At 32.8% G+C, this 72089-nt stretch overlaps 3 protein-coding genes across 4 annotated transcripts; 1 reads left to right on the plus strand and 2 right to left on the minus strand.

Moving 5' to 3' along the window:
• The first annotated feature begins 15970 nt into the window (after positions 1-15970).
• On the plus strand, positions 15971-16399 carry LOC133038384 (uncharacterized). The gene has a single exon (XM_061116516.1). The coding sequence runs from the start codon at positions 15971-15973 to the stop codon at positions 16397-16399; it is 429 nt and encodes a 142-aa protein (XP_060972499.1).
• Positions 16400-20855: 4456 nt separating this feature from the next.
• On the minus strand, positions 20856-27841 carry LOC115715747 (dolichol-phosphate mannose synthase subunit 2). 2 transcript variants are annotated; one of them, XM_030644414.2, is made up of 4 exons: positions 27687-27841; positions 26600-26687; positions 21293-21400; positions 20856-21209 (listed from the first exon to the last, which is right to left on the minus strand). In XM_030644414.2, the coding sequence occupies exons 3-4, from the start codon at positions 21380-21382 to the stop codon at positions 21057-21059; spliced, it is 243 nt and encodes an 80-aa protein (XP_030500274.1). In that variant the 5' UTR covers positions 21383-21400; positions 26600-26687; positions 27687-27841; the 3' UTR covers positions 20856-21056. The 2 variants fall into 2 exon arrangements, with proteins under 2 accessions (XP_030500274.1, XP_030500275.1); XM_030644415.2 differs by having other exon boundaries at positions 21293-21396; positions 27687-27840.
• A 23293-nt stretch (positions 27842-51134) lies between these two features.
• On the minus strand, positions 51135-51842 carry LOC133038385 (uncharacterized). The gene has a single exon (XM_061116517.1). The coding sequence runs from the start codon at positions 51840-51842 to the stop codon at positions 51135-51137; it is 708 nt and encodes a 235-aa protein (XP_060972500.1).
• Positions 51843-72089: the final 20247 nt, after the last annotated feature.

Here is a 72089-nt window from a genome sequence, read left to right on the forward strand (position 1 = left end):
ACGGGGATTTATTTGAAATACGTGGATATAATATGAGCAATTTGTGAAATAAAAAAAATTTCAAGTTTGGCGACCCTAGAGACCCGATTGGAGGCCAAAAATGTCACAATAGTTTTAGTTAGAAATATTAATGAGATTATTGGGATAAGTTGATTTTAGAAATATCGGAGTATTTTAGGGTACTCGAAGTTGGCTAAATATCCTAAAAATAGAGATTTCTTAGTGGCTAAAAAATAATAAGATAACTATTAATAATAAAATTTTTATTAATATTATTATATTTTCTTATTATATTATTATTTTTATTATTAATATATTATTATAATATTATTTATATATATATATCAGTTAACGTATAACATCAACTTTAAGTATATATATATTAAGTTACAGTGAACAAAACGAACGAACGACGAAACCCTCCTTCTCCCTCTTTCGATAAAACTTTCTCCCTTTATATTCATTTTCTTTGATTTTCAATCCAAAAGTTAGTGATCTAAGCTCCGGTAGTAGCAAGATAGCAAATCCTTGAAAAGGGAAAGCTTAAGGTATGGTTTAATTTCTTTTTAAGTTTAAAAACGATTGGTTTTATATAGGAGCTTTATGATTTAAAAAGGTTATGGAGATTCTGACTTCGTAGAATTGTTATTTGGTAACTATGGGACTAGTTTATGTGTTTACTTGTTGAATTTGAAGTGATTTTGAGTTAGAAATCGAGTTTGGAACTTTTTAAAGCTTAGTCCGAACGTTAATGGCATTTTTCATTTAAGGGATCGATTTTTATTTCTGTTACGTAAGAATAGTAGTATTTATGGTATATATACGCCCTATGAAGTTTGGAGTGATTTGGATAAGTTTTGGTAGTGTTTCGGTGAGTGCGAAAATTGAGATTTTCGAGTTTTATAGATTTTTTTAGAAATTTCTAAGAGATCAGAAATCGTATTTTTGTCATAACTTTTGACTCGGGTATTCGTTTTGGACATTCTATATACCGTTTCGAAGCTTACAACGAGCTTTACAATATGGTGTATGTTTTAGAGCCAAAATATAAGTTTTATTTTAATGTATTTATACCGCGGGGTTTGGTAGAAAACCCTAGATTGTCTTATGTGAATATTAAGCATCGTTTTGGGATAAACACTTATTGGTTTACCGTTGTTGTGACATAGGGCCGAGATCATCGGGGATAGTTCTCCATTTGGGTTGGCCGAAATGTATGAACCTGGATTAAAGGTAAGAAAAGTATATTGTACTGCATAGTACGTTGTATGTAATACAATTAGTATTGTTATGAATTGATTAATATTGAGATATAGTTAATATTGTTATATATTGAAAAGTATATTGTACTGCATAGTACGTTGTATGTAATACAATTAGTATTATTATGAATTGATTAATATTGAGATATAGTTAATATTGTTATATATTGAAAAGATTGATTGGTTGAGTATTGATAATGTGATAATATTATGCGTGTGATATATGGGCTCACTTGATTAGGTGATTCAATTTTCCTGGCGACGTACTGGACGTAAGTACGGGCGTCAGTGATATATGATGAGTACCGAGTGTAGGTACGGGCTCACCTGATTAGGTGATGCGATTTTACTGGCGACGTACTAGGCGTAAGTACGGGCGTCAGTGACATGATAAGTACCGGGCGTAGGTACGAGCTCGTCTAATTAGACGATGCGACATATTGGTGCCAGATTATGGCACGGGCTCACCTGATTAGGTGATGCAATTATATGATATATGGGTGCAGGTTTTTGGCACAGGCTCACCTGATTAGGTGATACAGTTATGCGACATATGGGTGCCAGGCTATGGCACGGGCTTGCCTGATTAGGCGATACAATACAAGATCATCAGATTAAAGCATCGACTTGCCTAATTAGGCAACATGATGTCATGAAGATGGTTGCTTTATGAGGTAACATATATATTATTTATATGATTAAATGAATATGAATTCCATTATTGGTATAATGGTTTTGTATTACCAAATATCCGTATACTAATGTTTATTCGTGGCAGATGCCAGTAGTGATTTGGATTTCATCTTATGAATAAAGTGTGATGGTTTGATTCTTATTGTGTATAAATGACAATATTCGAATAATAAACTATATGATTGTTATTATTACTTTTCTTGCTGAGTCCTTGTGACTCACAGGTGCTATGTGGTGCAGGTAAAGGCAAATAAAAGCTAGATCAACCATGAGGTGGCAGTCTTCTCCAGCAATGTACATATTGACCTCACTGGCCTGCGTGCCGAGTTGCCAGGAGTTGTTTTGGACTGGCTGTATCTGCTGTGTATTTTGATTTTTTATTTAAATGGTTGTCGTATATATTTCTTTAGCAAAACTTTTTATAACAGGGATTCCCGGAACATACTTTTTATGCCGTTATAATGTCCGTTTTTAGTGTTTTATTTTAGTGAAGTTTTTAATATTATCACAGTTTTTAATAATTAATTATTCTATTAGAATTAAACTAGTTTATAAAATCACACACGTGGCGTCCCTATAGATTAGGGCGTTACATTATCTCTATTCAGCCAAGCTCGAAGGAAATCATCGTTTCACTTCTAAATACCTATACAAGCTATTGATTCCATATCTATGATCAGCGCTCTCACTTAATTGAACTACCGTGATCCTAAGATGTAAGTATCCACCTGAACCAAAAGTTAGCTTCCACGAACAACTCAAAAAATATAAATAATACAATTAAGTTGAACCTAACCATATCAGGATTAAGATCCATAGACCTAAGATCAACCATTGATATTGACTTAGAAAGATCTAACGGGAAGTTTATGATATCTTATCTAAGATCAATATCGGTCCCTTCCAATGTATACTCCATACATCCGATACTGGTAAACTTTGCCAATGCCTTGGAAAGGACATAACAATTATCCAAGGTGTAAGCATACCTTATCGCTGATTATCATGCCAGTCTAAATCTAGTGAACTGACAAATCATGAGAATTAAACTTTTGAACATATAATCATGATTATATTCTACTGTGCTGACGACACTATAATCATGAACAAATATATACATATTTATATATGTTCTGGACTTAATAGAATTTATACATTAAACATAATCATGAAATAAATCATGTGAACCATGCAACATAAAATGCAGTTTTTGATATTTATTAATTAGTAAATTTGACTATATTGAAATGGATTTTATTTAGAGCACAAAACTTAATAATGTACTGTATTGATAGCATAGTGTGTTTTCTCGATTTGCAAAGTCCAACCATCAATATTGTTAACTTACAAAACCAAATTCATAAAGTGTATAGCACCGTACTCAATCAAAACTCTCTATCGTTGTTGGGTGTACGAACAAAGTCTGAATCCGTATATTACCCCCACCATGACAAGATCATTGATATAAACATAAAACAACCCAAGAGTATAATGACTGTTAATCTACTACAGATTATGAACCAAGATCAATACTTTATTTAGAGCATCACAAACAATATGAAAAACATACCTCCCATATTTGCATTTTCCATTGTTGCTATAACACCAAATTCTTCAATGTATCCTAAGATGGTAGAAGAGGAGCCTATGAAAGCAAAACCCCCTTATTCTCATCACCACACACACTCTCTTATTTATACTAACACATATTAACCCCATATATATATCCAACACCTAACCCTAAGGGGGTTAGGCTTATTGGGCTAATGAGTATAATTAGTGGTGGACTATAATTTAATGGGCCAATTATAGTTTTAGGGTGCTCTCATGTGCCTCTAATACATTTATTAATTATTGACCATCCCATTATGGTAGTGAGTAAATATTAGGCACATAGTTAATGATTGTGTTTATGGTATTAAGCTCATGATTATATTAGTCCACAATAATAATTCTAACATTCTCCCACTTGGACAATATAATCAACCACCATAACATTGTCTATCACACATAAGGTAACCAATTAAGACGTACATAATATCATATCGACAGGATACATGTATTATGTAAGAATTGACCTTGAAGACATTTATCCATTAACAATCATTAACAATCAAACTAAACATGCATGAGGTATGACAAAATTGAGATTATGCGCATTCATCTCGTTTTGTACCTGTCACTTCCTTGAACAACAACATATATGTATAAGCATACATATGTAACAACAATAAAGAAGTGACTTTAGTATCATAATGCATGTTCTTAACAAAACACAAGCCATAAGCAATCCGTACAAAATACTAGCATGTTCAATACATAAATAACAAACTCCCACTGAGCTTAACAAGCTAGGCTTCCAACAATCCCATTCGGACAACATGCTCCAAAAATACACATATGGGTAAGCCTTTCGTTAGTGGGTCTGCTAACATGCCAGTGCTAGGCGTGTACTCAATGGAAATGAGAGACTCTGTAACTTTCTCTTTAACAAAATAGTACTTTATGTCAATATGCTTTGAGCGAGAAGTGCTTCTAGTGTTCTTAGAGAAAGCTACTGCTGCAGAATTATCACAATATAATTTCAGCGGCCTTGCGATAAAGGCTACAACATCTAGTGCTGAAATGAAATTCTGCAGCCATATTGCTTGACAAGTAGCCTCATAACACGCCATATACTCTGCCTCTACCGTGGATGAAGCTGTGAGTGTCTGCTTGACACTTTTCCACGATACAGCTCATCCAACCATCATATGAATGTAGCCTGAAGTGGACCTTATTATTGTCCACGCATCCCACACAATCGACGTCACTGAACCCAACTATATCCAGAGTGTCAGCTCGCCGATAGGTCAACATATGATCCTTGGTACCCTAAAGATACTGCATGACCTTCTTAGCCACTTTCCAATGGCTAAGTCCGGGATCACTCAAGTACCTACACAACACGCTAACAACAACAGCAATATGAGGGCGTGTGCATACTTGAGCATACGTAAGGCTACCAACTAGTGACGCATAAGGAACAACTTCCATTTCATCTATCTCTTTATCATTTTGTGGACATTAGGCTTTTGAGAACTTGTCACTCTTCACTATCAGTGCCTTCCCAGAAGAACATATATGTTGAATCTTTTCAAGATCTGATCAATGTAAGTTTTCTGAGACAATTTCTTGATTGGCTAAGTAGCGTGGAGAAGTTCTTTGATTGGAAAGAACTATCCGAAGAATACCATTAGCCCTATCTTGAAGGATTTGAATCCTAAGCACATAAGAAGCATTGCTAAGGTCTTTCATGTCAAAATGGTCAAACAAGAATTGTTTTGTCTCAACTAACAGGTCAGAATTATTAGATGCAAGAAGGATGTCATCAACACACAGTACCAAGAAAAAGAAACTGCTCCCACTGACCTTCATGTATATACATTGATCCACCATGTTCTCCCACTGACAATCATATCAAACTTGAGATACCACTGCCTTGATGCTTGTTTAAGCCCATATATCTACTTCTTGAGTTTGCAAACCATGTGTTCTTCGCCAGACTTCTCAAAACCTACAGGTTGAGTCATGTATATCCTCAGATAGGTCACCATTCAAGAAGGCAGTCATTATATCCATTTGTTTGAGTTCTAGAGCAAAATGGGCAATTATAGCCATAATGATTCGCAGCGAATCTTTGGTGGAAACTGGTGAAAAATTTTCTTGGAAATTAATGCCCTTTCTCTGACTACAGCCTTTAGCCACAAGTCGAGCCTTGCACCTCTCTATTTGCCCATTTGAGTCACGTTTGATCTTATACACCCATTTGCACCCGATGGGCCTACAACCTTTGGGTAGTTCAACCAACTCTCAAACTTCATTTTGTGACATAGAACTCAATTCTTCTTTCATTGCATCCACCCATACGCATTTATGACTATTCACCGCTTCTTGGTAACTAGCCGCTTTAATCATCTCCCACAAACTCATGTTCCTGCATATAGACAAGATAGTCATCAGGGATAGCAGGCCTACAGGCTCTTTGTGATCTTCTCACCACAACCTCATCGTCCCCCTAAATCAAGATTTTCATCTTGTATTGGATCTTAAGGTTCACCATGAGCTTCTATTGGAACTTGTTCAATCACAGGGTCATTAGTAGGATTAGAAGCGGAAGCGGAAGCAACAGGTACAGGGACATAGACACACTCTTCCCTGAATACAATTTCCTGACCCTTGATTTGAACCAAATTCATCCTCAAACTAGACAGCTCGGTTTGATTCCACACCCTGGTGGTGTGAGAGGGACAATAGAACTTAGAACCTCTTGAACCAATAGTGTAGCCTACAAACCTCCCACTGATTGTATTCAGATCCAGCTTCTTAGATTTAGGGTTATAAGGCCTTACCTCAGCTTTGCATCCCCAAACGTGAAAAATAACGCAAAATCGATTTCTTGCCAGACCACAACTCGTATGGCGTCTTTGGAACCGACTTGCTAGGCACTTAATTCAAGATATAAGCAGCAGTCATTAATGCCTCACCCCATAAAAAACTCTGGTAAGCTAGAATGAATTAACATACAGCGTACCATATCAAGAAGTGTGTGATTTCTTCTTTCAGCAATTTCATTCTCCTGGGGTGTACCTGGCATTATATATATCTTGCATCAACGCCACGTTCGTGCAAGTATCTGGCAAACGGCCCAGGGTTCCTTCTAGTTTCATCATAACGCCCATAATACTCTTCACCTCTATCAGAATTGACAACCTTAATCTCCTTTCCCTTTTGAAGCTCAACATTCGTCTTGAAAATCTTAAGGCATTTAAAGATTCCGACTTGTCACGAATGAGTTCAATATGACCATATCGGGAAAAATCATCAATGAAGGTAATGAAGTATTTATAGCCGCCCATAGCAGGTGGAACAAAAGACCCACAAATGTCAGTGTGAATAAGCTCCAATACATCTGTGCACTTATCTGACTTACTCTTTCTAACCTTAGCAGTTAACTTTCCTTTTATACAATTAACATATGCAGTGAATTCAGAGTAATTGAGATCTTGAAGTACACCATCTTTCACCAATCTCTCCATTCTATCTTTAGAAATATGGCCCAAACGTTTATGCCAAAGCATGGAAGATTTCAATTCTAATCTTGCACGTTTGGAACCAACAACATTATTAAGAGAAGAAGAAGAAGAAATGCAAGAGGGTGAAGTAGCAGAAACAGCATCATATATATCAAGCTTATATCTAAAGTTCCACATGAACTTCCATTACCAACCCTCATAGAGTCACGATACAAAATCAGATTTCCAATTCAAAAAAGGAAGACTATAACCTAGTTTATCCAAAACAGATACAGAAATCAAGTTCCTCTAAATAGCGGGCAAGTAATCAATAACTTGCAAAATTCCAAGAAAATATCCTATATTTAACTGTAGTCAAACAATCCCAAAACTCTATTCTGACTTTAGTATCGTCTTCCATATATACGTACCCTTCCGAACTATTCGGCCTTCTTCGATTTATCACTGCCTTTCTTCTCTAAGTGGACTTTTGGTCACTAGAGTTGTTGGAAGTGGACTCTCTCTTCTGATAATTGCTTCGGTTCGTTACCATGGAGATGTTTCTTGCTTTTCCCTTTTTCAAGTCCTCCTCTTCATTAGCAAGAATGGCATTCATCTCCTCAACGGTCCATTGCTCCTTTTGAGCATTATAGCTTGATCTGATCGAATCAAACTGAGAGGAAATGGTTTCCATCACAAACCACACCATGTAATCCTCACCAAGATCCAATCCCAGGCCCTTGAGCTTTCGGTAACAACCCATCAGTTTGTCAATGTGAGATCTAATGTCAACTGAATCAACATAATTAGTCTGATGGAACAAAGTCAGACATTCATTTTTCTCATTCTTTGAGAATTTCTAGTACTTCTCCTTGATCACATTGAGAAAATCCTTTTTTTTTTTTTTTTTTAATCTCGCTTGGGAATCTTATCACGAATGGACCCATCCATGTGATATCTCATAAGCATCAGACAACAACGATTGGAATACTCCCAATCCTCATAGGACTTTCTATCCTTTTCAGTGGTATCATTAGTAGATTTCGGAGGTGCATCAGTTCTCAAGGCCAAATCCACTCTCATAAGAGTCAAATTCATCATGAGATACTCTACCCACTGCTTGTGGTTAGTTCCGTTCAGCGTCAACATGGCAGAGGTTCTTGGATTGCTTAAAGCTAATGAGAAACAAGAGCAATAACCATTAAATGCATGTTATAACATAATCATGCCATTTGTGCTCTCTTCTCATAAATAAATGATCGCAAAATAACACATGATCATTATGCATGCTAGAGTTCTCACACAACTTAACAAGATGGAACTCATACACAGGTAAGAAAAATCTATTAAATATTATAATCAAATGCATTAATTCACTATCGAAAGGATAGATAAATTGTGATTCATAATATTTAATAATTTTCTTCACCATATTACCCATCTTTAATAAGCAACCATCATCGATAGGATAATTAATTACTCATAAAGATCTCAATGTTATTTGGAGGAAAATACAATACTTAAATAAATTAATATTTAAGTGTTCCTCATCACCAAACAATTTTTCATGCTTAATCTTACGATAGGCAAGAAAATAAACACTAATTGTTGAAATAAATCACAAAATTTACGCCACAATACTAAAATTATCAACTAAATATGAATAAAATTCAAGCAATTAGTATTGCGTATACCAAAAAATAATAGAGAATTAAAAAACATGAAAATGGTAGAAAAATGGCCCAAAAGCACCCCTGCACGCGCCCCCACGCGCCCATTTTCTTCTCTTTTTTTTTGTATGTCCGTACGACATGTCGTTTGACAGAAACGACGTGTCGTTTGGACAAAACGACTATCGCAGGGGGTCCAAAAACGACCCGTCGTTCGCGCTGAAAAGGGGCTGTGTCGCTGTCCGTACGACATGTCGTTTTACGGAAACGACATGTCGTTTTCCCCGAACGACATCCAAACATGGTAAAAAATGACCTGTCGTTTTTCCTCGGCTGGGTTAAACCAATAGGGCGAACGACATGTCATTTTGCCCGACAGAGGCAAACGACACGTCGTTTTTCGGTCGTCCCTGTCGCCCAAAATTCCTCAGTCGGGTCCGTGGGTCAGAAATCCGGATCGGCGCGACCCGGTTCGTGATCCGGCCATATCTCCCACATCCGGCGACCAAATTCGACGCCGTTTGAGGGGTTTTGATCCATTTTCAACCCTCTATTATTTTCCAATACCCATTTAATTCAAAAAATACAAAATAATAGATAAAACATTTTGAACCCGAAATGGGTCTTCCTCCATTAATGAGCTTTATAAAAAAACTTGTTATTTTACTATAAAAAATATAGCAACAGCCCAAATATTAAGAAAATAACATATTCTACAACATTTAATCTCACATTACTCATTAATAAACATATTAATCCAAAAATAAAATAAATCATAAAACAAAAAAGGGTTAAGTTCATGAGCTCTAAAATCAAATATACTAGCTCTTGATACCAATTGTTAGTCTACTACAGATTATGAACCAAGATCAATACTTTATTTAGAGCATCACAAACAATATGAAAAACATACCTCCCATATTTGCATTTTCCATTGTTGCTATAACACCAAATTCTTCAATGTATCCTAAGATGGTAGAAGAGGAGCCTATGAAAGCAAAACCCCCTTATTCTCATCACCACACACACTCTCTTATTTATACTAACACATATTAACCCCATATATATATCCAACACCTAACCCTAAGGGGCTTAGGCTTATTGGGCTAATGAGTATAATTAGTGGTGGACTATAATTTAATGGGCCAATTATAGTTTTAGGGTGCTCTCATGTGCCTCTAATACATTTATTAATTATTGACCATCCCATTATGGTAGTGAGTAAATATTAGGCACATAGTTAATGATTGTGTTTATGGTATTAAGCTCATGATTATATTAGTCCACAATAATAATTCTAACAATGACAACATACACGCTACAAGAATCTACAAAAGAAATAGAATCATAAATAAGGATACATGAAGTATGGTCAATTGGTGTCAAAGTCTTAGCACTTAACCAATCTAGACATTTAGTTTACCATCACTCTAACATAGAGTACACAAGTATGATTTTAGACGTCTTACTACCACCAATACAACACATCCGCACCATCGACACGACTCAACTAGATCATCCAAAATTTCATGCAACCAATAACAAATATTAATTTCCTCATCTAACCACCTCTCAATGTGGCATCCACTCTAAAATTAATTTATGTCACACTAGCCTACATATTTATCGGGTTCTTGTACATTTTAATTTTTATTTTACGGATTAAATTTTAATATGCAGAATCAACTATCATAATTTATTTTTACTTTAGTTTCATTATCAAATCTAAAATTACTGCCACTGAATATGTATATAGTATTAAACAATTATTTATTCAATTCACCGCTTGAGTCAATATAAACAATAAACAACTACCATCAACAGTAATTGTTTGAAAAAACTTTCATAACAAATACTAGTGTACATCTTAAATCACTTTTACACTACCATTACGTTACAAAACTATCAACTTTACGTTAATCAATAATCAAAATTATGTTACATAACCAACACAATTAGGTATACTGAAGAGAGATCAAACACAAATAAGACCACCGATAATTACATTTACACTAATAAGACTTACATTTTACCCCACAATACGTTATATCACCAACAAAACTACATATATTTAAAGATATCAAACCCGACTAACAGAAACTACAACAAAATTAACCAATCAGTACAACCTTCCATATTATAGAATTTACAACGCATTTAATAAAAAACCATCAAATGCTACCACAAATTATAGTTTCAATCCACAATTAGCATCATATTAAACAAATCAATACATTTATTGAAAAAATTAATGTACCACCAAATCAATTTACCTTGCAATTGTGGTTACCTTCATCAATTTTTTAAGCAATTACTAATCTCAATTTCAGTTACTCAAATTTTAATTAAAAATTCCAAAAATAAATTACAAAATGAAATAAAATAGATTAACAAAAATACTACTTAATTTAATCCATAATAAGATTCAATGAAACAACACAAAATTCCTATACAAGAAGGAAACGCATATTGCATCTTTTTTACGTCTAACTAGCTAATGTTTACTACAATAAGAATGTTGTTAACTTACTTTGGCTACCACTTTAAGTAACGATACAATAACACAAGAAAATTACAAATTACCTCTCACTTAAGTGTTGAAAAGTACCAAGGAAATCCATGTTTAGAAATTACAAAATTTAATACTTTTTTAAAATTAAGCTTTAATATTTAATTAATGTTTTTTTATCAAAAATATAAAAACTATAACTTTATCAATAATTTTATTATTAATTTATTGTGTAAAAGAATAAAAATAATGTAAAAAAATTATAATTTAATACAATAACTAAATTTAATAAACTAAAAAGGAAACTTTTATTTACACCCCAAAAATTTATAAATACATCATATTTTATGTTATATCTAAAATTCGGCTATCATTTCAGAGGAGGACACGTGTCAAATCGGGAAGAATACGAATCTATGAATGTAACGGTATATTTGAAAATAGAATAATTCATTAATGCAGAATTGATAGAGTATATTTACAACTTGCTGACTGGAAGGTCGTATGCAAGATAAAGATATGTCAACTGTCGATTCGTACATTAACGAGAAACCATACAAATTTAAATGTACAAGGCGAGGCATAAACCTCGCTACGCATTAGGAGACGAGACATGGTGACTGGTAAGACACTTAGTGTATAATACACCTTATACAAACTAAGTATAACATTCGGGTAAATCCAAACAACTAATACCGAGGCACCCATCTCGCAATAGGAAGGCACGCTCACGGTACCTTCATTAATCAGCTCCAGACACCTTTCAATGGAGATCACAGCTCCGTCGAGTCAGCTCTCTCAGATAGAAGCTGACATACAAATGATGTTGACTGCTGAAGTCTACCTTGTCGCCAAGAACTGCGATTTTTAGATAGAGCATTATGTCTTCAAGCGCAGAAACGACGAGGCTTACATCATTAACCCCGGAAAGACATGAAAAAAGTTTCAGCTCGCTACCAAGGTTATTGTTACTGTTCTCCCAGTGAGATATCCCAGAACGTTCTGGTTTACAACATATTTAATACACGTTTACCTTGACTCGGTAAGCGGACCTATCACAGCTGTGTAGTTTTCAAATATTAGCCATATTTATTTTACGTGTTATGTAATCAAGCCCCACGATTTTAGGGGATACTTGTTGCAAGAAATCAGTCGACTATGTAATTGACTGCCTTAGTATGTAATTATAAATAGAGGCTAAATACACTGAAAAATGGACGAAAAAATCATTAAAAAAAGGGCTTGGAGTTGTATCAGAAATCTAACAAAATTGACTCGTGGACTATGCAGAATTTTAACAGCAAAACCACGTAAAAACCTTTGTGTTCATATCTTACTGTTACTACTTTTATTTTCTGTACAAATCTATTAATATTTAGGCTTAATTATAGTTAACAAAAATCTGCGTTAACAGTTCGGTTTTTTCATTGCAAGCCTTCGTGAAAAATAACTCAGAAAAACTCTCCTTACATACAAAAAAATAATTTTTTTTTATGGCTGACAAAGGAGAAAATATTGACACACCACATGAAGAAACCCCTCACCATCCTAGAAAAGAGCCAATGGGTTGCAGGAGGCCTTCCAACTCACAATCTAAACGGACCACTCGTTCCAGGAGGAACCAACCTGAGGGTGGCCCTAGTACACGAACCACTCGCTCCTGGAGGACTCAACCTGAGGGTGGCCCGAATACACGGTCGATACGTTCAAGGAGGACTCAGCATGGAAATGGCCAAAACCTTGGAGTAAGGGACGAAGAACCCAATCTTGGAGGTGCTCGACCCATGGATGACGGTGCGTATGATCTTACAAGGTACATGCCTATCGTTGAATTAGAAAACCGCCATCTCAGGCACCGCCTGCAGGAGGAAAATCAGCAGAATGCTGAATTGGAGCGTGAGGCAGCCGCAGCCAGGGCAGGACAGGGGAATAATACTCAAAATCAACCTAACCTTGGAGTGAGAAGACCACGAGGCAGTCCTTGCGACTCACGAACTACGAGGCAGGAAACTGCTCAGGAGAACCCTCAAAATGCTCAGGAAGAACGACGTGGGGAAACTAAGGGACCCCCTAAAAACGAGCAACCCGGGGAAACTTAGGTTCCCCCTGAAAACCCAAAAGATAAGCCAGAACCATCTAATAGAAATGAGAATAGAAGGCGAGCCAAAACAAGGGAACAGGAAATTCCATGTGGAAACAAGGAAAATCCTGGGACACAACCTGGGGGACGTAGGTCACCAGCGAGGAACCATCAGTGTTCTTCCCAGACCCATAGGGAAGGGGCTCGTACAAATCCCAGTAGGGGAAACACGATGAACCACACCCAAGGGGGAAGTGTTAGGTTTTATGCCCTAAATAAAACTCCATTTCAATGTAATCTATTTTATTCAACATCAATAAAGAAACAGAAGTAATTTTCATTCATTTGTGTATGTTTTGGTTCACTTTATCAATTGCTTCTCTATTTGATTTATAAATTCATCTTAAACCCTTTTCACATACTTGATCATGTTTATTGTACTGTCATCACATTGGAAAGTAAACATGACTATGTGAATAAAGTTTCCTAGATTTATCAGACACAGGGTTTTACTGATATGATAATCTACAACAAGAGTTTACTTGTATTTGGAGAAATACTATGTTCTTTCCAGAACATTGGTTAAAGTAAAGCTCAGGTTGGATGCATGGAGTATGCATCAGAAGGGACCGATATTGAACTTTGACTTAGATTTAATTAAACTTACCGTAAAATCTATTCAAGTCAATATCGCCAAGTTGATCCTAGATCAAATGATCTTAATCCTGTTATGATTACGCTCAATCTCAAGAGGCTATTCGTGTTCCTTGAATTGTTAGTTAAGCCTACTTTTAGGTCAGGGTGATACGTACTTTTTGGGAACACGGTAGTGCAATTGAGTGGGAGCGCTAGCATAAACATGGAATCTATAGCTTCTATCTGGCGAATAGTAAGCAAAGGATGATCTCCTTCGAGCTTGACCAAACGAAAATAAATGGTGGAGATCTCATTCCACATAAGCTGAAATATCATTTATACGGGGTCAAGTGTTTTAAGGATAAAATACATAGTAGGGTGTTACAGTAATCTAATCCCTTTACTGTGTAGATCATTCATATAGAGGATCGTTGATCAAATTAGGATTATAACAATAGATAACTAATGATGTGTCTATATGGTGGAACATATAGAGCATTCTATATACTGAGAGTGCAATTCTAAGTTCTATGCGTGGATTCAACGAAGAATTAATAAGTTAGTGAATTTTAGTGCTAAATTCTTGATCTACTTATTGGAAGCTCGGTTATATAGAACCATGGTCCCCGCACTAGTTGAGATAATATTGTTTGTATGACTCATGTAATTGGTTTTGATTAATCAATTATAATTCACAAATTAGACTATGTCTATTTGTGAAATTTTCACTAAGTAAGGGCGAAATTGTAAAGAAAGAGTTAATAGGGGCATATTTGTTAATTATGATACTTTGTATGGTTCAATTAATAAATATGATAAATGACAATATTATTTAATAATTATTTATAGTTATTAAATAGTTAGAATTGGCATTTAAATGGTTGAATTAGGAAATTGGCATTTTTGAGAAAATCAGATACAAAAGGTGTTAAAATTGCAAAATTGCAAAAAGCAAGGCCCAGTCCACTAAGCCATGGCCGGCCACCTTTGTAGGCTTTTTAAGTTGATATTTTCATTATTTTAATGCCAAATAATTCAAACCTAACCCTAGTGGAATGCTATAAATAGATAATGAAGGCTTCAGGAAAATCACACTTCACACTTTCTGAATCAGAAAAAACTGAGCCTCCTATCTCTCTTCCCTAGCCGCCACTCACTCTCTCTCTTCTTCCTTAGAATTTCGAACTTACCCTAGTGATTAGAGTAGTGCCCACACACAGCAAGCAATGCCTCAATCATAGTGAGGAAGATCGTGAAGAAAGATCATCAGCAAAGGAGATTCAGCATCAAGGATTCAGAGAAAGAGATCCAGGTTCAGATCTTGATAATACTCTGCTACAGAAAGGATACAAGGGTTAGAGATCTGAACGAAAGGATTCATTTAATTCCACTGCACCCAATGTAAGGTTTCTTAAACTTTATATGTGTTTAATTTATCGTTTTAGAAAGTTCTTATTTAGGATGTTAATAAACATACTTGTGAGTAGATCTAAGATCCTGGTAAAATAATTTCCAACAGGAAGAACAGGGCATGAAGAAGCGAGTGTAACCTCGGGCTGCACAAGAATCAACAGTCGGTCAACACGAGGAGCAAAAAGTACTTGTCGCAACAATGATCGAGAAAGCACAAGTACAAATAAGACTGTAAGTCACTCAAGGACAAGGTCCATGAGTAGGACGAGGTCCATGAGTAGGACGAGGTCCATGAGTAGGACGAGTTCCGTAAGTAGGACATAGACCATGAGTAGAACGAGGTCCGCTAGTAACTATAACCAACCGAATCTGCGAGAGCACTTGAACCAAAAAAACCTAATCTTTGCCAACAACTCAGTCCAAAGCAAGAGGATCCAATCCAATTGCGAATAGATGAGTTGTAGGATAAGTTCAGAAGGTATCAAGTGGGGGAGCTAGGAAAACAATTTGGATATGACTCAGACGAGGAACTCGAGCCATACCATCCAGATTTCATGAATACTCCTTTTCCCTAGGGATTTAAAAACCCTCACGTCTCGTTGTATGATGGGACCACCGATCCGGTCTCGCATTTGAATAACTTCAATACTATAATGCGAGCTAGTAACGTTACAAACAATTTACGTTGTATTTTGTTTCCCACCTCACAAGTTGGAGCAGCAAGCAGCTGGTTCAATAAATTTACTCATCATTCCATTACTTCTTGGGAACAGTTTTCCAAGGACTTCAAAAAGCAGTTCCAGGCCGCAAGGGATAGGCGACTCAAAGCGTCCTCACTCACCAACATAAGGCAACAGCCTAGCGAGATGTTTAAGGCTTACTTAAGTCATTTTAGCACGGGTGCTGCAAGAGTAAGAAATTTGGATGATAGTACGCAACTTACTGCCCTTCAGGCAGGGATCACTACTGATCTCTCCACCACTGGGGGTAAATTGTGGGACGACTTACAGGGTCGTCCAGTGAAGAACATCACCGAGTTCAACGAGAGGGCTCAGGTGTTTGTTCGAAAGGAAGAAGCTTGAAAAGAGATGAACTTGTTAAAAACTAGCTCGGGAGGCAAACCCAGCACTGTTTTAACATGTACTGTCTCGACTAAAGCTGATAACTCAGGGGCCTCTAGCTCAAAGAGGAAAGATGACTCTAAGGGGTCATACAAAGACAAGAAGAAACAAAAGAAGCACGACAAGTACGTGCCAATTTATACTATTTATACCGAGCTTAATGAAACTCAGGAATATATTTACCTCGCGCATGAGCACAAGGTTGCCTTCAGTAAACATGAGCCCATGAGGCACGCGAGGCATAAAAGACATCCGACCAGATACTGCAAGTTTCATAAAGACATTGGGCACACAACAGACGAGCGTCGTCAGTTTAAAGATGAGATAGAAAGTCTCATTGCGCGAGGCCACTTCAAGTAATATGTGAGGAGACATGGCAATGGACATAACCAGCCCAATCTGCCCAATAACCCAAGCAACCAGGGATTACAACCTCCTTGGTTGAAGGAGAGGATATTCTGGTTATCTCAGGAGGGCCGCATATTGCAAGAGAGAGCAACAATGCCCAAAAGAGGTACGTGAAGGAAATAAAAAAACGAGCAGTCAGTATTTGCTCCAGAACCTTCCAAGAAGGTAAAAACTGAAGAACCTCCAATTATATTTTCGGAGGAAGATGAGAAGAACGTGAGGTACCCTCACGTCAATCCATTGGTGATTACTATCCAACTAGCCAATAAAAGGATAAAGAGGGTGTTGATAGATAATGGGAGTTCAATGAACAACCTTTATATGGAAACAATGAAGAAGATGGAGCTCGAAAAGGCCAAATTGAGGCCTTGCATGGTAAATCTATGCAGATTCACTGGCGACAGTATCGCTAGTCAAGGTATAATCGAGCTCGCATTAACCTTGGGTGAGGCACCTCTATCCTCCACAATTACGCAAGACTTTCTAGTTGTTAGCCTACCATCCGCTTACAATATATTACTGGGTCATCCAGCATTGATCGGACTAGGGGCAGCTAGTTCGATCAAGCACTTATCCCTCAAGTTTCAAACACCGGAGGGTATGGGTGTAGTGCGAGGCAATCCCCAAAATTTGGCTATCATTTTGGAGGAGGACACGTGTCAAATTTGGAAGAATATGAATCTAGGAATGGAACGGTAAGTATATTTGAAAATAGAATAACTCATTAATGCGGAATTGACAGAGTATATTTACAACTTGCTGACTGGAAGATCTTATGCAAGATAAAGATATGCCAACTGTCGATTCGTACATTAACGAGAAACCATACAAATTCAGATGTACAAAGCAAGGGATAAATCTCACTATGCATTAGGAGACGAGACATGGTGACTGGTAAGACACTTAGTGTATAATACACCTTATTCAAACTAAGTATAATAGTCGGGTAAATCCAAACAACTAATAGCGAGGCACCCATCTCGCTATAGGAAGGCACACTCATGGTACCTTCATTAATCAGCTCCAGACACCTTTAAATGGGGATCACACCTCCGTCGAGTCAGCTCTTTCAGATAGAAGTTGACATACAAATGATGTTGACTGCTGAAGTCCACCTTGTGGCCAAGAACTGCTATTTTTAGATAGAGCACTATGTCTTCAAGCGCAGGAACGACGAGGCTTACATCATTAACTCTGGAAAGATATGGGAAAAGTTCCAGCTCGCTACCAAGGTTATTGTTACCGTGTTCCCACCGAGATATCCCAGAACGTTATGGTTTACAACATATTCAATACACGTTTACTTTGACCCGGTAAAAGCGGACCTATCACAGTTGTGTGATTTTTAAATATTAACTACATTTATTTTACGTGGTATGTAATCAAACCTCACGATTTCAGGAGATAATTATTGTAAGATATCAGTCAACTATGTAATTAACTGCCTTACTATGTAATTATAAATAGAGGCAAGTTACACTGAAAAAGGGACGAAAAAATCATGTAAAAAAAGGGCTTGAGAATTGTATCAGAAATCTAATAAGATGGACTCGTAGACTATGCAGAATTTTAACTGTAAAACCACGTAAAACCTTTGTGTTCGTATCTTAATGTTGCTGCTTTTATTTTCTGTGCAAATCTATCACTATTTAGGCTCAAATATAGTTAACGAAAATCTGCATTAACATTTTAATCATTTTTATTTTACATAAAATAAAGGGATATTGGCGGCTAAACCACCTGAACTTTACGGTTTGTAACACTTAACCACAAAAACCGAATTTTTGGCGGCTAAACTACCTAAACCCTGGTTCCGTTTTGCTCTGCACACCTCCGTCCAAAAATCACAGTTAAGTGCCATGTACACACTTGTACACATGTCAATTTTTTAGTGGTCCACGTAATATTAATTTTAAAAAATAATTATAAATATTAAAAAAAAAATTTTAAAAAAATTAAAAATATTTTTTTTACTTTTTTTTCTTTTTCCTTTTCTTTTCTTTTTTTTTTTCCTTTTTTTTTTCTTCTTCTTTCTTCTTATTTTTCTACAGAACTCTGTTGATCACATCACCTTCTTCGATGCTCCATTGATCTTAGCCATTCCCACCATTCTCAATCTGTAGAACCACACATAACATCATATAAAGCTATAATCACCCACCATCTTCACCACAGCTACTACCTCCATCACCATTGTCACCACCCATCACCATAACCTATATCTCAAATCCAAATCTAACACCAAAAAATAGAAATCAATATCTCAATTTGTTATAACACAAAACAAAATAAAACTAAAAAAATAATCTCTGTATCAAATCCAATTTGCCACAAAAAAAAAAAAAAACCCAAATTAATATCTCAAAAAAATAAATAAATAAATAGAAAAAAAGAAGAGATCTAAACTGCCTAAAACCCCATCCTTGGATCCACGAACAGACCACCATCGGCCGTCATTGGCCTAGGCGAAGACCCCGTCAACTTCCCCATGGTTCCCTAAGTCCCAGAAATCTCCAAGCCCGAGAACGCCGTCAATAAAGGTCGTCCTCCACCCAGAACAAACGACTTTCCCATCTCGATGGTCTCTCTCTCCATTAGTCCTTCTCTCCAAATCTGAATAATCACTGGTTCGCACACAGAGAAGCAGGGAAAGAGGGTGATAAAATCGTGTCCTGTGTTGATTTTGCAAGAAGAGGAAGGGATGAAGAAAGGAAGAAGAAGAAGGAGTGGGTGGGTGTGGGTGTGGGTTCTGCTAGAGGAGGAAGAAAAGTGTAAATAAAAAAAATAAAAAAATAAAAAAAAAGAAGAAAAAAACGAAAAAAAAAATAGAAAAAAGAAAAAAGAAAAAAAAAAGTAATAAAAAAAGATTTTATTTTTTTCTGATTTTTTTAAATATTTATAATTATTTTTTAAAACTAATATTACGTGGACCACTAAAAATTTGTCACGTGTACAAGTGTGTACACGTGGACAGTCTACCGTGGCACTTAAGTGTGATTTTTGGACGGAGGTGTGCAGAGCAAAACGGAACAAGGGTTTAGGTAGTTTAGCCGCCAAAAATTCGATTTTTGTGGTTAAGTGTTACAAACCGTAAAGTTCAGGTGGTTTAGCCGCCAATATCCCTAAAATAAATATATCTATACTAGATTTTTTTTTAATTTTTTTTCTTCTAATTCATATTCTTAAAAATATACGTATTAAACAAAGATAAATTATATTTTAATTAGTATAATAAAAAAAATATATATGAAATTTTAATAAAAAAATCATACATGATTTAAAAATATATATATAAATAAAAGGGTAAATATTATTTTGGACCCCGTGTTTTACAAAAGTTACAGATTAGATTCTCTATTTTGTTAAATGACAAAATAAACTCTGTATTTTTCAAAATGGTATAAATAGAACCCTAAACTAATTTTGTCAAAATTAAATTTAATAATAATCCAACCTGAATGTGGGATGACAAAACTGGTTAAATTTTCTACATATGTTCGTACTAGGAATTGTCTTCAAATTGGTTATATTAAAAAAAAAATTGTCAAAAATTACGCTCAGAGTCCTATTTGTACAATTTTAATAAATACAGTTAATTTTGTCATTTAATAAAACGAAAATCCAATTTATAGCTTTTGCGAAATACAGAATCAAAAATAATATTTATTCAAAATAAAATTAAAATAAGTATTGAAATTAACACAAAATAATGTGAATTTTTTAAAAAAAATTATATTAAGAGTCATTTTTAAAAATTATTTTAAACTTAATTTTTTAAAAAATATTAGAATATACTTATCATTTTGTGGGGTGTAAATAAAATTTCTCTAACAAAAATAGCATAAAAGTAAATATAAAAAATAATGCATTGATGTAAATTTTGCATTGACCATATTGTAATTTAAATTTAGAACTTTTAGCACAATATTGGTGCAAGTATTTTACAGGATAAGCTATAATTTAATGCTCTAATATATCATTGAGTACAGAAACAAAATCAGATTACATCTTTTTAACAAAAAGCCATATTATATCAGTAAGAAAATAGGCTGCAACCAAATCACAGACTCACAATAGCAATAGTCTGACCTAAAACAATTATCAGAAAACAGTCAAACATGTTTAAATGTACTTCAAATATCAAAAAAAAAAACCTATATGTACTGTAGATCCAGTATCAGAAAGAAGAAAGATGAGAAAAATGGTCATATCATGCTTTCTTCTTTTTGGATTTGAGTATCACTAATCCAATGAATATGGATAAGAAGCAGAGGAGCACTACACCAGCAAACACAGGAAACAATATGGCATATTCTTGAGGTAAGAAGTACTGTTGTATAAAATGGTCACTGTCTACAAATGGCTGCAGTATAAAACACATAGGCAATAGTCAAGACTCAAGTCAAGAGCAAGTTAATGATACATGTACATCAAAGAAAAACTGACCAGGATGATGACCCAAAATGTGTAATAAGTGAATATAGAGAGACTGATTAACGATAACAAGGCTCCAACAGCCTTATCTGCCAATTCCATTCTGATATTCTCAACTGCCTGTAATAAAAATCGGATTGATAAGCATTGATATGAGTGCCAATTACAAATGAACATGAATAGCAAACACTCAACAGCCCGGCCATTAGTTGTCCAATATTAAGATTCTAAAGGTTCTGGTATTAGATTGTGCCTCTCCTTCGAAGCATAAAACAACCTTACTTGATAAAGTTGATTCAATTTTGATGTAATTGCAAAACATTTCATACTTAAAAATTCATTTGAAATATAAAAACTCATTTGTTTATATAGACAGGCACACAAACGCTAACAAGGATCAGTTTTACTAAAAATAAATTTCACAATCTCTTTCCAGCATTGATAAGTAGTTTGTCGTTACTCAATGGAAAGCTGATCAACTGAATTATATGAACAATATAAAGAAATCATATACAATATTGTAACTATGTTATCATAAAATGTGAATGGATTGTATACATAGAATAGCATATATTTATATAAAAAGTTTAGAAAGACTAAATAGGAAACTACTAATACAAATAGAAAATTACAAAATACAATTTACTCTAACTTTTACAATTATTATACAACTAATATTCTAACACTCCCTTCAAGTTGGAGCATAAATGTTAATCATGACTAGCTTGTTACAAAGATAATCAATCCGCACTCTAAAGAAAGCCTTTGTAAAAATATCTCCTAATTGTTCTCCGGTCTTCATATATCCTATGTAGATCATGTCTTGTTGAATTTTCTCACGAACAAAATGATAATCAATCTCATTACGCTAAGTTCGTTCGTGGAACATAGGATTTCAGGCAATATGAAGAGCAACTTGATTATAACACCTCAATTTTGCTGAAATAAAAGTCTTAAACCTGAATTCAATCAAAAGCGGTTAAATCCATATTATCTCACACACAAACTGTGTCATAGCTCTATATTCTGATTCAACACTGGATCTAAACACAACATTTAGTTTCTTACTTTTCCAAAAGAGATCAGACTGCCCCAACAAATACACAATATCCTGAAGTGGATCGTCTATCTATCTTGAAGCTTGTCCAATCTACATCAGAGAAACACTCAATTTGGGTATGTCCATGATTGGTGCTCCTTTCAAGTAACATATAATTTGTTCTAATGCTGCCTAATGATAAATTGTTGGAGAAGACATAAACTGACTAACGACACTATCTAGGAATGCAATATCTAGCCAAACCACAGTTAAATAATTCAACTTTCCAACCAATTTGCGATATTTCTCAAGATCTTCAAATGGTTCCCCATCACATGTAAGATGCACAACTAGATTCATTGGATCATTACAAGGGGTTTTGCTCCCGATTTTCCTGTCTCAGTTAACAAATCAAGTACATAGTACCTTTGAGACAAAAAAATATCTTGTTTACTCCAAGTAACTTCAACACACAAGAAATAGTTGAGCAAACCTAAATCTTTTGTGTGAAATTAGGTATGAATGAAAGACTTGAGGGATAAGATGCATTCAGTATAATTTCCAATAATAACGATTTCAACATACTACTAACAAAATGATACCGGCAGTTGATCTTTTATAGAACACAAAATGATCTTACTTACTTTTCAACAAACCAAATTTCTCAACAGTCTGACTAAATTTACCAAACCAAGCACGAGGATATTAGTTCAATCCATGTAAAGATTTGCGAAGACAACAAACTTGCCCTAACTCCCCTTGAGCAACAAACCCAAAAGGTTGCTCCATATACACTTCTTCCTCAAGATCTCCATAAAAAAAACATTTTTAATATCAAACTGATGCAAAGGTCAATGATGAGTAACTGTCATGGAAATGAACAGTCGAACAAATGTGAGTTTAGCAACAGGAGAAGAAGTATCACAATAGTCCACTCCATAGGTTTGAGCATAACCTTTGGCAACAAGGCAGACCTTTAAGTGAGCAATTGTTCTATCTTGATTGAATTTAACTGTAAACACCCAATTGCATGACCCATTTTCCTAAAAGTAAATTAACAAGTCCCAAGTACTATTTGCAACTAAAGTATTAATCTCTTCTATCATTGCAGCAAGCTAACCAAGATGAGACATTACTTCATGAAGTAATAAAAGAGTAAGAAGAAGAGGAGAGATGATTATAAGAAACAAAAGAAGAAATATGATATATACATTGGCGTTTACCTTTACATAGTGCAATGGAAAGATCATCTTTGAGTTCCGAATCTAATGATGAAAATGCAGGTGCATGACACGAAACAGGAGGTGGAGGAGGTGGACGCCTGGTGTACACTATAGGACATTTTTTGTCATTTGGTACAAGGGTCCTTATGAATACAAGAGGTGGACTTTATCCTAGTTGAATTTTGCAAGAGGAAATCAGCGTCCGGTTATATGACGTTAACGACAATGCTTTTTGGAGGCACCCCAGGTATGTTCTCTTCTTTAGTCTTTAGTGTCACATTGGAGACAATGTGTCAGTTAAGTTTGGGAGTGAACTTAAAAATTTTTAGTTTTCATTTTAGTTATTTTTTGTGTTGTTTGTGTGTTATGAGTCAATGTTCTAAATGTGAGTCAATTTGAAAGTTAAGTGTATATTATGGTTTTGAAAATTCTATTTATTTTTCGAAAAATCCGTGTGCTTGGTGAGATTACATTCTTGATTAATTTTAATTTTGTGCTTTAAAAAAACATAGAATCATAAAAGGTAAATTTTTAGCAATTGAATTGGTTTATGTATGCTAAAGGTGAAATGTGGAAAGTTGTTTATAAAATTCTAGAACTTGCTTGCTATTTGAGACGAAATAATAAATGATGCATGGTTAGGAAAGTGATTTAGGCATTCTTTGGATCGATTAAGTCTTTCAAACCATCCTTGTAATTTTTATCTTAGTTACCATTTTTTGAGTTTTAACTTGATTCTTTGTTTCTATACATTTTGAGCCAAAACAACATAAAACCATTATTATCCAAAGTTGACCCTAATTATACTATAAATGGATCTTAAGTTTGGGAAAACTTTAATGGAAAGTTTTATATATATGTGTGTGGGAAATAAGAGTGAAATTGAAAGATGTGAAAAATCGATTGGCAACAACTTAAAAAATCTGACAATAAAGAGTCAAATTCGAAAAGAAAAAGAATAATAAAGTTGTTGCAATGTTGAAGAAAAAAAAATCTCACGTGTAATTTGAAAAAAAAAAAAAAAAAGGGATACCGAGATTGTTTGTGAAAAAAATTATTGGGTGATCTGGTTAGAGAAGCTTATGGTATAGGCAAGCTTAAATGACTATTCCATCTACCTGTACCTAAGCCTATCATTACAAGCCTAAAAAGACTTTTTGATTCTTGATTATGCATATATTTATATTAGTAGAGAATAATGAATATTGCAAGCTTATGGAATATATTATGTTAGTGGATCGATAGTTGTATTTGGCATGCATAAATTGCTAGAGTGTGATTATGGTTTCATGAACAGAATGAAAGACTGAAGTGAATCTAACGTGTGATTGAACTGAAATTCTGAATTAAAGTATATAAATGAATTTTTTTTGTACAAAACCATATTATTTGGCTTACTTGAAAAAATGTGACTCATGTTTCGGTAGATTGACTTATTTCATTTAAGTTGGTTGTTTTTAGTTGTTAGTTCCTCGAGTAAATATTTAGTTTGGGAAAATTTATTAGGCTATTTTTAGCCTATTATTTGTGCAATTTGTAGAGTTAATTTTTTTCTTCATTTTCACTTTTTGGAATAGAATTACGCTTGTAATCTTTGGTTTCAAGTTTCAACACTTGGAATATATAAATTGGTCAAATTTCAAAAACGGCGATCTATAAAATAGAGAAAAATTTGTAAGAAAATAAAGCTGAAACTTCAAGCCTAATTTCGACTATGTTCTTATCATATTTTTGAAAAAGTCAAAACATGAAGATATAGATCTCTCTTTCAACTTTCCAAAACATCTTCAATCGTCCAATTCCAAGCAATATTGAAAGACTTATGACCAAAACATTATCAGTCATCACACCAGGAAGCTTGTTGCCAAAAATCAAACTTTAAGCGCCCCAACACTACCATGTAGTGTCGAGGCCCGTGTGAAGAATTTTGCACAAAATGTAATTTATGCACTAATCCACTTAAAATTCTTGGATCGCACATTTTTAAGGCTTCGCGTCAAGGAGGACACACACCTCAACACTAGGCCTGTAGTGTCAGGGCGCGCCTAGCAAAAATTCAAAAAGTGGATTTTTTTTTTCCTATTTTTTTAAGCTATTACTTGTTAACGATACGTATACTTGCGTGTTGAAAATACCACAACAACGAACCCTAATTTCGAATTTTGAATCACAATCCTAAATAGGCTCTGATACCATGTAGAAAATGGTGAATGAATTGTATATTGTATTTCATAAAATAGTGTATATATATATATACAAAGCTATAATACTAGATAAGAAACCACTACATACAATTTACTTTAATTTTCACAACTAATATTCTAACATAAAACAACCTCAATTTATAAACAGTGAAATTTTCCATTAAAATTATAATTTACAATAAATAGGAATTTCCATAAATCTCAAAAAATTGAATATAGCAGAAACAAACAGCAGGCAGACCACAAAAAAACAATAGCACAATTAGGTTCAACTTGCATAAATCACTTAAAAAGTACATGCAAGCAGAGAGATGGGTCTTTTCATTACCATATAAGTATCAAATCATACATTTTCTTTTCTTTTTTGTTCTTCATCTCGTTTTTCAGCATCACAAATTACATCCAACAAACCCACAATGAACAATTAATAAACAGTCAACTGTACCTAAATAAGTATCAAACTATTGCCATATCGTTTGCAATAACTTAACATTACACAAAAAGAATAATATTGACCATACTAATTTCTGAGGCACGGAACCATAACTAATTGCTTCATATATCCTTATTTTCTCTAAACTTTTAGTCCATCAGGACCTATAAAATGTCACAAATTTCAGTTCTTCGAGTTCTCAAATAAGCTATTGGTAAAGTAAGTAGTACTACCACAACATGTCAACAACAACTAAATAAGCCATCCCATTAAGAGCAACAGCAAAGAAGTAGTTCACAATACAGCTCTCCCAAAGTATTTGAGCAGTCCCAGTAAGAGCAACACAATTTTTTTTATAAGCCATAAATAAAAGCAACTTAATGATTCATATTCATGTTCATTCAACTATAAGTATAGTACCTGGTGAGAAGGCCCAAAAGCTGCTCACTTTTCACTTCTAAAATTACTTAGTATAACTGAGTGTTGTATGTGATAGCTTAATCTTTGTCTGCAAAAACAAACAAATGAAATGTAAGAAATAAAGAAATAATACAAAGGATCAAACCAGATTTGCGCTCTTAAATTAATATTAGAACAGTCGATAATTTTTACTCCAGCATGATAAACAGAGCAGTAACTGTAATGGATTTAAAAGGACGCAAATTAATTAGAATGAGAACGATAAAGTAGGATAAGGTTCTAACTTAATGCATTACACATCCTTATTCGTGCTGTAAAGAAAACCAGCACATTAATAAACTCACTATGAAAGAAAGGACCCCTAGTTTAGTGAAAGCGAATACTTGTATAAGTTGTGTTCTTAGAGAAACCTAATGGCACCTTCTTCAATTTCCCATCGTATCACCGAATGGTAACAGAAATAGCATATATGCAATTGAACACTACAAACACGCCTATAGACTAGTACATATTATGAGGAATCATTTTCTAATTGACCTCTGAAAGTATTGAAAATATTTCGTCTTTGACAGAAATCGCAGAACTTCCGCCAAACAAACTTCTTTTTAACAGTCAAGTCATAATTCCATTTTCGCCAGTAATTAATTGGACATACTATTCCCCAAACCCAACCAAATGCCCTGCACATCCTTAGAATAAAGATAGATCTGACCAATATTTACAATACACATATCACTGAATAGTTCAAGAATTAGAATGACAGAAAGATACAAAGAAATTGAGCTATCACTATATCAGTTCTTCAAGAAGAAATTAAACCAAACATTCAATCTAAACACAAAACCAAGTCATGGAAAAAGATACATTAGGCCAATTTCGAAGAGCTACATTTTGGGGAAAAAGATACGAGAGAAGAAAAGAGCTCTCTGGGTGAAAAAAGTAAAAGAGATTAAGGGAGCTACAACGATCAAAATCCATCGGCATAAAAAAGAAAACAAGATTAGTACATACACCCAATACAGAGTTAGTCCCATCGATTTTGATAGAGAAATATAAATAGCGAAGGAGAAGAGGAACGTTGGCTAACCACATTAGGAGGAGAGGAGCCGGAAGCAAAGAGAAGCCCTACGCTACACCTTAGTACCTGAACCTGATTGCGTGGAGAATATGACGAATTTGATCAGATTTTCTTAAAAAGAAGTAAAAATCGAACAAAAACGAAAAACAGAATTTCTTTTTTCTTTTTTGAAGAATATTTAATTATTTTTCAATATTTTTTTTAATATTGTTTTCATATATATTTTTATATATTATTATTTATTTATTTATTTTTAGAGAAAAAACTATTATTATTAAAAATGAGAGTCATTAATAACAACATAATAGATTGGGGAGGAAATTTCCCCCAACCAATAGATATCCTCATCCAATCGAAGAGCAAATTTGGCTAAAGCATGAGCCGCTTTATTCGCATCACGTTTAACATGTGATACTTTCACTCTAGGAAAATAGGACAAAAGATAGCGAATATCATCTACCAAATCATGAAAAGGCGTTACAAATGTGGTAGAAGACATATGGTTTATTGCATTCGCAAGCTGCAGAGAATCGGTCTCGATGATGTCAATAGGCAAATGATTCTCAATCGCTCACTGGATACTATAAAACAGAGCTGCTGCCTCCATCTCTTTTGGAGAAAAACATCCTTTGAAAGGCTTTGCAAAACCAGCAGAAACACTACCAGTGTGATCCCGAATTAACGCACCAAAGCCAAGAATGTTTCCTTCCTTATCACAAGCTGCGTCCACGTTCAGTTTATGAGAACCAGTAATCGGTGGGAGCCAGGATTGCTACATTGTCGCTGTATATTGGTGAAGAGATGCACTTCCAGCATTATGATCAGGCACATCAGTAACAATTGCAGCTGTTGATTGTACTAGTTTAGTGACAGAGCAATATTGATCCAAATAAGAGACAGCAAAGGAACAGATAATAGCTGCTGATTTTGGCTTAGTACCATGTATTTCTTTATTGCGTTCAGACCAAATGCACCACATAAGACATGTGATTAATTCAAGATCAGCATCAGTATGTGCAGCAGCTAAGTGGGAGAAATATCAAACCCTTTTAAGTTATAGATATGCGGCATAAAGACTTGAAATTGATACTTTCTCCATACTTCTTTCGCACGGGCACAGCGGAAAATGGCATGACCAACAGACTCCCAGCCGTCCTTACATAGGGAACAAACAGCAGTGGTTGTGATCTTTCGGTGGGCTAGGTTCACAGAGGTTGGAAGAGCATCATTAATCAAGCGCCAAGCAAAAATTTTGACTTTCTTAGGCAACCTGAGAGACCATAACCGATTCCACCATTGTCTATTAGAAGAAGAAGGAGTATGATCATTAGTGGATTCCAAAGCAATAGCTAAATGATACCCTGTCTTCACCGTATAGATACCGGAGTCCGAGTGATGCCAAATTAGCCTATCCTCTTTTAGAAAGTGACTAAGAGGAATCGAGAGTATACCTTCAATGTCAATAGTGTTGGAAATTATTTTACCAGGATCTTAGATCTACTCACAAGTATGTTTATTAACACCCTAAATATGAACTTTGTAAAACGATGAAATAAACACATATAAAGTTTAAGAAACCTTACATTGGGTGCAGCGGAATAATATGACTCCTTCCGTTCAGATATCTAGCCCTTGATTCCTTTCTGTAGCAGAGCATTATCAATATCTTAACCTGGATCTCTTTCTCTGAATCTTTGATGCTGAAACTCCTTTTGCTGAATGTCTTTCTTCACGATCTTCCTCACTATGATTGAGGTATCACTTGCTGTGTGTGGGCACTACTCATACACTAAGGATTTCGAAATTTTAGGAAGAAGAAAGAGAGAGTGGGTTCGGCCAAAGATAGGGAGAGAGAAGGCTCAGGTTTTTCTGATTCAGAAGTTGTCAGATAAAATTGTAATTTTCCTGAAGCCTTCACTATCTATTTATAGCATTCTACTAGGGTTAGGTTTGAATTATTTGGCATTAAAATAATGAAAATATCAGATGGAAAAACCCTACAAAAGTGGTCGGGCCTATATAGTGGATTTGGGCGTCACTTTTTGCAATTTTGCAGTTTTATCTTTTCTGCATCTGATTTTCTCAAAAACGCCAATTTTCTAATTCAACCATTTAAATGCCAGTTCTAACTATTTAATGACTATAAATAATTATTAAATAATATAGTCATTTATCATATTTATTAATTGAACCATACAAAGTATCATAATTAACAAATATGCCCCTAAAACTCTTTCTTTACAATTTCGCCCTTACTTAGTGAAAAATTCACAAATAGACATAGTCTAATTTGAGAATTATAATTGATTAATCAAAACCAATTATATAGTCTTACAAGCAATATTATCTCAACTAGTGCGGGGACCATGGGTCTATATAACCGAGCTTCCAATAAGTAGATCAAGAATTTAGCACTAAAATTCACTAACTTATTAATTCTTCGTTGAATCCACGCATAGAACTTAGAATTGCACTCTCAGTATATAGAATGCTCTATATGTTCCACCATATAGACACATCATTAGTTATCCATTGTTATAATCCTAATGTGATCAATGATCCTCTATATGAATGATCTACACTGTAAAGGGATTAAATTACCGTTACACCCTACAATGTATTTATTCCTTAAAACACTTGACCCCGTATAAATGATATTTCAGCTTATGTGAAATGAGTACTCCACCATTTATGTTCGTTTGGTCAAGCTCGAAGGAGATCATCCTTCGCTTACTATGCGCCAGATAGAAGCTATAGATTCCATGTTTATGATAGCGCTCCCACTCAATTGCACTATCGTGTTCCCAAAATGTACGTATCACCCTGACCTAAAAGTAGGCTTAACTAACAAATCAAAGAACACGAATAGCCTCTTGAGATTGAGCCTAATCATATCAGGATTAAGATCATTAGATTTAGGATCAACTAGGCGATATTGACTTGAATAGATATTACGGTAAGTTTAATAAATCTAAGTCAAAGTTCAAAATCGGTCCCTTCCGATGCATACTCCATGCATCGAACCTGAGCTTTACTTTAACCAATGCTCTGGAAAGAACATAGCACTTCTCCAAATGCAAGTAAACTCTGTTGTAGATTATCATATCAGTAAAACCCTATGTCTGATAAATCTAGGAAACTTTATTCACATAGTCATGTTTACTTTCCAATGTGTTGACAACACAATAAACAGGATCAAGTATGTGAAAAGGGTTTCAGATGAATTTATACATTATGTACATATAATCATGAAATAAATCGTGTGAACCATGCAACATTAAATGTTATTTCTGATCTATATTAATAAGTAAATCTGATTATATTGAAATGAGTTTTATTTAGGGCATAAAACCCAACAAACTCCCACTTGCACTAATATAAAACAAAAAGTGTGTTTCAAATAATCTCAACACCTTGATATACAAATCAAGTGTAGTAGTAGTAAACTTCTCGTAATAGGATCTGAAAGGTTGAATTAAACACAACCTTTTCTCCACCATTACTCTTTCTTAATCACAAAATCATTGATAATGTGAAATTCCTCTCTATATGTCTACTGTCTTGGGATACTGGATTCTATATCTTTGGCAACTACTTTTGGTTAATCAGGAAATTAACACTAGTAGTTTAAGGCAATTTGGAATGATGCCAAAAATGTATAGAACTTTCCTTAGACTGAATAAGTTCCTTTCCTGCAACCTTAACATTCAGTCCCTCTCTGGTAGACCTAGAGACTTCAGATAGGTTTTTACACTTCTCCAAAATCACTATTCCACCCCCAGAGTAACCACCATCTTATCAGAAAGATTTACTAGCACAAAGACAAATTTCGAAATCTGATGTGGTGTAGTCTAAGAGTTTTAAACACACTCTTATAGACTAACATATAGTTCCTCTTCTTAATCTTAGGATTTACTTGATTGTGTTCCAATGTTCTTCTCCTGGATTAATCTGATACCTACTCATTACTCCCACTCAACAACAGGTGTCTGGTCTAAGGCATACAAAAGCATATCTAAGACCTCTCACTGTTGATTTAAGAAATTCTTTCAATGGCTTTATCTTTTCTGGAATAGTTGAGACTTTTCCTTAGATAAATAAAATCTATGTCTAAGAAGTTGTGAAGCTTCTATAGATTTCCATTAGAAAGAAAATGCTTCAGCATCTTACTAAAGTAAGTTGCTTGCATTAGAGTAAGTAATTACCAGGTATACCACAAGCCATAGGTTTAGATAAACTCAAACCTATAATACTAGGAACCGGAAGTTTTGTTAAGTCCATAGAATAAACTTATTAACGAAAATTTCCTTTTATGTCCTTGTAATAAAAAACTTTAGGTTACTCCATGTGAATGGATTAAACCATAGTTCTATTGGCTTTCTTCTTAGTTTCTTATCTTGACAATCCATTACTTGTTTAAACTCACAATGGATTTTAATCACTAGTGTCTCCCAAGTCATAAGAAGGTGAGTTCCTAGAAACTCTCCCACTACGACAAGGTACCATGAATTATGTCGAAGAAAACTAAATGATATTGATCTCTTCGGTTGTGACAAGACAACAGAGGCAGTGGGATCATCATATGTTATATAAGATGATAGAACACTTTTGGAATCAAGAAAAATATCTCCTTTATTTGCTACTTGATTTTCAGACTTAGTCATTTTCTTAGAAAAGTAGTATTTGTTTGAACAAACACTTTCTTATCTATTGACAATGGGATGGTCCACCCCTAATCACTTAGAACAGCTAACAAACCATGGTTAACAGTTCTAGCTTTTCTTAAGATTTTGATTAGGTCATCCATGAATCTAGTAATGATTTACATTAAGTATACAACCATTACATCATTCTGAAATTGTATTACCATAGAAGGATTTAGGCAACGACTAGTAACTAATCATCAATATGCAACTCGAAATTTCTGGGGAGGTAAGTTTGGATATAATTCAAAAATCAAATTAATGATCTTTGAACTGCATATCTACTAACTATTTCTCCACCCCTATCAGTTCGCAAGATCTTTAACCACTTACCTTAATGGTTTTAACCATTGCTAGAAATTAATGAAATTTTTCAAACATTTCAAATTTCTTGCTAAAAGGTATAATCTAGAGTTATCGTTTTAAGAATATAACGAAAAACTCATATCCGCCCCTGAATGTGCATCCATCTGCAAATGAGATGAACTACTTTCAGTGGATATAGGCATATTAACTCTTTGCAGAGATTGATCTTGTCAAATCCACTATGAACAAGATACAAATGCCATAGATTAAAAAAAATGTGGTAGTGTCTTTTGATGACTTAGATTTAGTTACATCAGAGAGTTCTTAGAATACTGCAAGTGGATCCTGGTCACAGAATACCTAACTCATATTCCATACAGTTTTAATCCATTAATAGAAGATGGATATTAAACACTTGAGAAAGTGTAACTGTATTGTATTCTGGAATTAGAAATATAAGAAAATTTCTATTTGGAATCTAATATTAAAGTCAAAGACTTAAATTTATACCAAATATAATGAGTAATTCTATCTTGGACCACCACTACTAATACAAACTCTAAGTCTGATTTGCCCATACAAGCAGGAGATTTCTAAGATTGAGGATTTATATCAATTGGGAATAGAATTTCGGGATAATAATCATATGGGTCATTTAATTTCTTAAGAGAAAATATAGAATGACATGATATGATATATAGACCATTCATCCAATGATATTTTTTGAAGCTAATTCGAAATGAATAAGCTAAGAGGAATTAGGATAATTTCGTTTATAAATAAGAATCCAACGATGCTTCGATTAGCGAAAGTCAAAGTAATCTTATTTATACAATCTTCTTGTTTCATATCGTAAAAATACTAGTCTAAGGTGTCATCAATTGATGAACAACTAGATGTCGCATATACAATATTTATCTTTCGAGATCTAACACTATTATGTATGTCTAATGGTGAAAATCCACTAGGGATTTATCTCATTAGATAAACAAGCCAAGTTAGACCAACAATGAAGATTCAAAATTAAACTACAACTTAATAACAGAAAATAACATCGTTCAATATAAATTCATACACAATTCAGAAATTATAAATATATAGCAAGTAGGAATGACAAGTGAAAATACTAAAAACTTACAATCCTAAATAATTTCCAAGGTTTTCAACAAACTGATATCAGTGTCCCGTTTAGGCGAGAGTCAAAGCTACCATTCATTGAATAGAGTTGTCAGCTCATCTAAAATGTTAAACATTCTAGCAACCTTTTATTCGATCAAGATTGGAATTCAGCGTTGTCCCGTTTAGGCGAGAGTCAAGGCAATTCTATCTTATGAGCTTCCACCATTGTTTCGCAATTTGCAAGTCAAGTATGGTCGCCACCATTAGGGTGATCCATACCATACAAAACACTTACAAACTACTTATCATTCGAGATTAAACGGTGCGAAATTGCTAATGAACGTTCCTCCATTAGGGAGGATTACTCACTAAAACAAACGCGGTGTAAAACCCACAATCGAGATCGAATGTCTCTTGATAATAAAGCTCATTATTTAAAGAGAGTTGTATTTTCTTTGATTCTCTTTATTTAATCTATTTATTTTATATATATATATATTTATTAATTAAAATTTCCAATTTAGAATGAAAAATTCTAAATATAAATTTTACTTAGATGGATATGAAAATAACATGAATTATTTCCATCTTAATAATAATTTCCAATAAATATTTAGAAAAATATTCAATTTAAGTTGTTACAAAATTAATTTAAATTAATTTACAACTCAAATTTTATTTTCTATAAATATATATTGCATTTCGAAAAATTAAAGTATTCAAGGACACAATTTTCGAAAATGCATGTTAAAATAAAAAATTAATCCTGGAAAAATTATTCTAATTTAATGTTGGCCCAAAATTAATTAATAAAATTAATTTACAACAAAAAATATAATTTTCCTATTTAATTAAATATATATAAGAAAAATTTCAAATATTTAAGTATGATGATGAAAATCAACTTAAATATTAATTTTCTATTTAATTAAATAAACTAGAAAAATACTTCAAGCAAAAATATCATCTATCTAGATTTTCCTTTGACTAATTAATTCAATTTCTAATAATATATTTTAATACATTTATTTTTAAATTAATCAATTAATGAAAAAATCATTGATTTAAGTTGGTCCAAAATTAAAATAAATAATTTACAACTTTAATCTATTTTTCAAATAAAATTCGAAATTCCAGCATTTAAGAAATGCAATTTCGAAATTTGATTAATAAAATAAAAAATATATTTTGAAAATTATTTAAATTTAGTTGAAAAAATAAATTTCAACTAAAAATAATTTTCTATTTAATTAAGTGTCATGAAAAAGAAATATTTAAGTATCATGATGAAAATCAACTTAGATATTTAATTTTCAAATTAATTAAATGTATTAAATTCAAGAAATAAATAATTAAGTGTAGAGAAGGCTTAATTATTAATCTCTAGTTTAATACTAGGAAAAAATAAATTGTACCAAAATTAATTATTTAAATAATTAATTTCACAATGTATAATATTTTCCTATTTAATATTAGAAATAATAAGTAGTCTAGAAATAATTATCTAGAAAATATCTTATTTGACTAAGTATCTTTTCCACAAAATTTGAAAAAATATCTAATTTAAGTTGTATTAGAAAAAATCTAGAACTTAAATATTTTCAAATTTAAATTTAATTAAATATCAAAAATTAAGTTGTAACCACTTAATTTTAAAAAATATTCTATTTTAAGTTAATATTCGAAAAGATATCAACTTAAAAAATATCTAAAATATTCTATTTTAGGTTAATATTCGAAAAGATATTAACTTAAAAAATATCTAAAGAATTTTAATAACCAATGCCTAAAATTCCTCAACTTAATTTTGAAATTTGAAATTCAAAAGATATTCAGATTTAAGTTGGTTAGTTGTAGATAACTAAATATCAACTTAAATAGGAATATTTAATGAAAAATTTAAATTAAGCTCCAGAAAGAATCTAGATGGTTATAATTCTATATTTAATTAAATACAAGAAAATACATATAGTTTAGCTTAGAATAAAGAATTCTTTAAACTATAATTTTCTTACATTAATTTCAAAATAAATGAAATTAATTATGTTGCTAATCAATTTTATTAGGTTAAACTAGTTTAATTAACCTAGTACAGTTATTCAAATCAGGCAAATGGGCCTTCACAATTGGGGTGGTTCATGTAAGGGCGTGCTGGGATCAGTATGTCGTACCCACTACTATGTCTCCCAACTCTCACACAAGGCCCAAAAGAGAGGAATTTAACCTTAATAAGAACAACTGTTATTAATTGAATAGACCCAAAAACTAAATGGGCCTAAATAAAATCTATCAAGAACTATGACATTTTATTTAGCAACAGCAACCTATATGCATCTATAATAAAATTAAACACATAGGCTCACACAGGCACACTTTGGATGGGTCCTATCATGTTGCTAGGTCATACACAGATGAAAGAAGATTGTAAATATACCTGTTACAAATTATTTACTTGACCAAGGGAGCCATCAGATCAATAGATCTGGCAAAAGGTAACCATGGCTATTTGCAATCAAGTAATAATAGGTTTGAAAACTTACAAACAAGCTAAAACACATACTCCTGCAACAAGGTTAGCTGGATAGTTGGATGTAGGATTTATTTAATTTTAAATTAAATAATTAATTTTTGAAATAATTAATAAAATAAATAAAATATTTATTTTTCGAAAATTTAAAAAAAAATAAAAAATTTCGAAAATTTAAAAAAAATTAAATTTAAATTAAACCTACAATTTTGAAAAATTAGGTTTCAACCAACCTAAATATCATTTCAAAATTTGCTAACTACTTTTAAAATTTAAATGTTATTTTATAAATAAAAATTAAAAATGATAAATGAATATCTTTTTTCAGATTTTAAATGTAATTTAAATAAATAAAATAACAAAATTTAAAAGTTAGCAAAATATCTTACATCTATTTAAAATTACATGATTATAGTTATCTTATTTTAAATGTAAATAAGGTCAAATTATTTAAAAAAAAAGATTTAATTTAAAAAAATTTAAAATATAACCTTAAATTATTTAAAAATAAGATAAGATATAATCAAATTTAAAAATAAGATAGATAATTAAGCAAAAAGATAGATACTAACTATTTTCAAATTCAAATTACACTAATATCTTGAATTAAATTTAAAAAATATTAAATTAATTCAAAATGATAATTAGAATTGAATTAGGAATAGTAATAGTATAAATACAGAACTACACAAAAAATCGGAAGTTAATTCCATGAAAAAGCATGAAAAAACGAAGAAAAACGAAAAAATTGTGAGCTGTACGGACAGTTTTCGCGATCGCATAAAAATTTCAGCACAGCTACGATTTTTTCGAATCTTCAAAAAATCATAACTAATTCAAATTAAATCGAAATTGAGTTCGGTAAAAAAGTAACTTGCTTAATTTTTTCCATACTATCCAATAAAAATAATTCCAGAAACAGAATCGCAATTATTTTTCACGAAAATTTACAAACATCAATCAATCATCAAATAACACTCAATACAACATGATACCATCCAAAAACAAACAAACAATCGTTTTAAAGTCCAAATTTCTTGCAAGTAAATCAATTACCATGGCTCTGAGGCCAATTGTTGGAAATTATTTTACCAGGATCTTAGATCTACTCACAAGTATGTTTATTAACACCCTAAATATGAACTTTCTAAAACGATGAAATAAACACATATAAAGTTTAAGAAACCTTACATTGGGTGCGGCGGAATAATATGACTCCTTCCGTTCAGATATCTAGCCCTTGATTCCTTTCTGTAGCAGAGCATTATCAATATCTGACCCTGGATCTCTTTCTCTGAATCTTTGATGCTGAAACTCCTTTTGCTGAATGTCTTTCTTCACGATCTTCCTCACTATGATTGAGGTATCACTTGCTCTGTGTGGGCACTACTCATACACTAAGGATTTCAAAATTTTAGGAAGAAGAAAGAGAGAGTGAGTTCGGCCAAAGATAGGGAGAGAGAAGGCTCAGGTTTTTCTGATTCAGAAGTTGTCAGATAAAATTGTAATTTTCCTGAAGCCTTCACTATCTATTTATAGCATTCCACTAGGGTTAGGTTTGAATTATTTGGCATTAAAATAATGAAAATATCAGAGGGAAAAACCCTACAAAAGTTGCCGGGCCTATATAGTGGATTTGGGCCTCACTTTTTGCAATTTTGCAGTTTTATCTTTTCTGCATCTGATTTTCTCAAAAACGCCAATTTTCTAATTCAACCATTTAAATGCCAATTCTAACTATTTAATAACTATAAATAATTATTAAATAATATTGTTATTTATCATATTTATTAATTGAACCATACAAAGTATCATAATTAACAAATATGCCCCTAAAACTCTTTCTTTACAATTTTGCCCTTACTTAGTGAAAAATTCACAAATAGACATAGTCTAATTTGAGAATTATAATTGATTAATCAAAACCAATTATATGAGTCTTACAAGCAATATTATCTCAACTAGTGCGGGGACCATGGGTCTATATAACCGAGCTTCCAATAAGTAGATCAAGAATTTAGCACTAAAATTCACTAACTTATTAATTCTTCGTTGAATCCACGCATAGAACTTAGAATTGCACTCTCAGTATATAGAATGCTCTATATGTTCCACCATATAGACACATCATTAGTTATTCATTGTTATAATCCTAATGTGATCAATGATCCTCTATATGAATGATCTACACTGTAAAGGGATTAAATTACCGTTACACCCTACAATGTATTTATTCCTTAAAACACTTGACCCCGTATAAATGATATTTCAGCTTATGTGAAATGAGTACTCCACCATTTATGTTCGTTTGGTCAAGCTCGAAGGAGATCATCCTTTGCTTACTATTCGCCAGATAGAAGCTATAGATTCCATGTTTATGATAGCGCTCCCACTCAATTGCACTACCGTGTTCCCAAAATGTACGTATCACCCTGACCTAAAAGTAGGCTTAACTAACAAATCAAAGAACACGAATAGCCTTTCAAGATTGAGCCTAATCATAACAGGATTAAGAACATTTGATCTAGGATCAACTAGGCGATATTGACTTGAATAGATATTCCGGTAAGTTTAATAAATCTAAGTCAAAGTTCAATATCGGTCCCTTCCGATGCATACTCCATGCATCCAACCTGAGCTTTACTTTAACCAATGCTCTGGAAAGAACATAGCACTTCTCCAAATGCAAGTAAACTCTGTTGTAGATTATCATATCAGTAAAACCCTATGTCTGATAAATCTAGGAAACTTTATTCACATAGTCATGTTTACTTTCCAATGTGTTGACGGCACAATAAACAGGATCAAGTATGTGAAAAGGGTTTCAGATGAATTTATACATTATGTACATATAATCATGAAATAAATCATGTGAACCATGCAACATTAAATGTTAACTCTGATCTATATTAATAAGTAAATCTGATTATATTGAAATGAGTTTTATTTAGGGCATAAAACCCAACAAATAGTACCAAAATGATGCTCAAGAAGCTGAATATCCCATTGTCGACTTGCTGAAATATAATGCTCCACCGTGAAAGAAGGATCACCACTGTAAGTGTACGGGGTGAATGTAGTATTCCCAGGTAAGCAAGGATCAGAAGCACATCGGACATTTCGACCATTACCAATTTTCCACCGAAGACCTTTCAACAATAAATCATTTCCATCACATATACTCTGCCAGGTGAGAGAAGGCAGAATACCTTTTGGTGCTGAAAGAAAATTCCCATTCTTAAAATAACGGGCTTTGAGAACCCTTGCTAGCAAAGAGGAAGGAATATCCAAGATCTGCCAAGCTTGTTTAGCCAAAAGAGCCTGGTTGAAGTGCAAGAAAGAACGAAACCCCATACCACCATCTGCTTTAGAATTACACATGAACTTCCATTTCTTCCAGTGGATCTTAGAATTATTGGTGTTGGACCCCCACCAAAAGTTGGCCATCATGGATTCTAACTGGTTACAAAACTTCTTTGGAAGACTGAAACAGCTCATAGCATATGTTGGAATGGACTGGACAACAGCTTTGAGAAGCACTTCTCGACCACCAATAGAGAATAGCTTAGCGTGCGACTGGTTCATAAGTTTCCAAATGCGATCTTTGATACCACTGAAAAGTTCCTTCTTGTCTTTACCAGCATAAGATGGGAGACCCAAGTATTTCTCATGGAGAGCACAAATAGGCATTCTTAACACACTATTGAATCGTTCCTTGATGTGTTGTGAAGTATTCGGGGAGAAGGACATAACAGTCTTCTCTGTATTAAGAAGTTGTCCTGATGCACGGTGGTAATAATCAAGAGTTCTATGGACAGCTTGGCAAGACTCTTCTGTTGCTTGGCAGAACAACAAACTATCATCAGCGAAAAGGAGATGCGATATTGAAGGAGCCCCCCTAGCAATAGATAAACCTTTAAGATTGCCCAACAATTCCTCATGTTGAAGTAAAGCATTAAGTCCCTCAGAACATATTAAGAACAGGTATGGTGATAAAGGATCTCCCCGTCGCAACCCACGTTTTGGAACAACCGACCCTTTAACGGCTCCATTTACATTAAATGGGAGAGCCGCAGATGTAATACAAGTCATCACAAGATTCACCCAACTGATGTGTTGGAAGTTATTTTACCAGGAACTTAGATCTACTCAAAAGTATGTTGATTTAACAACCTAAATATGAACTTCTAAGACGATATGAAATTAAACACATAAGAGTATCAGAAATCTTACAGTGATTGCAGCGGAATATATATCTCTCCTCCCACTCAGATCTCTAACCCTTGATTCCTTTCTGTAGCAGAGTATAATCAAGATCTGAGCCCGAAAGTCCTTCTTTGTTGTCTCTGAAATCTACACAGCCTTCCTCACTATGATTGAGGTATTACTTGATGTGTGTGGGCACTACTCTAGCACTCATACATTTCGAAACAGTGAAGGTATAGAGAGAGAGAGGGTGGCGGCTCAGAGAGAATTTTTTGAGAGAAAATTCTTTCAGAATAATGCTATGAAAAGCTTGTACAGATGTGTGTAACTCTGAAGCCTTTGCCTTCTATTTATAGAAGACCACCAAGGGCTATGATTGACATTTTGAACTGAGAAAATCAAAGGGAAAAGGAAGGTAAAGGGGCCGGCCTAGGCAATGTGGAAACAAGGCTTGCCTCTTTTCCAACTTTCCTTTTCCTACACTTGATAGTTTCCCTTTTGTGAAAAATTGCCAATTCCATTGTTCAACCATATTAATGATAAATCTAATTATTTAATAATTATCAAATAATATATTATCATTTATTTTATTAATAATGAAACTAATTAAAGTTTCCTAATTAATAAATATGCCCTTCAAAATCTCTATTTACTGTTTTGCCCTTAATAAGTGCTAAATTCTCAAACTGACAAGTCCATCTTGAGAATTTTTAATTGATTAATTAAAATCAATTAAATGAGTCCTACAAGTAATATCATCTCAACTAGTGAGGGGACCATGGGTCTATATATCCGAGCTTCCAATAAGCAGATCTAGAATTTACCACTTAAATTCACTGACTTATTAATTCTTCGTTGAATCCACACATAGAACTCAGAATTGCACTCTCAGTATATAGAATGCTCTATATGTTCCACCATATAGACACATTATTAGTTATCCATTGTTATAATCCTAATGTGATCAATGATCCTCTATATGGATGATCTACACTGTAAAGGGACTTAAATTACCGTAACACCCTACAATGTATTTTATCCTTAAAACACTTAACCCTGTATAAATGATATTTCAACTAAGTGAAATGAGTACTCAATCATTTATCTCGTTTGGTTAAGCTCAAAGGAAATCACCCTTTGCTTACTATTCGCCAGATAGAAGCTATAGATTCCATATTTATGTTAGCGCTCCCACTCAATCGCACTACCGTGTTCCCAAAATGTATGTATTGCCCAGACTAAAGTTTTAGGCTTAACTAACAAATCAAAGAACACGAATAATACTCTTGAAATTAAGCCTAACCATATCAGGATTTAGATCATGTGATCTAGGATCAACTTATGATATTGAATTGAATAGATGTTTACGGTAAGTTTCAAAATCTAATTCAAAGTTCAATATCGGTCCATTCCAATGCATACTCCATGCATCCAACCTGAGCTTTACTTTAACCTATGTTCTGGAAAGAACATAACATTTCTCCAAATGTAAGTAAACTCTGTTGTAGATTATCATATCAGTGAAACCCAGTGTTCTGATAAATCTAGGAATACTTTATTCACATAGTCATGTTTATTTTCCACTGTGTTGACAACACAATAAACATGTCCAAGTATGTGAAAATGGTTTGGATGAATTTATAAATCAAATAGACAAGCAATTGATTAAGTGAACTAAAACATACACAAGCGAATGAAAAATTACTTCTGTTACTTTATTGATATAGAATAATCTGGATTACATTGAAACAGAGTTTTATTTAGGGCATAAAACCCAACAAACTCCCACTTGCACTAATATAAAACAAATCAGTACATTTCAATTAATCCTAAATTCTGACGGTGCTTTTCGAATGAAGTTACTGCCAAGACTTTGGTGAATGGATCAACCAAGTTATCCTGCGTATCCACTTTCTCCACCAGTACATCCCCTCTTGCCACATATTCTCTGATAATATGATACTTTCTTTCTATGTGCTTACTTCTCTTGTGGCTCTGAGGTTCCTTACTGTTGGCTATAGCTCCAGTGTTATCACAAAGCAGGACTAGAGGCCTTTCCATTCCAGGAACTACACCAAGACTGGTGAAGAACTTCCTAAGCCAGACAACCTCTTTAGCTGCTTCAGCCGCAGCTATGTATTCTGCCTCCATGGTAGAATCCGAAATCGCAGTTTGTTTAGCACTTCTCCAAACTACTGCTCCACCCCCAAGAGTAAACACCATCCCAGATGTAGATTTCCTGTCTTCAAGACATCCCTGGAAATCTGAGTCTGTATAGCCTAAGGGATTCAAAGCACCACCCTTGTAGACTAATACATAATCTCTTGTACTCTTTAAGTATTTCAAAATATACTTAACCGCGTTCCAATGTACCCTTCCTGGATTTGACTCGATACCCGCTCACGATTCCAACCGCATAGCATGTCGAGTCTAGTGCATAGCATAGCATACATTAGACTCCCAACCGCAAAAGCATAAGGAATTTTTGCCATGTCTTCTATCTCTTGAGGATCGCAGGACACTGTTCCTTAGATAGACGGATACCATGTCTAGAGGGCATGTTTGCCCCTTTGGTATTGGTCATGGAAAATCTCTCAAGAACTTTGTCAATGTAAGCTGTTTGAGAGAGAGCAAGGGATCTGTTCTTCCGGTTTCTAACAATCTGAATACCAAGAACATAAGCTGCCTCACCCAAGTCTTTCATGTCGAATTGATTGTCAAGCCATTCCTTGATGTGAGTCATTTTCTTGACATTGTTTCCAATGATCAAAATGTCATCAACATAAAGGACCAGGAATACTACTACTTGGTTTTCCTTGAGTTGGTAAACACAAGGTTCATCTTCATTCTGATGAAAGCCGTAGGTCTTGATGATCTCATCAAACCTTTTGTTCCATGAGCGAGAATCTTGCTTAAGCCCATATATGGACCTATTTAACTTGCAAACTTTATTCTCCCGCCCAGAAGAACATAACCTTCGGTTGCTCCATATAGATGGTTTCTTCAAGAAGCCCATTAAGAAAAGCTGTCTTGACATCCATTTGCCAGATTTCATAATCTAAAGCGGCAGCTATGGAGAGAAGAATTCGGATGGATTTGAGCATGGCAACAGGACTAAAAGTTTCCTCATAGTCCACACCTTCTCTTTGGGTATAACCCTTGGCGACCAGTCTAGCTTTGAAAGTTTCGACTTCGCCTCCAGCACCTCTTTTCTTCTTGTAGACCCATTTACATCCAATTGGACGAAAATCTTCAGGTGGTTCTACATATTCCCAGACTTTGTTCTTTTTCATGGAATCCATTTCTGAATCCATACCGGCTGACCATCGCTTCCGTTGCGGACTTGCCATTGCCTGTTTATAGGTCAATGGGTCGTCATCAATACCGTCACCAACGACCATATTGATTTCACCATCCAAACCATAACGAGACGGTTTCGTAGAAACCCTCCCACTACGACGAGGAGCGGTGACTTTCTGAACAGGAGCTTTAGTAGTAGTTTTCTCAGTTGCTACAACTGAGGGAGTGGGATGTTCTTCTTCTTGAGTAGAAGAAGATGGTACATTTGAAGGAACAGTATCTGTGAGCATTTCCTCTAATACAATTTCACTTTTCAGTTTGTTGTCTTTCATATAGTTGTCTTCAAGGAAAGTAGCATTTGTAGAGACAAACACTTTGTTATCCTTGTGACTATAGAATAGTCCACCCCTAGTCTCTTTAGAATTTCCGACAAACATGCAAACCTCAGTTCGCGATTCCAGTTTGCCTTCTTTCTTTCTTAAGACGTGAGCAGGGCACCCCCAAATCCTATAATGACGCAAACTAGGTGTGCGACCATTCCATAGTTCGACGGGTGTCTTAGGGACCTTTAGATGGAACAACATTTAAAATGTCGTTTGCCATTTGAATAGCATATCCCCAGAAGGACGTAGACAGAGTTGAGTAACTCAGCATAGACCTAACCATTTCTAAGAGAGTGCGATTTCTTCTTTCTGCAACTCCATTCTGCTGTGGAGTGCTAGGGGCAGTATATTGGGATTCAATTCCAAGTTCAATTAAATGATCTTTGAACTGCATATCCATATATTCTCCACCCCTATCAGTTCGCAAGATCTTTAATGTTTTACCTAATTGGTTTTGAGCCAAAGCACGAAATTCCTGAAACTTTTCAAACGTTTCAGATTTCTTTTGCATTAGGTAAAGAAAACTATATCTAGAGAAATCGTCAATGAAAGTGACGAAATACTCATAACCTCCTCTAGCTTTTACATTCAGCGGCCGCAAACATCTGAATGTACTAACCCTAGGGGTTCTTTGGCACGCTCTCCCTTTGCAGAGAAAGAACGTTTGGTCATTTTTCCTTCTAGGCAAGACTCACAGACTGGCAGCTCTCCTAAGACGACATTTTTCAATGGACCGTCTTTGGTTAGCCTATTGAGTCTATCAAAGCCTATATGACCTAAACGTAAATGCCATAGATAAGTTTGATCATCATTATCAATCTCTTTTCTCTTAAGGCTTCTAGGTTTAGCTACATTGAAAAGTTCAGTATTTAGTGAGATTTGAGTATCAGGTGTTAAAACATAAAGCCCTCGTTCCATGTTTGCAACACATATATGAAATCCATTACGAGAAATTGAACAATTTGAACTCGAAAAATTCAATATATAAAATTGTGTCTGTAAACATGAAACACTAATCAAGTTTCTACTAAAATTAGGAATATATAAAACATTCTCTAAAAGTAAAAACTTCTTAGAATTAAACTTGATTCGGGCTGTTCCTCTTGCTTTAACTGATACCAACTCGCCATTTCCAACTTTAAGCTTTAACTCATCTGGGTGAAGATTCTCCCAAGTTTCAAGAAGCTGTAATGAAGAACATACATGGTTAGTAGATCCAGAATCAACAATCCAGGAGGATTTGTCGTTCTCTAAAACACATGATTCAAATACAAAAGCATCACCTTCGTTTGAATTGTCTAGAAGCCTGGGACATTGTTCTTCTTTATGTCCCTTTCCATTACAATTCGCACATAGAACATGATGTCTGACATTTGTACTTGAAGAAGCAGCTTTGTTGGAGCCCTCGTGCTTAATCTTCTTCCTCTGATTAAAGCTTGCAATGCTAGAAGGTCTCATTGCAATCAGATCCCGCTCATGGGCCCTCAACTCAGACTCGAGTTTGTCCATGTCGGAGGAGTTAGGATTGTTCAATAAGTAATATAGAACAAAACTGTTATACTCCTGAGGAAGACTATAAAGTATGAGTCTTACCCATTGTTCCTTTGATAAATCAATTCCTAGTAGATTTGCCTTTTGGAATTTCAGATTCATCAACAACAGGTGCGAGTTAATGCAACTACCAGGATGCATTTTCACACTATTGAGTTCTTTCGCAAAGATACTAACTAGGAGTGGATCGGGTAGAGGCTTATTCATATTGGCACTACAACATATCAATAAACAGAAGTAAGGTTTTGGTTCTATAAATTCATACACAGGTTCAGAAAACAAACAATCACTTATGTTATAAAAATACTAAATTTAACATAGTTTATTTTCCAAGGTTTCCAACGAATCGATACAAAGGTCCCGTTTAGGCGAGAGTCAAAGCATCATCCATTGAATAGAGTTGTCAATTCATCTAAAATGTCAAACATTCTAGCAACCTTTTATTCGATCAAGATTGGAATTTAGCGTTGTCCCGTTTAGGCGAGAGTCAAGGCAATTCTATCTTATGAGCTTCTACCATTGTTTCGCATTCTTATAAGTCTTACATAGTCGCCACCATTAGGGTGGTCATGAACCATATAAATAAACCTATAAGAATACTTATCTTTCGAGATTAAACGACGCTAACTTGCTAATGAACGTTCCTCCATTAGGGAGGATTACTCACTAAAACAATAGCTATGTAAAACCAACAATGGAGATCGAATTTCTCTTTGATTAAAGCTCATTATTTAAACATGTATTTTGTCTAATCATTTATATTCCATATCTCAATAATGAAATATTACAAATTAAAGTAAAAACTTTAATTAAATTTCAAAAATGGAATAATTTTGAAAAATATCTTATTTAAGTTGTTTAGAAAATCTAAATACCCAACTTAAAAATATTCCTCAAACAATGACTTAATTAAATATTACCAATTAAGTAGTAACCAATTAATTAAGAAGATATTCCATTTTAAGTTCCCATATTTAGAAAATATCAACTTAAAAAATATCTAAAGAATCTTAATAACCAATTTCCAAAATTCCTCAACTTAATTTATAATAGGAAACTCAAAAATATTCAAATCTAAGTTGATTTGATAGATTTAACTAAATCTCAACTTAAATAGGAATATTTAATGAGATTATAAAATTAAGATTCAGAAAGAATTTATATGGTTATAATTCCATATTTAATTAAAACAAGAAAAATACATATAGCTTTCCAGAATATGACTATTCAAACTATGTTTTTCTTAAATTAATTTCAAGGAACAATGAAATTAATTATGTTGCTAATCAATCTTTTATTAGGTCAAACTAATATAATTAACCTATCACAGTTATCCAAATCAGGCAAATGGGCCTTCACAATTGGGGTTGTTCATGTGAGGGGGAGCTGGGTCCAGTATGTCGCACCCACTTCAAAGGCTCCCAACTCTCACACAAGGCCCAAAAGAGAGGAATTTAACCTTAAAATGAATAACTGTTATTAATTGAATAGGCTCACAACTAAATGAGCCTAAATAAAATCTATCAGTTATGATATTTTATTTAGCAACAACCACCTATATGTATCTATAATAGAAATTAAACATATAGGCTCACACAGGCATACACATTTGGATGGATCCTATCATGTTGCTAGGTCATACACAGATGAAAGAAGTTTGTAAAAATTACCTGTTACAAATTATTTACTTGATCTATCGTCAATTGAACCTTTGGTTAAAATTAGATCATCTGATCTATCATCAAGTTAAACAAGGCAATTTAGATCAAGCAATAATAGGTTTTAGAAAACTTACAAACAATCTAAAACACATACTCCTGCAACAAGGTTAGATTTGGATAGTTGGATGTAGGATTTATTTAATTTTAATCATTTATTTCGAAAAATAAAATAAAATTAAACCTACTATTTTGAAAAATTAGGTTTTGGGTAACCTAAATGTCATTTCAAAATAAATTGCTAACTTTCCTTTTAAATTTCATGTTATTTAATAAATTAAATAATAAAATAGAAAATGGTAAATACATACCCTTTTCTTGTTTTACAATTTAATTTAAAAAAAAATAACAAAATTTAAAAGTTAACAAAAATACCTTATTTCCTCTTTTAAAATTATCATGATTATTGTGATCTTATTTTAATTAAGGTCAAGTTACCAAAAAAAATTAATATCTGACCTTAAAAAAATAAAATAATCAAATTTTAAAGGAAATAAGAAAAAGGTAAGCAAAACTTGATTTTTTCCTATTTTCAAAATCAAATTACACTAATATCTTAAATTAATTTTAAAAATTAAAATTAATTTATTTCTGATAATTAGATTTGAAATTTGAAAAACAAAAATCAATATACAAAACTACACAAAAAATCAGAATTTAATTCCATGAAATAGCATGAAAAATCGAAAAAAATTGGAAAATTGGATGAACTGTACGGATGGCATGCTGTGCATGGCCATCCGCGCGCGGATCTGGGTGCATGACCGAGAGATCACGGCGCAGGAAGGCTGCAAGCAGCCATTCCGCGCGCGTGATCATGTTGCTTGTCACCCCGATTTTTCCAATTTTCAAAAATTCATAACTAATTCAAATTAAATCGAAATCGAGTTCTGTAAAAAAGTAAATTGCTTAGAATTTTCCAAACTATCCAACAAAAATAATTACAGAATCAAAACAGTAACCATTTTTTCCAGAATTCACAAACAACATTCAAACATCAATATGACACTCAAAGCAACATGATACCATCCAAAAAACAAGCAAATCGTTTTAAGTCCAAATTTCTTGCAAGCAAATCAATTACCATGGCTCTGGTGCCAGTTGTTGGAAGTTATTTTACCAGGAACTTAGATCTACTCACAAGTATGTTGATTTAACAACCTAAATATGAACTTCTAAGACGATATGAAATTAAACACATAAGAGTATCAGAAATCTTACAGTGATTGCAGCGGAATATATATGTCTCCTCCCACTCAGATCTCTAACCCTTGATTCCTTTCTGTAGCAGAGTATAATCAAGATCTGAGCCCGAAAGTCCTTCTTTGTTGTCTCTGAAATCTACACAGCCTTCCTCACTATGATTGAGGTATTACTTGATGTGTGTGGGCACTACTCTAGCACTCATACATTTCGAAACAGTGAAGGTATAGAGAGAGAGAGGGTGGCGGCTCAGAGAGAATTTTCTGAGAGAAAATTCTTTCAGAATAATGCTATGAAAAGCTTGTACAGATGTGTGTAACTCTGAAGCCTTTGCCTTCTATTTATAGAAGACCACCAAGGGCTATGATTGACATTTTGAACTGAGAAAATCAAAGGGAAAAGGAAGGTAAAGGGGCCGGCCTAGGCAATGTGGAAACAAGGCTTGCCTCTTTTCCAACTTTCCTTTTCCTACACTTGATAGTTTCCCTTTTGTGAAAAATTGCCAATTCCATTGTTCAACCATATTAATGATAAATCTAATTATTTAATAATTAAAAAATAATTATCAAATAATATATTATCATTTATTTTATTAATAATGAAACTAATTAAAGTTTCCTAATTAATAAATATGCCCTTCAAAATCTCTATTTACTGTTTTGCCCTTAATAAGTGCTAAATTCTCAAACTGACAAGTCCATCTTGAGAATTTTTAATTGATTAATTAAAATCAATTAAATGAGTCCTACAAGTAATATCATCTCAACTAGTGAGGGGACCATGGGTCTATATATCCGAGCTTCCAATAAGCAGATCTGGAATTTACCACTTAAATTCACTGACTTATTAATTCTTCGTTGAATCCACACATAGAACTCGAATTGCACTCTCGCATATAGAATGCTCTATATGTTCCACCATATAGACACATTATTAGTTATCCATTGTTATAATCCTAATGTGATCAATGATCCTCTATATGGATGATCTACACTGTAAAGGGACTTAAATTACCGTAACACCCTACAATGTATTTTATCCTTAAAACACTTAACCCTGTATAAATGATATTTCAACTAAGTGAAATGAGTACTCAATCATTTATCTCGTTTGGTTAAGCTCGAAGGAAATCACCCTTTGCTTACTATTCGCCAGATAGAAGCTATAGATTCCATATTTATGTTAGCGCTCCCACTCAATCGCACTACCGTGTTCCCAAAATGTATGTATTGCCCAGACTAAAGTTTTAGGCTTAACTAACAAATCAAAGAACACGAATAATACTCTTGAAATTAAGCCTAACCATATCAGGATTTAGATCATGTGATCTAGGATCAACTTATGATATTGAATTGAATAGATGTTTACGGTAAGTTTCAAAATCTAATTCAAAGTTCAATATCGGTCCATTCCAATGCATACTCCATGCATCCAACCTGAGCTTTACTTTAACCTATGTTCTGGAAAGAACATAACATTTCTCCAAATGTAAGTAAACTCTATTGTAGATTATCATATCAGTGAAACCCAGTGTTCTGATAAATCTAGGAATACTTTATTCACATAGTCATGTTTATTTTCCACTGTGTTGACAACACAATAAACATGTCCAAGTATGTGAAAAGGGTTTGGATGAATTTATAAATCAAATAGACAAGCAATTGATTAAGTGAACCAAAACATACACAAGTGAATGAAAAATTACTCCTGTTACTTTATTGATATAGAATAATCTGGATTACATTGAAACAGAGTTTTATTTAGGGCATAAATCCCAACATGATGTTGAAACACATTTTAACCATAACCTCATACAGAAAATGCCACTCAACTCTATCAAACGCTTTGCTCATGTCTAACTTTAATGCTGCATACCCCATCCTGCCTCGTTTTTTGTTCTTAAGGCAGTGGACTAGTTCAAAAGCAAGGAGCACATTGTCGGTAATTAGACGATTGGGGAGAAAAGCACTTTGATTTTGTGAGATCACATGGGGTAAAGCCTCCTTAAATCTAGCTGCAATGGCCTTTGATACCAACTTGTATAAAACTGTACATAAACTAATAGGACGAAAGTCACTCACTAACTTGGGTTGATCAATCTTAGGAATAAGAGTGATAAGGGCAGTGTTGATAGAACCCATGTCTTCACCATCATTCAAAATTTTGAGCATACTTTGAGTAACAAGAGGACCAACAATATCCCAGTGTTGTTGGAAAAACATTGCAGACATTCCATCAATACGTGGAGACTTATCAGGGGCCATTGATTTGAGAGCTTCTTCAATATCCGAGGCAGTGAAAGGCATTAACAAATGCTGATTAATCTCTGGTGTGATAGACGTTGGAATGGCAGAGAGAACATAATTGAGAGCTTCCTCATCAACTCCATTTGAAGTAAATAAATGTGAAAAGTAATTAACAATTTCAACACTTATTTCCTCCTAAGTATGAACAACACCACCATTCTCAGCTTGTAACTTTTTAATCTTATTATTCTTGTTTCTGGTTTTAGCTCGAGAATGGAAAAATTTGGTATTCGAATCCCCACTTTGAAGCCAGTCGACCCTTGCTCGCTGCTGCCAATAAAGTTCCTCTTTTTCCAGTAATTCATCCAATATTTTATCAGCATTTTCCACTTGTTGAAGATGGGCAGCCGAGTTGTTATGGCTATTGTGAAGGTGTGCTGATATTTTATGAGCTGCAGATATATCTCTTCCCATTTGTCCATACTTCCTAAGATTCCAATCTTGAAGAGCAGCCGAACTTGCTGCAATATTATGCAGCAGCGAAGAGGTAGGATTGTCCGAAGCCATATGGTGCCAAGACTCCTGAATGATGTTTCGGCAGTCAACATCCTTGAGCCAAAATTGTTCAAAACGAAACCGAGTATGCCTCTGATGAGATTGAGCAGTAGACACCGATTGTGATACAATATATGCTAAAGCTCGATGATCCGAGTGGTAAAAATCAAGATGAGATATAGGATCTTCAATGAAGAATTCAGACCACTTGTGATTGATGAAACCTCTATCAAGCCTTTCTCTAACAATATTCCCATGGTGGTTTTTATTAGTCCAGGTGTATACATCACCCTTACAAGGAATTGCACTAAGATGACAATGATCTAAGGTCTTCCTGAAATTTTCCATAAGCAAATCATCTCTAGGGGGACCCCATCTTTATCATCATTGGACAGTAGCTCATTAAAATTCTCTCTTATATATTATTATTAAGGTGATATTACGTACAATAAATTTATAATTAAGTTTTTTAATTAAATTTAATTAAATAATGTTAAGTGCAATATATATAAGTTTAATTATTTTAATTAAATAATGTATTTTTAAAACAAAATTAAAATAATATTTGAGATTTTGATTTTTGAGAATTTTTTGATATATATATATACTAGATAGATGTTACGTCCCAACTCACGTATGTTAATTTTATTTTAGTTTTTAGTTTTTTTTAATATCATAAATTAATAATATTCAATGTAGTGATAATTATTAAAATTTGAAAGTATAATAATGATTTAAATAAAAACAAAAATTACTATTATACTTTGTCATAATAATTAAAAAAAAAATTATTATTCATCTTAAATTTATCTTCAGAATTAATAAAAATGTTCATCTGATTAAACTATCAAAACATTCAAATTTAATTTAAAATAACATTTAAAATTTAACTAATTCTAAATATCAAAATTTGAAAATAATTTTTAATAAAAAAAATAAATAATATGAACAAATTTATTATTAATTACAACACTTTAGGTTAACTACATGTATGCCCTTTAAGTGGCAACATCCAATAATTTGTTAGTTTTTTTATTTTAAAAAAAAAGTCACCCAATAATTTCTCATAAACCAAGAATTCTGTTATATAGCCACATTTTATATAGAATAGATGCCTCCTATTCTTTTTTTTTTTTTTTGCAATGACATATATGCCTCCTATTAATAATTAAAACTTCATATAATCATGATATATCAAATTTGACTTACTTTACAAACATAGTTTAACTTAAAATATTTTCAATTTTAATATTAAAAAATAATTTATATAAATTATATTTTAAGATCATGTGCTTTTAAAAATCATATGAAATCCATCAATCCATAAAATCATAATAATTATTAGGTTTTACTCCACTTATATATTAATCGGAAAGGAAAAAAAATAATATAGGGACACTAAATATGACCAGAAGACTAACACTATGTTTGGTAGGAGGGAGAGGTGGGTGGATGGAGAGGAGAGGAGGGAGAGAGATAGGAAGAGACAGGGGGAATGGATAGTTGGATGGAGAGTAAATTCTTCCAAATCCTTAATTTAAAATCCTTCTATAAATGGAAGGATTCACACTCTTCCTCTTTGATTATTTAAAATTACATATATACCCTCAAAATATATTATTAAAAAATTACATTTAAGGACAATATAATGATTTCATAAATAAATACTCTCCATCCCTTCCACCAAACAACTTAAAAGGATTGCTACTCTCCTCCCCCTCCCGCTTATTCTACATCCTCCACCAACTCTCCATGTAATATTCCGGAAAATAAATAATATTTAAATAGATATATTTTATTAAATATGTAATTATTTTGGTAACGAAGTAAGATTTTGATCTTGCTTAGGGTAATTATTGAGAATTTACTCAATGAAATAAATAGTGTAATTTATTAATTACGGAGATTATATTGGGATATGTGAGTACCGCGGATATCAATTTCGAAATAAAATATTTTTTTTTGGGCCCGGTAATTTTAATTTAGCGATGTGGCCAGAAATGTCATGACGTTAATGGAAGAATTATTTTGGGAATATTCCGGAATAGGTTAGAAATTTTAGAATGTCGGTTTAATGGAATTAGCAAAATTACAAAAATGCCCTAGGTTATTTTAAAGTTTATTTTTTTTTCATTGGGGGTAAATTAGTCTTTTTCTTTTAGGTTTTAGTGTCCCTTTTATTTTTGGGCTGGTAAGAAAAGAAAAAAAAAATGAAATGAAATGAAAATGAAAATGAAATGAAATGCATGAAACCTTATTTAAAGGGAATAGCTTCCAAGGCAAGAAACTAAGTTTCTTCTTCTTCTCCCTTTCGTGTGAACCAAGACCAGCCAGCAAGAGGATTGAAAGCTCACCCTTTCACTTGAATTGAAGCAGCTTGTAGAACCTAAGTCCAACCTAGAAACAATCAAGGTAAGTTCTCAACAATTTTTGGATTGAAAATCCTAGTTTTGAGTTAGTTTTGAAGTAGGGTTTTACTTCTTTGTTACTGTAGGACTTAAACTAGGTTTGGGGTGTGTTTAGGGTAGGTTTTTGAGCATGTTGGGAATGGTTTTAAGTGGTCTCCATGGCTGCTTGAATTGGTTTTGGTTTGTTGAAACCAAAGTTGAGTTTTCTTCACTTTGAAGTGTGATTTTGAGCAAATGGATATATTTCAATGAATTGGTTGTTGGGTTATGTCATGTTTACTATATTATACTGTTTTGGAAGGTTTGAGCAGGTTTGGTGGAGGTTTGATTGGTTTTTGGGGTGAAAAACCAGAAATCACCATGGCTGCCAGGAAAAAAAGGCAGGCCGTTTTTCTGGGTGTCTGCAAAACGGCCGACCGTTTTTCCCAGGAAAGGGGGATTTTGGGTTTTTCTCCTCAAGTCCGATCTGTTTCGGGGTGTCTTTCGGAGTGGAATTCAGGGTGTTTTAGAGATGGTTAAGCTAGTTTGATCTGGGGGAAAGAAGGGTGTGTTCGGTTGTGAGAATAGTTGATTATCAGAAATTTGATTAAGGTTTTCATTTGAGTTTTAATTGTCATGACATAGGACCGGAATCGCTTAGCTTGTTTTCCACTCAGGTCGGCCCGTACTCTTGATTTCTGAACCAAGGTAAGAAAAGCGGTAAGCACCGTATGTGGTTAAAGATTAATGGTTGAATGGAAGTGGCCTTGATTATTATCAAGACTTTGATTAAATATTTAGTAAGCCTAGGTTATGACCTAGGGTTGGAAACGGTTATTACCGTTACGAGTAATTACTCTTGAAACCGCGGTTAGATTTCTTACTTATCGTCTGCTTTATTGGGCAACGATAGTGACATATTCAGCTCGTGGTTAACGAGTGGTAAAAGGGGTACTTTATAAAGTACCAAGATTGTGTAATGTGAATGTGTAATGTGTAAAGGAATACTTTATGATATTGTATAATGAGTAAACATATTGGTATGAGATTAAATTGATAATCATTTTCAGTTAACGTTTTGGTTACTTTTCTTGCTGAGTCTCTGTGACTCACGGGTGCTTTATGGTGCAGGTAAAGGAAAGGCAAAAGTTGAGCAACCATGAGTTTGTGGTCGCGAAGAATGTACATACCACCGCATGCGTTGACACGGCCCAGTAAACAGGATGCTCTATTTTGATTGTATTTTGGAAGTATAAATTTTATGTTGTAAAATACTTTGAAACCAGTTTGTGAATATTTTGAAAACAGGGGAACCCCGTAGTCCATATTACTTATCTTTTGTTAAACAGTTTAAAAGTTAAATTTTAATTATCAAAATTTAATTACCCACACTTTTAGTATAATTACATATTATATAAATATCAGTATTTTATTAAATTGCACACACGTGGCGTCCCTGTTGGACAGGGCGTTACACTCCATCCTCCCTATTCTCTATCCTTCCTAACAAACATAGCCTAATATAAAACATTTACAATTAAAATTTTCTTATATAGAATATCTACCTTGTAACTTATTTTATTTTTCTTTCCAAAATAATATATTTTAAAAGAATCAGTCATACATATAAAATTAAGAGTTTTTTTTCTTTTCTTTTTTGACAAAATAAAATTAGTCAAATATAAATTTAAAAATAACATTTAATATCAATATATTAAATAATTATAGACAGTTAAAGAAATATTAATATGTATAAATATATATATATTTACAAATGGGAGATTTTTAATATTATACCTAAAATTAATTTTATTTATAAAAATACCTTTAAGAAAATTATTTGCACAAATATTGATGTATCACGTCAGCATACATACCGAAATTCAAAATAATTACGGAAAATGGAAAAAGCTAAAAAAATCTCGATCAGAAATTTTCGCTTTTGCGGAGTTCTGAAAATAGTAACTATTTAGTTACTTTTGATCTGAATAAGATATCAATTGGTTACTTTTCTAGTAAAAAAATTATTTCAGAATTTTACACATAGATAAATAATAAAATAACCATTTAATATGTGAGAAAAATATATTAATCTTTTGATTACTTTTGATATAAAAAATATATCAATTAGTTACGTTTTTTATTAAGGAAAAAATTATTTTGAGATAATTTTTTATTTCATACACTTGCAGTTACTTATTTTGATTAATTAAATTTGAAACTATAATTTTATTTTTTAATTTTTAGGTTATATTATATTATTTTAAGATACATTGATGTTACCTTTTTTTTTAACAATTTTAAACTATATTTTGGAATATGGAAAATATATTTTTTTTGTATAAAAAATGATAACCAAGATAAAAGTAATTTTTTTATTTAATTTTTTAGAAAAAAGTAACTAAATTAGTAACTACACATCATACATATATGATGATATAAATATCTAAAATATAGGCAGCCGATTTTGTATCCATATGTGGAAAACACGGATTGCAATCCGTTGTACGGTTGGTGGGTCCCACGGTACCTAAAAATGTTTTTAATTTTTTTAATTTAGGTGGTAACCGGTTGTTGTAGGTGTGTTAACCGGTTGTGAATTTTTTTTTTAATTTAAAAATAGAAAGGTACAAAAAAGGTACAATCAAGTGACTGTAGGTGTTAGTTATAGTACGAAAAGGTACAACATACTTCATTGTTCCTGGCAGTTAATAGTACAAAAATACTGTATGCAGTGGGTCCATGTTGTCGGATTGAGGCTATTTTGGTATTTTCATTCCTTCATATTATCTATGTATTTGTGGGATGGTGGTTGAGTACATTATATCAAGTACCGTGTACATTACTTAGTAAAATTAGTGTACAAAATATCACGTACCGAGTATAAAATTTCACGTACCGAGTACGTTCATTTACATTTCGTAGTATGTTGTTTAGAAAAATTTGTTTTGAGTCATGAAATTATTTGTTGTTATGCATTGAGTTTTAAGTCGGTGTAATTTTTTTATTTTAATTATTTCGTATATTAAAAATTACCACAAAAATATATTTTTTCACCTTATAAGATTGAGTTTTTTTGCCTAAAATAATTTAGTTGTTCGTCAATAATAATTTTGAGATTTGTTCAAGATGAGAAAATTACCTTAAACACGACAAAAATAGCAAGAAGTTGTTGGGTTTTATGCCCTAAATAAAACTCTGTTTCAATGTAATCCAGATTATTCAATATCAATAAAGTAACAGAAGTAATTTTTCATTCATTTGTGTATGTTTTGGTTCACTTAATCAATTGCTTGTCTATTTGATTTATAAATTCATCCAAACCCCTTTTCACATACTTGATCATGTTTATTGTGTTGTTAACACAGTGGAAAATAAACATGACTATGTGAATAAAGTATTCCTAGATTTATCAGAACACTGGGTTTTACTGATATGACAATCTACAACAGAGTTTACTTACATTTGAAGAAATGTTATGTTCTTTCCAGAACATAGGTTAAAGTAAAGCTCAGGTTGGATGCATGGAGTATGCATTGGAATGGACCGATATTGAACTTTGAATTAGATTTTTGAAACTTACCGTAAACATCTATTCAATTCAATATCATAAGTTGATCCTAGATCACATGATCGAAATCCTGATATGGTTAGGCTCAATTTCAAGAGTATTATTCGTGTTCTTTGATTAGTTAGTTAAGCCTAATCTTTAGTCTGGGCAATACATACATTTTGGGAATACGGTAGTGCGATTGAGTGGGAGCGCTAACATAAATATGGAATCTATAGCTTCTATCTGGCGAATAGTAAGCAAAGGGTGATTTCCTTCGAGCTTAACCAAATGAGATAAATGATTGAGTACTCATTTCACATAAGCTGAAATATCATTTATACGGGGTCAAGTGTTTTAAGAAATAAATACATTGTAGGGTGTTACGGTAATTTAGTCCCTTTACAGTGTAAATCATCCATATAGAGGATCATGTTGGTATTATATTTATCCAGGATCTTAGATCTATTTGCAAGTATGTTGATTTAACAACCTAATATTGAACTTCTAAAACGATGAACTAAACACATAAAAGTTAAGAATAACTTACAGTGATTGCAGCGGAATTAATGTCTCCTTCCACTCAGATCTCTAACCCTTGATTCCTGTCTGTAGCAGAGTATAATTAAGATCTGAGCCCGAAAGTTCTTCAGTTGGATGTGATCCTTCACAGTCTTCCAAACTATGATGAGATACTGAATGATGTGAGTGGGCACTTCTCTCTCACTAGGGATTTCAAAATCTCTCTCTTGTTTTTCTCTCTTGATTTCGTGTGATACACTTTGCAGAGCAAAGTTTCTCAAGCAAACTCATTCATTCAAAGAGAGGAGAGGGGCTGCTATATATAGGAAAAGGGAAGATCACAACTTTCCAAATAAACAGTTTTCTCTTTTACTGTGTAATTGAATAACTCCCTTATTTAGTGTGATTCACCACTTTCCTATTTAGGCTAGGCTTTGATTAGCAATTAAATGACAAATTAAATTGAAAAATAATAATTGGGAACATACAATGATGTGGCCGGCCATGGTGTGAATGGGCCTCACATTGATTTTGCAGTTTCCTCAATTTTATTTCTATTTCTCCAAAAATGCCATTTTTCCAATTCTAATCATTTAAATGCCAAAACCAATTATTTAATAACTAAAATAGATTATTAAATAATATTGCCATTTAAAATTAATTATTAATTCAGACATGCAAAGTCTCATAATTAATAAGTAAACCTAGAAACCCTCTTATTTACAATTTCATCCCTAAACTGTGAGAATTCACAAATTAGACATAGTCTAACTTTTAGAATTATAATTGATTAATCATAAATCAATTATAGAGTCCTACAAACAGTATAATCTCAACTAGAATGGGGACCATGGATCTATATTCTGAGCTTCCAATAAGTTGAACCGATTTACCAAGTAAATCCCTAACTTATTCATTCCTCGTTGAATCCACTCTTAGAACTTGGAATTGCACTCTCAGACTTATATAGAGCATATCATATGTTTCACGATATCAATATGCTATCTCATTTAACCATTGTTATAATCTTAATGTGATTTAGAGATCCTCTATATAGATGATTTGCATCGAGACGGGACCAATTTACCGTTTACACCCCTCAATGTATTTTGCCCATTTGAACACTTAGTTACCTGTAAATGATGTTTTAGTGATCTAATATATAGTCACTGAAACAAGAGCTCATCCATTTACTTCTATTTAACTAAGCTCAAAAGGAATCATCACTTTACTTCTATACACCAGTAGAAGCTATAGATTTCCATATTTATGTTTAGCACTCCCTATTCAGTTATGCTATCATGTTCCCAAAATATATGTATTATCCTGACTCAAAACAGGCTTTAACTAATAAATCAAAGAACAAGAATAGCACTCCTGAGATTGAGCCTAAGCATATCAGGATTTAGATTCTCTTAATCTAAGATTAACTTCTGACATTGACTTGGAAAGATACAACGGTAAGTTTACAATATCTTTAACGAAGTTCAATGTCGGTCCAGTCCAATGCATACTCCATGCATTCGAAACCAGTATACCTTGCCAATGTTCTGGAAAGAACATAACACTTACTCCAAGTGTAAGTATACTTCATCACTGATTATCACATCAGTGTAAATCCAAAACACTGATGAACAGGGAAAAAATCTTTTGAATCATATAATCACAATCACATTCCAATGTATTGACGATACTGTAATTGTGAATAACTATATGTTCTGGATTTAACTGATTTTGTGCATATATCAAGTATATGTATTAAACCATAAACATGTAACATACATGTAAACATACTTCACTTCTAAATTGATAACTATTCAGATTGTAACGAGTTTTATTTAGGGCATAAAACCCAACAAACTCCCACTTGCACTAACATAAAACAAGTAGTGCATTACAATCAATCTTTTGTCTTGATCCTCTGATCAAGTGTAGTATCTTTGAATCCACCCATATATCTGGAATCAGGTTCATGAGACACATTGAATCTTCCTAACTTATGCTTTACTCATCAAGGGATACTGAAATCCTTACTGCCCATTAAGTACATCTGAACAACCAGAAGACATATCTCTCAAATTTTAAAATTTGGAATTGAGATAATGCAGTGTAGAATTTTCTTCAGTAAAATAACTTTCTGGTAATTTTGAATTTACAAAGTTATATCTTCTCTGATGAAGCTTGAATTATTATAGATGGGTTTTAACACTCTTCTATAATGATTCCTCCACCCCCAGAGTAACCACCATCTCACAATGAGTCGGTGTGCATATCAGGACCACTAATGCATAGTTCCTTAATAACATATACGTCACTTTTGTAAATCTTTCTTGATTGTCCCTTAATGTTCCTCATTTGATTACATCTCAGATGGCTCCCACTCAATAGCAGATGTCTAGTTAGAAACTTTTAACCTTTTACTATTGTTTCTGGGAACATCTCATTGTGACTTATTATCTTAAGCCGAAACTGTAAGTTTCTTTAAGATTAGGTCAACAACATAGCAGTCTAGTATTTGAAGTGAAAAATACTTGCTAGAGTTTTAAGCAATCAAATCAAGATACCATAAAATGTTATGAGAAATAGACATCTTGAATCAGTCTTTCGAATAGACTATGCAAGAATTCTTCTATCTTATTCTCATAATTCTGATAAGTTATTTCTATCTATGTGAATGGTTAGACTTGTTTTTATCAGAGGTGTTCTTAAGTTCCTATCACAATTATCAACCAAAAGAAGATGGGTAAAGAATTTTAATATTCTCCCACTCAACCAAGGTAATGTGAAACATTATCAAACAACTTTAATGGTATCAATAACTATTACAACAGTAAATCTAAACTGGAACATATAATCAAGATCAAGAATTTATTCTGATAATAGCTAATTTATTATATTATTTCCATGTTTAAAATTATGTGTCACAAAGGGTACTGTAGAATAAAGTCCACCCCTAAGTTTATAGAGATTATGGTCCACCACTGAAGGTTGTAAATCTCTAAGTGTGATAGAGAGTCTGTGGAGTTGAATATAATCCAGAGTTCATTAGATATAAAAAATCGTTTGAACTGCATATTATTCTTAACTTTTCTCCACCCCTATCAGATCAAAAGATCTTTTTATTAAACAAATTCTCAAATAATTGTTTTTGAAACCAACAATTATTTATAAACATAGAAATAACTTCTAGTGTTTATGTAGTAATAACTCTGTAAAGAGTTTAAATACTCTTTGAATTTGCATCAATAATAAAAACACATACACATTCAAACATAATAAATATAATAATCGGTAATAGATAAAATAAAGAACTGAAGCTCAACTCATAAATTGCAATATAATTGAAAAAAGATATTTTATTATAAACCAAAAATTGTTTGCAATATTTATGAGAACCAAACAGGGAGTTAAGATCCCAAAAATTGAAATCCAAATTGTTTGAAAAACTAAACAATTAATTCAAATGAAAGAGCTTCTTCTTTATTATAGACAATCTCCATCCACCATCCAGCTTTCTAATCCAACTCGTTAAGACAGCACCCGAGTTTAAGAAGCTTTAGCTATAAGAAGAATAATAAACAAGGTTAGTAGTCCAGAATTATTAATCCAAAAGGATAATAATTCACTAAAAACACATCAGTTTATAAAGAAAATACCTTGTTTCTTTGCGAGATACTTAGGACATTGGGATTTCCAATGGCCTTTCTCATTGCAGTAGAAACATTTTCCTTTTTGTGTATTGCCAGAAGCTCCAGCATTTTTGTTCCTAGCTGCATTTGCAGCTTGAGCTCACTTCTTGGCATTTTTTCACTTCTTCTTATGATGGGATTTGGAAGTAGAAGCAACAAGTGCTTCAGGATTACTTGTCTTATTACCATTTCCAGAATTCTGAGGTTTATTCCCTCTTTTCTTGGGACCTCCAATCAAATTTTCATATGTCTGAAGGTCATTGACTAAAGTATGAAAGTCTTGTTCCTTCTTATTCATGACATAATTTGATGTGTAGGGCAGAAAATCTGGAGTTAGGCTATTGAAGATCAGACTCACTTGAGTAGTCTGATCCATTTCAGCACCATGATTCTGGGCTTCTTGGAAATAACTAGCCATCTGGAGAAGGTGATCACGCACATTCTGATGGGGTTCCATCCGTGCGTTGATGAATTTCTTAGTCGCGTCGAAACGAGACTGAATAGATGCCATACCGAATAGCTCAGTTAACTGCGTCATGATTTCTGCAGCCGTGACAGTGTTTGCAAACCTTGTTTTCAAGGTGTCAACCATGCTGGAAAGCATGAAGTAACGAGCTTTATTATTAGCATTATGCCAACGCTCGAACTTCTCTTTTATAGCTTTGGTTGCATTGTCACTTGGCTGCTCAGGGGACGTCTCAGTCAACACAAACGAGGCACTTTCACCTATGAGAGCAATTTGAATGTTCTCTCTCCACTTTGGGAAGTTAGACCCATTTAGCTTATTTTCAGTTAAGAGTGACAACATGGGATTTGACATTTCAATTCAGGATACTACAAGATAATACATAGATATCAGTTATGGTTTATCACAAAATCTCATTTAGAAATTATCAGCATACAGCAAGTAGGAATGACTAGAGAAAATACAAAAAAAAATTCAAACCTAAATAATTTCCAAAGTTTTCAACAAACTGATATCAGTGTCCCGTTTAGGCGAGAGTCAAAGCTATCATTCATTGAATAGAGTTGTCAGCTCATCTAGACTAGCAAACCTTCTAGCAACCTTTTATTCGATCGAAAAGAGAATCCGACGTTGTCCCGTTTAGGCGAGAGTCAAGGTCATTCTTATTTCATGAGCTTCTACCATTGTTTCATATGTTTGTAAGTCTTATACAGTACCCACCATTAGGGTGGTTAATACCAATATAAAACACTTATAAACATATTTATCTTTCGAGATTAAACGGCACTAACTTGCTAATGAACGTTCCTCCATTAGGGAGGATTACTCACTAAAACAATAGCTATGTAAAACCAACAATGGAGACCGAATATCTAAAAATAATAAAGCTCATTATTTAAATTGTATTTTCTTCTATTATTTATTTATTTTAAATCTATATATATATTTATTAAATTTTAAATTTAAAATAGAATCTAAATAAAATTTAATTCAATATTTGTAAAATTAAACTTAGATGGTTAAGAAAATAAAATGAATTATTTCCATCTTAGTGTTAATTTTCCAACAAATATTAAGAAAATTACTTAATTTAAGTTGTATTAATTTAAATTAATTTGCAACTCAAATTAAAATTTTCTACAAATATATATATATTGTATTACCAAAAATATACAATTTTCGAAATACATTTAAAATAAATCAAACTTTACTTAGAAAAAATACCTCAAGCAAAAATATTATCTATCTAGATTTTCTTGACTAATTAATCCAATTTCTAATAATATATTTCAGTTCCTTTATTTTAAATTAATCATTAAATGAAAGGATAATTGATTTAAGTTGATTCAAAATTAATTAAAATAATTAATTTACAACTTTAATCTATCTTTCAAGATAAATTCAAAATCATCTTGCATAATTAAATGCTATTTTGAAAATGATTAATAAAATAAATAAAATATATTATGAAAATTATTCAAATTTAAGTTGTTATGGAAATACCCAACTTAAAATAATTTTCTTATTTAATTAAATATCATGAAAATAATAATATCTAAGTATCATTATGAAAATCAACTTAGACATTTAATTTTCAATTTAATTAAATGTATTAAATTCAGGAAACAAATAATTAAGTATAGAGAAGGCTTAATCATAAATTTCAAATTTAATACAAGGAAAAATATCCTTAATTGAATTGTACCAAAATTAATTATTAACCAATTAATTTCACAATCAATGATATTTTCCTAGATTAGAAATAATAATTAGTATGGAAATAACTATCTAGAAAATATCTCAATTCTACTAAGTATCTTTTCAAGATCTGGAAAATATCTGATTTAAGTTATTATAGAAAGAATCTATAATTTACAAACTTAAAATTTTCCAAACATCATTTAATTAAATATCAAAATTAGGTGGTAACTACCTAATTTAAAGATATTCCCTTTTAAGTTTAAAACCAACTTAAAATAATATCTTCTAAGAATCTTCAATAACTAATTCCTAGAATTCCTCAGTTTAATATTATTATCAAAATATATTCAAATTTAAGTTATTAAAAAAAATTAGTAATTACTAATTCATAACTTAAATAAGAATATTTAATGAAATAATAAAAGTAAGTTTCAGAAAGAATCTAGTTAGTTAAAATTCTTTTATTTAATTAAATACAAGAAAAATACAAATAGTTTATCGAGAAATGAAATTCATTAAACTATGTTTTTCTTAAATTAATTTCGAAGAAATTAATTATGTTGCTATTCAATTTTTTATTAGGTCAAACTAATATAATTAACCTAGCACAGTTATCCAAATCAGGCAAATGGGCCTTCACAATTGGGGTTGTTCATGTGAGGGGGGGCTGGGTCCAGTGTGTCGCACCCACTTCTAAGGCTCCCAACTCTCACACAAGGCCCAAAAGAGAGGAATTTAACCTTAAAATGAACAACTGTTATTAATTGAATAGGCCCATTAACTAAATGAGCCTAAATAAAATCTATCAGGTTATGACATTTTATTTAGCAACAACAACCTATATGTATCTATAATAGAAATTAAACATATAGGCTCACACAGGCACACAGATTTGGATGGATCCTATCATGTTACTAGGTCATACACAGATGAAAGAAGTTTGTAAAAATTACCTGTTACAAATTATCTACTTGATCTATCATCAATTGAACCATGGGTTAAAATCAGATCATTTGATCTGTCAACAAGTTAACCCTGGCAATTAAGACAAGTAATAATAGGTTTTAGAAAAAACTTACAAACAATCTAAAACACATACTCCTGCAACAAGGTTAGATCTGGATAGTTGGATGTAGGATTTATTTAATTTTAAATCTATATTTCAAAAAATAATATTAAAATTAAACCTACAATTTTGAAAAATTAGGTTTTGGGTAACCTAAATGCATTTCAAAATTAAATTGTTAACTTTCCTTTTAAATTTCATGTTATTTAATAAATTAAATAATAAAATAGAAAATGGTAAATACATACCCTTTTCTTATTTTACAATTTAATTAAATTAAAAAATAACAAAATTTAAAAGTTAACAAAAATACCTTATTTCCTCTTTTAAAATTATCATGATTATTATGATCTTATTTTAATTAAGGTCAAGTTACCAAAAAAAATATCTGACCTTAAAAAAATAATCAAATTTTAAAGGAAATAAGAAAAAAGTAAGCAAAACTTGATTTTTTCCTATTTTCAAAATCAAATTACACTAATATCTAAAATTAATTTTAAAAAAAATAAAATTAATTTATTTCTGATAATTAGATTTGAAATTTGAAAAACAAAAATCAACATACAAAACTACACAAAAAATCGGAATTTAATTCCATGAAATAGCATGAAAAATCGAAGAAAACGAAGAAAATAGCACACTGCACGGATGGTATGCGTTGCATACCATCCGCACGCGCAGGGGAGGAGATCAGCCGAGGTTCCTCGCCGCAGGGAGGCTGCCAGCAGCCCTTCCGCGCGCGTGGGTAGGGTGATCACCACCCATATTTTTTCCGATTTTCAAAAATTCATAACTAATTCAAATTAAATTGAAATCGAGTTCTGTAAAAAAGTAAATTGCTTAGAATTTTCTAAACTATCCAATAAAAATAATTCCAGATACAGACAATCAATTATTTTTTCCAGAATTCACAAACATCAATCAAACATCAATATGACACAACATGAAACCATCCAAATCACAAGCAAATCGTTTTAAGTCCAAATTTCTTGCAAGCAAATCAATTACCATGGCTCTGGTGCCAGTTGTTGGTATTATATTTATCCAGGATCTTAGATCTATTTGCAAGTATGTTGATTTAACAACCTAATATTGAACTTCTAAAACGATGAACTAAACACATAAAAGTTAAGAATAACTTACAGTGATTGCAGCGGAATTAATGTCTCCTTCCACTCAGATCTCTAACCCTTGATTCCTGTCTGTAGCAGAGTATAATCAAGATCTGAGCCCGAAAGTTCTTCAGTTGGATGTGATCCTTCACAGTCTTCCAAACTATGATGAGATACTGAATGATGTGAGTGGGCACTTCTCTCTCACTAGGGATTTCGATATCTCTCTCTTGTTTTTCTCTCTTGATTTCGTGTGATACACTTTGCAGAGCAAAGTTTCTCAAGCAAACTCATTCATTCAAAGAGAGGAGAGGGGCTGCTATATATAGGAAAAGGGAAGATCACAACTTTCCAAATAAACAGTTTCCTCTTTTACTGTGTAATTGAATAACTGCCTTATTTAGTGTGATTCACCACTTTCCTATTTAGGCTAGGCTTTGATTAGCAATTAAATGACAAATTAAATTGAAAAATAATAATTGGGAAAATACAATGATGTGGCCGGCCATGGTGTGAATGGGCCTCACATTGATTTTGCAGTTTCCTCAATTTTATTTCTATTTCTCCAAAAATGCCATTTTTCCAATTCTAATCATTTAAATGCCAAAACCAATTATTTAATAACTAAAATAGATTATTAAATAATATTGCCATTTAAAATTAATTATTAATTCAGACATGCAAAGTCTCATAATTAATAATTAAACCTAGAAACCCTCTTATTTACAATTTCATCCCTAAACTGTGAGAATTCACAAATTAGACATAGTCTAACTTTTAGAATTATAATTGATTAATCATAAATCAATTATAGAGTCCTACAAACAGTATAATCTCAACTGGAATGGGGACCATGGATCTATATTCTGAGCTTCCAATAAGTTGAACCGATTTACCAAGTAAATCCCTAACTTATTCATTCCTCGTTGAATCCACTCTTAGAACTTGGAATTGCACTCTCAGACTTATATAGAGCATATCATATGTTTCACGATATCAATATGCTATCTCATTTAACCATTGTTATAATCTTAATGTGATTTAGAGATCCTCTATATAGATGATTTACATCGAGACGGGACCAATTTACCGTTTACACCCCTCAATGTATTTTGCCCATTTGAACACTTAGTTACCTGTAAATGATGTTTTAGTGATCTAATATATAGTCACTGAAACAAGAGCTCATCCATTTACTTCTATTTAACTAAGCTCAAAAGGAATCATCACTTTACTTCTATACACCAGTAGAAGCTATAGATTTCCATATTTATGTTTAGCACTCCCTATTCAGTTATGCTATCATGTTCCCAAAATATATGTATTATCCTGACTCAAAACAGGCTTTAACTAATAAATCAAAGAACAAGAATAGCACTCCTGAGATTGAGCCTAAGCGTATCAGGATTTAGATTCTCTTAATCTAAGATCAACTTCTGACATTGACTTGGAAAGATACAACGGTAAGTTTACAATATCTTTAACCAAGTTCAATATCGGTCCAGTCCAATGCATACTCCATGCATTCGAAACCAATATACCTTGCCAATGTTCTGGAAAGAACATAACACTTACTCCAAGTGTAAGTATACTTCATCGCTGATTATCACATCAGTGTAAATCCAAAACACTGATGAACAGGGACCAAATCTTTTGAATCATATAATCACAATCACATTCCACTGTATTGACGATACTGTAATTGTGAATAACTATATGTTCTGGATTTAACTGATTTTGTGCATATATCAAGTATATGTATTAAACCATAAACATGTAACATACATGTAAACATACTTCACTTCTAAATTGATAACTAATCAGATTGTAACGAGTTTTATTTAGGGCATAAAACCCAACAGATCATTGATCACATTAGGATTATAACAATGGATAACTAATGATGTGTCTATATGGTGGAACATATAGAGCATTCTATATACTGAGAGTGCAATTCTGAGTTCTATGTGTGGATTCAACGAAGAATTAATAAGTCAGTGAATTTAAGTGGTAAATTCTAGATCTGCTTATTGGAAGCTCAGATATATAGACCCATGGTCCCCTCACTAGTTGAGATGATATTACTTGTAAGACTCATTTAATTGATTTTAATTAATCAATTAAAAATTCTCAAGATAGACTTGTCTATTTGAGAATTTATCACTTATTAAGGGCAAAACAGTAAATAGAGATTTTGAAGGGCATATTTATTAATTAGGAAACTTTAATCAGTTTCATTATTAATAAAATAAATGACAATACATTATTTGATAATTAATTTTAATTATTAAATAATTAGATTTGACATTTATGTGGTTGAACAAAGAAATTGACAGTTTTTGACAAAACAGGAAACTATCAGTGTAGGAAAAGGAAAGTTGGAAAAGTGGCAAGCCTTGTTTCCACAATGCCTAGGCCGACCACTTAAGCTTCCTTTTCTCTTTGATTTTTTCAATTCTAAATGTCAATCATAGCCCTGGGTGGTCTTCTATAAATAGAAGGCAAAGGCTTCAGAGTTGAACACAACTATACAATCTTTTCACAACATTATTCTGACAGAATTTTCTCTCAGAAAATTCACTCTGAGCAGCCACCCTCTCTCTCTCTCTTCCTTCACTGTTTCGAAATGTATAAGTGCTAGAGTAGTGCCCACACACATCAAGTAATACCTCAATCATAGTGAGGAAGGCTGTGTAGAATTCAGAAACAACAAAGAAGGACTATCGGGCTCAGATCTTGATTATACTCTGCTACAGAAAGGAATCAAGGGTTAGAGATCTGAGTGGGAGGAGACATATATTCCGCTGCAATCACTGTAAGATTTCTGATACTCTTATGTGTTTAATTTTCTATCGTTTTAGAAGTTCATATTTAGGTTGTTAAATCAACATACTTGTGAGTAGATCTAAGTTCCTGGTAAAATAACTTCCAACAACTGGCACCAGAGCCATGGTAATTGATTTGCTTGCAAGAAATTTGGACTTAAAACGATTTGCTTGTTTTTTTTGGATGGTATCATGTTGCTTTGAGTGTCATATTGATGTTTGATTGTTGTTTGTGAATTCTGGGAAAAATAGTTACTGTTCTGTCTCTGTAATTATTTTTATTGGATAGTTTGGAAAATTCTAAGCAATTTACTTTTTTACAGAACTCGATTTCGATTTAATTTGAATTAGTTATGAATTTTTGAAAATTGGAAAAATCGGGGTGATGAGCACCCTCATCACGCGCGCGGAATGGCTGCCAGCAGCCTTCCTGCGCCGTGATTTCTCGGCCATTCACCCCAGAAACGCGCGCGGATGGGCATGCATGGCATGCCATCCGTACAGTTCATCCAATTTTTCAATTTTTTCGATTTTTCATGCTATTTCATGGAATTAAATTCCGATTTTTTGTGTAGTTTTGTATGTTGATTTTTGTTTTTCAAATTTCAAATCTAATTATCAGAAATAAATTAATTTTATTTTTTAAAATTAATTTTAGATATTAGTGTAATTTGATTTTGAAAATAGGAAAAATCAAGTTTTGCTTACCTCTTTTCTTATTTCCTTTAAAATTTGATTATTTTATTTTTTTAAGGTCAGATATTAATTTTTTTTTGGTAACTTGACCTTAATTAAAATAAGATCAAAATAATCATGATAATTTTAAAAGAGGAAATAAGGTATTTTTGTTAACTTTTAAATTTTGTTATTTTTAATTAAATTAAATTGTAAAACAAGAAAAGGGTATGTATGTACCATTTTCTATTTTATTATTTAATTTATTAAATGACATGAAATTTAAAAGGAAAGTTAGCAATTTAATTTTGAAATGACATTTAGGTTACCCAAAACCTAATTTTTCAAAATGGTAGGTTTAATTTTAATTTTATTTTCGAAATAAATGTTTAAAATTAAATAAATCCTACATCCAACTATCCAAATCTAACCTTGTTGCAGGAGTATGTGTTTTAGATTGTTTGTAAGTTTTCTAAAACCTATTATTGCTTGATCTAAATTGCCTTGGTTAACTTGATGATAGATCCTATGATCTAATTTTAACCAAAGGTTCAATTGATGATAGATCAAGTAAATAATTTGTAACAGGTAATTTTTACAAACTTCTTTCATCTGTGTATGACCTAGCAACATGATAGGATCCATCCAAATGTGTATGTCTGTGTGAGCCTATATGTTTAATTTCTATTATAGATACATATAGGTTGTTGTTGCTAAATAAAATATCATAACTGATAGATTTTATTTAGGCTCATTTAGTAGTGAGCCTATTCAATTAATAACAGTAATTCATTTTAAGGTTAAATTCCTCTCTTTTGGGCCTTGTGTGAGAGTTGGGAGCCTTAGAAGTGGGTAAGACATACTGGACCCAGCCCCCCCTCACATGAACAACCCCAATTGTGAAGGCCTATTTGCCTGATTTGGATAACTGTGCTAGGTTAATTATATTAGTTTGACCTAATAAAAAAAATTGATTAGCAACATAATTAATTTCATTCTTCCTTGAAATTAATTTAAGAAAAACATAGTTTGAATAGTTATATTCTGGAAAGCTATATGTATTTTTCTTGTTTTTTAATTAAATATGGAATTATAACCATATAAATTCTTTCTGAATCTTAATTTTATAATTTCATTAAATATTCCTATTTTAAGTTGAGATTTAGTTAAATCTATCGAATCAACTTAGATTTGAATATTTTTGAATTTCCTATTATAAATTAAGTTGAGGAATTTTGGCATTGGTTATTAAGATTCTTTAGATATTTTTTAAGTTGATATTTTATAAATATGGGAACTTAAAATGGAATATCTTCTAAATTAAGTAGTTACTACTTAATTGGTAATATTTAATTAAGTCATTGGTTGAAGAATATTTTAAGTTGGGTATTTAGATTTTCTCTAAACAACTTAAATAAGATATTTTTCAAAATTATTCCATTTTTTGAAATTTAATTAAAGTTATTACTTTAATTTGTAATATTTCATTATTGAGATATGGAATATAAATGATTAAACAAAATACATTTTTAAATAATGAGCTTTAATCAAGAGAAATTCGATCTCCATTGTTGGTTTTACATAGCTATTGTTTTAGTGAGTAATCCTCCCTAATGGAGGAACGTTCATTAGCAAGTTAGCGCCGTTTAATCTCGAAAGATAAGTATTCTTATAAGTTTTTTTTATGGTTCATGACCACCCTAATGGTGGCGACTGTATAAGACTTACAAGAATGCAAAACAATGGTAGAAGCTCATAAGATAGAATTGCCTTGACTCTCGCCTAAACGGGACAACGCTGAATTCCAATCTTGATCGAATAAAAGGTTGCTAGAATGTTTGACATTTTAGATGAATTGACAACTCTATTCAATGGATGATGCTTTGACTCTCGCCTAAACGAGACACTGTATCAGTTCGTTGGAAACCTTGGAAAATAAACTATGTTAGATTTAGTATTTTTATAACATATGTGATTATTTGTTTTCTGAACCTGTGTATGAATTTATAGAACCAAAACCTTACTTCTGTTTATTGATATGTTGTAGTGCCAATATGAATAACCCTCATCCCGATCCACTCCTAGTTAGTATCTTTGCAAAAGAACTCAATAGTGTGAAAATGCATCCTGGTAGTTGCATTAACTCGCACCTATTGTTGATGAATCTGAAATTCCAAAAGGCAAATCTACTAGGAATTGATTTATCAAAGGAACAATGGGTAAGACTCATACTTTATAGTCTTCCTCAAGAGTATAACAGTTTTGTTCTATATTATTTATTGAACAATCCTAACTCCTCCGACATGGACAAACTCGAGACTGAGTTAAGGGCCCATGAGCGGAATCTGATTGCAATGAGACCTCCTGGCATTGCAAGCTTTAATCAGAGGAAGAAGATTAAGCATGAGGGCTCTAACAAAGCTGCTTCTTCAAGTACAATTATCAGACATCACGTTCTATGTGCGAATTGTAATGGAAAGGGACATGAAGAAGAACAATGTCCCAGGCTTCTAGACAATTCAAACGAAGGTGATGCTTTTGTATTTGAATCATGTGTTTTAGAGAACGACAAATCCACCTGGATTGTTGATTCTGGATCTAC

Source organism: Cannabis sativa, chromosome 5, assembly GCF_029168945.1.
Source record: "Cannabis sativa cultivar Pink pepper isolate KNU-18-1 chromosome 5, ASM2916894v1, whole genome shotgun sequence".
Classification (NCBI taxonomy): domain Eukaryota; kingdom Viridiplantae; phylum Streptophyta; class Magnoliopsida; order Rosales; family Cannabaceae; genus Cannabis; species Cannabis sativa.

What these genes read in the sequence shown, in the direction of transcription:
- LOC115715747 (XM_030644414.2), bottom strand. Translation starts at nt 21,382, where the DNA reads ATGGAATTGGCAGATAAGGCTGTTGGAGCCTTGTTATCGTTAATCAGT. An exon ending in CATTTTGGGTCATCATCCTG is followed by an intron (nt 21,210 to 21,292) that starts GTCAGTTTTTCT and finishes TTTATACTGCAG; the next exon opens with CCATTTGTAGACAGTGACCA.
- LOC133038385 (XM_061116517.1), bottom strand. Translation starts at nt 51,842, where the DNA reads ATGGAAAATTTCAGGAAGACCTTAGATCATTGTCATCTTAGTGCAATT.
- LOC133038384 (XM_061116516.1), top strand. Translation starts at nt 15,971, where the DNA reads ATGCGAGCTAGTAACGTTACAAACAATTTACGTTGTATTTTGTTTCCC.